The sequence below is a fragment of the Pseudophryne corroboree genome, chromosome 2 (genome assembly GCF_028390025.1).
Source record: "Pseudophryne corroboree isolate aPseCor3 chromosome 2, aPseCor3.hap2, whole genome shotgun sequence".
Taxonomy (NCBI): Eukaryota; Metazoa; Chordata; class Amphibia; order Anura; family Myobatrachidae; genus Pseudophryne; species Pseudophryne corroboree.
The window spans coordinates 664359593-664431681 of NC_086445.1; positions in this window are offsets into that span (position 1 = coordinate 664359593).

The following is a 72089-nucleotide window of genomic DNA, read 5'->3' on the forward strand; positions in this document are numbered from 1 at the left end:
AGACGTCCAGGATCCGGCGCCAGGATTGTGATCCTATTTGGATGCCAACGCCGGCATTCCGAGCAGTGGTGGGATTCTGAAGTAGGCATTTCGACTGCCGGGATCCAAACCAGATCCCATGCTTACCATGTTGCTGGTAATGCTAATTCTGCACCGACACATATGCCTTTCATATCACCCACTGTCACAGTGTGCTGGGAAGCTAGGTGCGGCAAACTCAGATTATATCTTGCCCCCCCCATCCTAAAAACGTTCTGAAACCCCTGGGGCGGGTGAAAGCCAGAATGGCCCTGACTCCGGACTGCAAGACCGGAGTCGCTCCCTGTAACAACCTCTACTGCTATGTAACTCTCTGTGTGCGTCCCCATGTACAGTATGTGACAGCTTTAACACAGCACATGCTACAGAGAGCTCCACAGCACCAAAAACCTTAAAAAGGAAAGGCTTCCCCTGTATATTAAACCACCAATACCCATAGTGTCAAGGTCAATCTTTGCCTGCTGTGTTAGAAAAGTGCATGTCTCTGACATGATAACATGCTTTAGAGGAATGCATTAGTGGACATATTTAATTAAGTTAAGCACTCCAGTCACTTCATGTATATTATTTAGCTCAGTAAAACATAGCCTTATGTCAAATTATGACTTTACTTGATATTATCTAAACTGTCTCAAACTGTTAAAGCTGATTATACCATAAAACTCACGGGTTTTCCAAATGTATAACTGACCTGCAGATGCTGCAACAGTACCTACAGATGTGACCTCTTACATCCTTGCTGCAGTCACGCTAACAGCCCTTGAAGTCACTCCATGCCGTGGCGGGATTCTGTAGTGCTGAACATCTTTTTTTGTGTGTTTTAGTTGCAAAGTAATGCAATAGTACGCGCAAGCAGATCCTGCTTATTCAAATTATATTGTCACGGCTGAGGTTATTTGTGAACCCGGACTAGTACTGGACACTGGGTTTGGTCTTGAGCGCAGTGAGCAGAATCGGACTGGCTTAGTGAACATGGCAGACAGGCAGTGTACTCTATGAGGAAAGTTGACCAGCTATGGGTACTGGAACACTGGTGGTGGAAGCCACCAGTGCAATGGGTAGCTGGGTTGTCGCCTAATGGAGAGTCACGTGAGAACTAGTGAATTGACGGAATATTGGGAGGATCAGCAATGCAGGAAAGTCACAGATCACTGGCTGGAACCAGTGTGATGGCTCTCGACAAGGCTGAGGACAACAGCAGTACTTGAGTACGAAGCTAAGGATGTCAGTGATACTTGAACACGAAGCCAAGGACATCGGCAATGCTTGTAGCAGAAGCTGAGGACGTCAGCAATACTTGTAACCGAAGCGGAGGATGTCAGCAATACTTGTAACCGAAGCGGAGGATGTCAGCAATACTTGTAACCTAAGCGGAGGATGTCAGCAATACTTGTTATCGAAGCGCAGGATGTCAGCAATACTTGTAACCGAAGCTGAGGATGTCCGCAATGCTTGTAACCGAAGCTGAGGACATCGGCAATGCTTGTAGCAGAAGCTGAGGATGTCAGCAATACTTGTAACCGAAGCTGAGGACATCGGCAATACTTGTAGCAGAAGCCGCGTATGTCAGCAATACTTGAATCCGAAGCGGAGGATGTCAGCAATACTTGTAACCGAAGCTGAGGACGTCCGCAATGCTTGTAACCGAAGCTGAGGACGTCGGCAATGCTTGTAGCAGAAGCTGAGGATGTCAGCAATACTTGTAACCGAAGCTGAGGACATCGGCAATGCTTGTAGCAGAAGCCGAGGATGTCAGCAATACTTGCATACTTACCTACATTGTAAGTCTCCTCTCCGGGAGAAGCCCGGAGAGGAGACGCAGCAGGTGTCTTCATGGGGCAGGGCCGGACCGTGACATCACTAAGCCCCGCCCCTGCATCGGGAAATGCCGCAATTTGCGGGTCAGCGGAAAGGGGGCGGGGCTAAAATGATGCGATTTCTGTCCTTTTAACCCCTTCTCCACCCGACGGACCCGCGAATGCTGGAGGTTATCTCCATCCTTCTCGCATCACCAAGATGCGAGCAGGATGCGGGAGACCTGCCCACTCTTCCGGGGGTGCGGGGGGCTACCCCAAAAAACGGGAGCCTCCTGCAGCTTCCGGGAGAGTAGGTAAGTATGACTTGTAACCGAAGCTGAGGATGTCAGCAATAATTGTAACCGAAGCTGAGGACGTCTGCAATGCTTGTAACCGAAGCTGAGGACGTTGGCAATGCTTGTAACAGAAGCTGAGGACGTCAGCAATACTTGTTGTAACCGAAGCTGAGGACGTCCGCAATAGTTGTAACTGAAGCTGAGGACGTCCGCAATGCTTGTAACCAAAGCTGAGGACGTCGGCAATGCTTGTAGCAGAAGCTGAGGATGTCAGCAATACTTGTAACTGAAGCTGAGGATGTCAGCAATACTTGTAACTGAAGCTGAGGATGTCAGCAACACAGGTTTTCAGATGCTGGGCAGCTGAGGTAGGGGATTCCATATGCTGTGCAGTGCAGTGTCAGCACTGCTGGTTTCCCAGTAGCTGTGATGCAGTGGTTCTGCACAATGGATACTGCAATGTTGTAGACAGCAGTAGCAGGTTTTCCGGAAACTATGCTGCGCTACCTTGCACAGTGGAGAACGAAGCTGGCAAGAACCAGCAAAGTCTCTAAGGCCGCTAGGCATATAGGACTGTCCATCTGGTTTACTGAAGGACTTCCAGTGAGTCTGGAGATGCCAGGATGTAGTTGCAGCGATGGCCCTTTAAATCATCCAGGGAGTCAGGAAGTGCATGAGATGACAATTGCAATTACCACTAGGGATATATAGGATAGTCCCTCTGGATCACTGGAGGACTTCCAGTGAATCTGAAGCTGCCAGGATATAGTGGCATCGATGGCCCTTTAAATCATCCAGGGAGTCAGGCAGTGCAGGGGATGGTAACTTGCACAGAGTCTATTACCAGCAGGAGATTCTGGAGCTCTCTCCAGGCTGAGAGACACCAAAGCACTGACAGCTTGCTAGTGCTTGAGACCTGGAACTTATACCCAGTGAATCCGGATTAGACCCTAGAAGGTCAGCTGACCAGGAACTGTCATGGCGACGTCCATAGCTGGTTTTGGAGGGAACTCCGGCCTGGTGTGTGTACAGACAGGCAATAATTGCCACAGGTCCTGAGAGCACAGGAAGGTATATCTGGTAACCACTGGACTTGTGGATGCTGGCACGGAAGTATAGGTCAGCATGAGAATCTCTCAATGATTGCTGTGCAGGCACACCATGCAGAGACTTGCTAAGTTCTGAATTCACACAAAAGGTTAATCAATACAGATGAACACGTTAGAAGAGAGTGAACTCAGCACACAGAGAACTCATGATACTGGTGAGCTGTTTATCACACAGTGCCGTAACTAGGCATTTTAGCGCTGTGTGCAAGAAACGGCATTGGCGCCTCCCCTATGCAAGATAGGGGTACTGCGCGCCGCATGCGCGCACAAAATATATAGGGCGTGGCTTCATGGGGAAGGGGCGTGGCCACAAAATAATACCAATTCATACTACGGTGCACAGTAGTCGCCATTATTCAAATTACGCTGTACAGTGGCGCCACTACACCAGGTAGAGCCCGTTTTTACACATTACGGCAGACAGCGTCCTCTTATTACACATTACGGCAGACAGCGTCCCCCTTAGTACACATTACGGCAGACAGCGTCCCCTTTTTACACATTACACATTACGGCAGACAGCATCCCCTTTTTACACATTACGGCAGAAGAGAGAGAAAGAGAGAAAGAAAGATATCAGGGCCGTAACTACGTGTGTGCCAAGTGGGCTTGGCACACAGCGCAGTTGCCCTGAGGGCGCACGGCCAGCGGCATGTAATGAGTCAAATTGACTCATTACATGCCGCCTCTAAGTCTCTGCGCCGTGCGCCGCGCTGTGAAGATAGAAGACATCAGCCAGCGCCGGGCAGCGGAGAAGGAGGAGGGAGGGGGAGCAGGGAGCCGCAGCAGCGCTATGTTATTGGTAGTAAGCGCCGCTGCAGCATCCCCCTCTCCTTCCGTATTGGCTGCCCAGCAGCCAATACGGAAGGAGAGGGGGATGCTGCAGCGGCGCTTACTACCAATAACATAGCGCTGCTGCGGCTCCCTGCTCCCCCTCCCTCCTCCTTCTTCTCACCTCACTGCCTGCTCCGAGGGAGCTGCACGAGGAGCCTGTCAGCGGGGAGAAGGTAAGTATACCCCCCCCTCTCTCTCTCTCTCTCTCTCTCTCTCTCTCTCTCTGTCTCTCTCTCTCGGACACCGCCTGCCGCAATGTGTAAAAAATGGGACTGGCTGCCGCAATGTGTAAAATGGGACTGGCTGCCGCAATGTGTAAAAAATGGGACTGGCTGCCGCAATGTGTAAAAAATGGGACTGGCTGCAAAAATGGGACTGGCTGCCGCAATGTGTAAAAAATGGGACTGGCTGCCGCAATGTGTAAAATGGGACTGGCTGCCGCAATGTGTAAAAAATGGGACTGGCTGCCGCAATGTGTAAAAAATGGGACTGGCTGCCGCAATGTGTAAAAAATGGGACTGGCTGCCGCAATGTGTAAAAAATAGGACTGGCTGCCGCAATGTGTAAAATGGGACTGGCTGCCGCAATGTGTAAAAAATGGGACTGGCTGCCGCAATGTGTAAAATGGGACTGGCTGCCGCAATGTGTAAAATGGGACTGGTTGCCGCAATGTGTAAAAAATGGGACTGGCTGCCGCAATGTGTAAAATGGGACTGGCTGCCGCAATGTGTAAAAAATGGGACTGGCTGCTGCAATGTGTAAAAAGGGGGACTGGCTGCTGCAATGTGTAAAAAGAGGGACTGGCTGCCGCAATGTTTAAAATGGGACTGGCTGCCGCAATGTGTAAAAAATGGGACTGGCTGCTGCAATGTGTAAAAAGGGGGACTGGCTGCTGCAATGTGTAAGAAATGGGACTGGCTGCTGCAATGTGTAAAAAGGGGGACTGGCTGCCGCAATGTGTAAAAAGGGGGCCTGGCTGCCGCAATGTGTAAAAAGGGGGCCTGGCTGCCGCAATATGTAAAAAGGGGTCCTGGCTGCCGCAATGTGTAAAAAGGGGTCCTGGCTGCCGCAATGTGTAAAAAGGAGGACCGGCTGCCGCAATGTGTAAAAAGGGAGATTGGCTGCTGTAATGTGTAAAAAGGGGGACTGGCTGCCGCAATGTGTAAAAAGGGTCTATCTGCCGCAATGTGTAAAAAGGGGGACTGGCTGCCGCAATGTGTAAAAAGGGTCTATCTGCCACAATGTGTAAAAAGGGGGCCTGGCTGCCGCAATGTGTAATAAGGGGTCCTGGCTGCCGCAATGTGTAAAAAGGGAGACTGGCTGCTGCAATGTGTAAAAAGGGGGACTGGCTGCCGCAATGTGTAAAAAGGGGGACACTGTCTGCTGTAATGTATAAAAGGGGCTCTACCTGGTGTAGTGGCGCTACTGTGCAGCGTTATTTGAATAATGTAGACTACTGTGCACCGTAGTATGAATTGCTATTATTTTGTGGCCACGCCCCTTCCCCGTGAAGCCACGCCCCTATAAATTTTTTGCGCGCCTGCGGCGATCACTACCCCAATCTTACATGGGGGGGCGCCACTGTCGTTTCTTGCACACAGCGCTAAAATGCCTAGTTACGGCACTGAAAGATATATATATATATATATATATATATATATATATATATAAACTTACCATCTCTTCCCGCTGGCAGTCAGGCTCCTCGTGCTGGTAGATCCCGGGCAGCTGCAGGGGAGAAGGAGGAGGAGGGAGGGGGACTGGAGCCACAGCAGCTTTGTCATTGGTAGTAGCGCCGCTGCAGTAGCCCCCACTCCTTCCGCATTGGCTGTCCACCGCTGTGAATGCTGGGATGAGGGAACCGCATCCCAGCATTCACAGCAGCGCCGGGCAGCCAAAACGGAAGGAGAGGGGAGTGCTGCAGCGGCGCTACTACCAATGACATAGCGCTGCCCCCTCCCTCCTCCTCCCTCCCTGCCTCCGGTGCTGCTGCTTTCCTCAGCGCGGCACACGACAAAAAACTGGCGGCTTGTAATGAGTCAATTTGACTCATTACAAGCCGCTGCCCGTGCGCCCTCAGGGTAACTGCGCTGTGTGCCAGGCACACCTGGCACACAGGTAGTTACAGCGCTGAGGTTACAGGACAGATGGCAGAGGTAAGTCACCAAATGATATGATTTTAGTCAGGATTGTGACAGATATGTGTGTAATTGTGGCTGTATCTGCATCCGAAATGCCACGTTACAGTGTTTTCCAGGAAATACTGAGTCTCAGGCCACTCACGTGTTATATGTAACGTGACTTGTAGCACACAGAGCAAAGATGTAAGAGGACACATCTGTATGCCAATTGGGTGTTTAAAATGGGATATACCTCATATATTCAGCCACTAATAAAAATTATTTTATACTATACCATATGTGATACAATTTGCAGCTTACTCAAACTACCATATCAATAATTGAAGACAGCTAGTTTAAAAGTATAAATAAGCAGCTAATACATATATTGAAATTATAATATATGCATCTAATATGTATCTATGTAATGTACCACAAACGCATTATATACAATACACGTAATGTCACCCCAATCTCTGGACTCTTAACACGTGTAAGGGGCATAGTCTAGTTTTCCCAAAGCCATATTCCCTGGCGTGTGAAATTTTGGGGCATAACTGCGTATAACGCCCCTGTTCTCGTAACACTGGTAGCTTGCCTAGTACTTCGGGAGCTAATCGGCAGGCCCTAGCATTTCTCAGCATAGTGTAGATGACACACACATGTACATGTCATCCATCACCGCTATCACTGCTGCTTGGTGATACCATCTGAGGGGTGACAACAAAATAGCAGAGCAAATCCGCAATTTTGGTGTCAACCCCTTGAATTGTGTCACCCGGTATGGTCCACACCTCCCTTGTAATGCCACTGCAATTAAACCAGTTAATCTGCAGATCTTCAGATCCAAACCGATTCCAGACATACAGGGAGATGTACTAAGCAGTGAAAAGAGTGGAGAAGTGAACCAGTGGAGAAGTTGCCCATGGCAACCAATCCGCACTAAAGTAACATAATTTGCATACTATAAAATGACATAGAGCAGCTGATTGGTTGCCGTGGGCAACTTCTCCACTAAACAGTTGAATAGGTGGTTGGCACATTTACCGCAATTTGTGGTAATTTTGCGTCTTTCTACCTCAAAAATTTGTTTTTACCGGTAATTCAATCCTCCCCATGACAGTTATTTTATCATTGTGTCCAATTGTAAAGCGCAAGAGAATTTGCTGCGCTATTTAATAAACTGATAATAATAATAATAATAATAATAATAATGATAAAAAATACCTTTTAAGAATGTGTCTCAAATGCATTTGTCTTAGTTCGACTCCTACAAATCATCTTCTTATCAAAATCTCTCTGTAATATGGCTGCAAAACCCAGTCAGTTCTCAGGTTCTCAGACTCTAAACATAACATGTGATGGCAGACAGGGGAGAAAGGAGGGGGAGATTTTTTTTCTGGATTATACACAAAGCAAATCTGCATTAAATATAGGGGCTTTTTTATTCATCATCAGGCTGTAGACCCGATAAATATAATTTCTCATCGCAGCTTATTGTGGTAAGCAGAAATTGTATCACTGGAATGTAACAAACAAAACCTTCATGGACAGGGACCCAACAGGAGCCCATCCTTGCGATGTGTAAAAATAAAGTGATCCCTAATGCGGTAACTTTACTTTCTGGTTTGGGGGACAGCCAAGCTACTGCGCACGCAGGTGTAGCAATTGTCTATGGTCCCCTGTCAATGTAAGTTATGCGAAAAGTAGCCCATAGGCTAGAATGGCTAACAACTACAGATGTGCAACGGGCATTTTTCGTGTTTTGTGTTTTGGTTATGGATTCGGGTCCGCGGTCGTGTTTTGAATTCGGACGCGTTTTGTCAAAACCACCCTTTCGGGCTTTGGATTCGGATGTGTTTTGGATTCGGGTGATTTTTTTAAAAAACTCAAAAACAGCCCAAATCATAGAATTTAGGGGTAATTTTGATCCTATAGTATTATTAACCTCAAGAGCAATAATTTCCACTAATTCCCAGTCTATTCTGAACACCTCACAATATTATTTTTAGTCCTACAATTTGCACCGAGGTCGCTGGATGACTAAGCTAAGCGACCCAAGTGGGCGGCACAAACACCTGGCCCATCTAGGAGTGGCATTGCAGTGCCAGACAGGATGGCACTTAAAAAAATAGTCCCCAAACAGCACATGATGCAAATAATAAATAAAAAAAGAGGCGCAAGATGGAATTGTCCTTGGGCCCTCCCACCCACCCTTATGTTGTATAAACAGGACATGCACACTTTAACGAACCTATAATTTCAGCGACAGGGTCTGCCACACGACTGTGGCTTATGATTGGTTTGTTTGGGCCCCCACAAAAAAAGAAGAAATTAATCACCCCACCAAAAAAGAAGCAATTCATCTCTCCTTGCACAAACTGGCTCTACAGAGGCAGGATCTTGTCCTCACCCTCATATTACTCACCCCTTTCAGGGTGTAGATCCTAGAGATGAGCGGGTTCGGTTTCTCTGAATCCGAACCCGCCAGAACTTCATGTTTTTTTTCACGAGTCCGAGCGACTCGGATCTTCCCGCCTTGCTCGGTTAACCCGAGCGCGCCCGAACGTCATCATGACGCTGTCGGATTCTCGCGAGGCTCGGATTCTATCGCGAGACTCGGATTCTATATAAGGAGCCGCGCGTCGCCGCCATTTTCACACGTGCATTGAGATTGATAGGGAGAGGACGTGGCTGGCGTCCTCTCCGTTTAGACACTTGATTTACTAATTTTGGGGAGCATTAGGAGTACTCAGTAGTGTACAGTGCAGAGTTTTGCTGATAGTGACCAGTGACCACCACTTTTATTTATAATCCGTTCTCTGCCTGAAAAAAGCGATACACAGCACACAGTGACTCAGTCACATACATACCATATCTGTGTGCACTGCTCAGGCTCAGGCCAGTGTGCTGCATCATCTATATATATTATATATCTGTCTGACTGCTCAGCTCACACAGCTTATAATTGTGGGGGAGACTGGGGAGCACTACTGCAGTGCCAGTTATAGGTTATAGCAGGAGCCAGGAGTACATAATATTATATTAAAATTAAACAGTGCACACTTTTGCTGCAGGAGTGCCACTGCCAGTGTGACTAGTGACCAGTGACCTGACCACCAGTATATAATATTAGTAGTATACTATCTCTTTATCAACCAGTCTATATTAGCAGCAGACACAGTACAGTGCGGTAGTTCACGGCTGTGGCTACCTCTGTGTCGGCACTCGGCAGCCCGTCCATAATTGTATATACCAGTGACCTAACCGTGTTTTTTTTTTCTTTCTTTATACATACATACTAGTTACGAGTATACTATCTCTTTATCAACCAGTCTATATATTAGCAGCAGACACAGTACAGTGCGGTAGTTCATGGCTGTGGCTACCTCTGTGTCGGCACTCGGCAGCCCGTCCATAATTGTATATACCAGTGACCTAACCGTGGTTTTTTTTTCTTTCTTTATACATACATACTAGTTACGAGTATACTATCTCTTTATCAACCAGTCTATATATTAGCAGCAGACACAGTACAGTGCGGTAGTTCACGGCTGTGGCTACCTCTGTGTCGGCACTCGGCAGCCCGTCCATAATTGTATATACCACCTAACCGTGGTTTTTTTTTTCTTTCTTTATACATACATACTAGTTACGAGTATACTATCTCTTTATCAACCAGTCTATATATTAGCAGCAGACACAGTACAGTGCGGTAGTTCACGGCTGTGGCTACCTCTGTGTCGGCACTCCGCAGCCCGTCCATAATTGTATATACCAGTGACCTAACCGTGGTTTTTTTTTCTTTCTTTATACATACATACTAGTTACGAGTATACTATCTCTTTATCAACCAGTCTATATATTAGCAGCAGACACAGTACAGTGCGGTAGTTCACGGCTGTGGCTACCTCTGTGTCGGCACTCGGCAGCCCGTCCATAATTGTATATACCACCTAACCGTGGTTTTTTTTTCTTTCTTTATACATACATACTAGTTACAAGTATACTATCTCTTTATCAACCAGTCTATATATTAGCAGCAGACACAGTACAGTGCGGTAGTTCACGGCTGTGGCTACCTCTGTGTCGGCACTCGGCAGCCCGTCCATAATTGTATATACCAGTGACCTAACCGTGGTTTTTTTTTTCTTTCTTTATACATACATACTAGTTACGAGTATACTATCTCTTTATCAACCAGTCTATATATTAGCAGCAGACACAGTACAGTGCGGTAGTTCACGGCTGTGGGTACCTCTGTGTCGGCACTCGGCAGCCCGTCCATAATTGTATATACCAGTGGCCTAACCGTGGTTTTTTTTTCTTTCTTTATACATACATACTAGTTACGAGTATACTATCTCTTTATCAACCAGTCTATATATTAGCAGCAGACACAGTACAGTGCGGTAGTTCACGGCTGTGGCTACCTCTGTGTCGGCACTCGGCAGCCCGTCCATAATTGTATATACCAGTGACCTAACCGTGGTTTTTTTTTCTTTCTTTATACATACATACTAGTTACGAGTATACTATCTCTTTATCAACCAGTCTATATATTAGCAGCAGACACAGTACAGTGCGGAAGTTCACGGCTGTGGCTACCTCTGTGTCGGCACTCGGCAGCCCGTCCATAATTGTATATACCAGTGACCTAACCGTGGTTTTTTTTTCTTTCTTTATACATACATACTAGTTACGAGTATACTATCTCTTTATCAACCAGTCTATATATTAGCAGCAGACACAGTACAGTGCGGTAGTTCACGGCTGTGGCTACCTCTGTGTCGGCACTCGGCAGCCCGTCCATAATTGTATATACCACCTAACCGTGGTTTTTTTTTCTTTCTTTATACATACATACTAGTTACGAGTATACTATCTCTTTATCAACCAGTCTATATATTAGCAGCAGACACAGTACAGTGCGGTAGTTCACGGCTGTGGCTACCTCTGTGTCGGCACTCGGCAGCCCGTCCATAATTGTATATACCACCTAACCGTGGTTTTTTTTTCTTTCTTTATACATACATACTAGTTACGAGTATACTATCTCTTTATCAACCAGTCTATATATTAGCAGCAGACACAGTACAGTGCGGTAGTTCACGGCTGTGGCTACCTCTGTGTCGGCACTCGGCAGCCCGTCCATAATTGTATATACCAGTGACCTAACCGTGTTTTTTTTTTCTTTCTTTATACATACATACTAGTTACGAGTATACTATCTCTTTATCAACCAGTCTATATATTAGCAGCAGACACAGTACAGTGCGGTAGTTCACGGCTGTGGCTACCTCTGTGTCGGCACTCGGCAGCCCGTCCATAATTGTATATACCACCTAACCGTGGTTTTTTTTTCTTTCTTTATACATACATACTAGTTACGAGTATACTATCTCTTTATCAACCAGTCTATATATTAGCAGCAGACACAGTACAGTGCGGTAGTTCACGGCTGTGGCTACCTCTGTGTCGGCACTCGGCAGCCCGTCCATAATTGTATATACCACCTAACCGTGGTTTTTTTTTCTTTCTTTATACATACATACTAGTTACGAGTATACTATCTCTTTATCAACCAGTCTATATATTAGCAGCAGACACAGTACAGTGCGGTAGTTCACGGCTGTGGCTACCTCTGTGTCGGCACTCGGCAGCCCGTCCATAATTGTATACTAGTATCCAATCCATCCATCTCCATTGTTTACCTGAGGTGCCTTTTAGTTGTGCCTATTAAAATATGGAGAACAAAAATGTTGAGGTTCCAAAATTAGGGAAAGATCAAGATCCACTTCCACCTCGTGCTGAAGCTGCTGCCACTAGTCATGGCCGAGACGATGAAATGCCAGCAACGTCGTCTGCCAAGGCCGATGCCCAATGGCATAGTACAGAGCATGTCAAAACCAAAACACCAAATATCAGTAAAAGAAGGACTCCAAAACCTAAAATAAAATTGTCGGAGGAGAAGCGTAAACTTGCCAATATGCCATTTACCACACGGAGTGGCAAGGAACGGCTGAGGCCCTGGCCTATGTTCATGGCTAGTGGTTCAGCTTCACATGAGGATGGAAGCACTCAGCCTCTCGCTAGAAAACTGAAAAGACTCAAGCTGGCAAAAGCACCGCAAAGAACTGTGCGTTCTTTGAAATCCCAAATCCACAAGGAGAGTCCAATTGTGTCGGTTGCGATGCCTGACCTTCCCAACACTGGACGTGAAGAGCATGCGCCTTCCACCATTTGCACGCCCCCTGCAAGTGCTGGAAGGAGCACCCGCAGTCCAGTTCCTGATAGTCAGATTGAAGATGTCAGTGTTGAAGTACACCAGGATGAGGAGGATATGGGTGTTGCTGGCGCTGGGGAGGAAATTGACCAGGAGGATTCTGATGGTGAGGTGGTTTGTTTAAGTCAGGCACCCGGGGAGACACCTGTTGTCCGTGGGAGGAATATGGCCGTTGACATGCCAGGTGAAAATACCAAAAAAATCAGCTCTTCGGTGTGGAGGTATTTCACCAGAAATGCGGACAACAGGTGTCAAGCCGTGTGTTCCCTTTGTCAAGCTGTAATAAGTAGGGGTAAGGACGTTAACCACCTCGGAACATCCTCCCTTATACGTCACCTGCAGCGCATTCATAATAAGTCAGTGACAAGTTCAAAAACTTTGGGTGACAGCGGAAGCAGTCCACTGACCAGTAAATCCCTTCCTCTTGTAACCAAGCTCACGCAAACCACCCCACCAACTCCCTCAGTGTCAATTTCCTCCTTCCCCAGGAATGCCAATAGTCCTGCAGGCCATGTCACTGGCAAGTCTGACGAGTCCTCTCCTGCCTGGGATTCCTCCGATGCATCCTTGCGTGTAACGCCTACTGCTGCTGGCGCTGCTGTTGTTGCCGCTGGGAGTCGATGGTCATCCCAGAGGGGAAGTCGTAAGCCCACTTGTACTACTTCCAGTAAGCAATTGACTGTTCAACAGTCCTTTGCGAGGAAGATGAAATATCACAGCAGTCATCCTACTGCAAAGCGGATAACTGAGTCCTTGACAACTATGTTGGTGTTAGACGTGCGTCCGGTATCCGCCGTTAGTTCACAGGGAACTAGACAATTTATTGAGGCAGTGTGCCCCCGTTACCAAATACCATCTAGGTTCCACTTCTCTAGGCAGGCGATACCGAGAATGTACACGGACGTCAGAAAAAGACTCACCAGTCTCCTAAAAAATGCAGTTGTACCCAATGTCCACTTAACCACGGACATGTGGACAAGTGGAGCAGGGCAGGGTCAGGACTATATGACTGTGACAGCCCACTGGGTAGATGTATGGACTCCCGCCGCAAGAACAGCAGCGGCGGCACCAGTAGCAGCATCTCGCAAACGCCAACTCTTTCCTAGGCAGGCTACGCTTTGTATCACCGCTTTCCAGAATACGCACACAGCTGAAAACCTCTTACGGCAACTGAGGAAGATCATCGCGGAATGGCTTACCCCAATTGGACTCTCCTGTGGATTTGTGGCATCGGACAACGCCAGCAATATTGTGTGTGCATTAAATATGGGCAAATTCCAGCACGTCCCATGTTTTGCACATACCTTGAATTTGGTGGTGCAGAATTTTTTTAAAAACGACAGGGGCGTGCAAGAGATGCTGTCGGTGGCCAGAAAAATTGCGGGACACTTTCGGCGTACAGGCACCACGTACAGAAGACTGGAGCACCACCAAAAACTACTGAACCTGCCCTGCCATCATCTGAAGCAAGAAGTGGTAACGAGGTGGAATTCAACCCTCTATATGCTTCAGAGGTTGGAGGAGCAGCAAAAGGCCATTCAAGCCTATACAATTGAGCACGATATAGGAGATGGAATGCACCTGTCTCAAGTGCAGTGGAGAATGATTTCAACGTTGTGCAAGGTTCTGATGCCCTTTGAACTTGCCACACGTGAAGTCAGTTCAGACACTGCCAGCCTGAGTCAGGTCATTCCCCTCATCAGGCTTTTGCAGAAGAAGCTGGAGGCATTGAAGAAGGAGCTGAAAGGGAGCGATTCCGCTAGGCATGTGGGACTTGTGGATGCAGCCCTTAATTCGCTTAACAAGGATTCACGGGTGGTCAATCTGTTGAAATCAGAGCACTACATTTTGGCCACCGTGCTCGATCCTAGATTTAAAGCCTACCTTGGATCTCTCTTTCCGGCAGACACAGGTCTGCTGGGGTTGAAAGACCTGCTGGTGACAAAATTGTCAAGTCAAGCGGAACGCGACCTGTCAACATCTCCTCCTTCACATTCTCCCGCAACTGGGGGTGCGAGGAAAAGGCTCAGAATTCCGAGCCCACCCGCTGGCGGTGATGCAGGGCAGTCTGGAGCGACTGCTGATGCTGACATCTGGTCCGCACTGAAGGACCTGACAACGATTACGGACATGTCGTCTACTGTCACTGCATATGATTCTCTCAACATTGATAGAATGGTGGAGGATTATATGAGTGACCGCATCCAAGTAGGCACGTCACACAGTCCGTACTTATACTGGCAGGAAAAAGAGGCAATTTGGAGGCCCTTGCACAAACTGGCTTTATTCTACCTAAGTTGCCCTCCCACAAGTGTGTACTCCGAAAGAGTGTTTAGTGCCGCCGCTCACCTTGTCAGCAATCGGCGTACGAGGTTACATCCAGAAAATGTGGAGAAGATGATGTTCATTAAAATGAATTATAATCAATTCCTCCGCGGAGACATTGACCAGCAGCAATTGCCTCCACAAAGTACACAGGGAGCTGAGATGGTGGATTCCAGTGGGGACGAATTGATAATCTGTGAGGAGGGGGATGTACACGGTGATATATCGGAGGGTGAAGATGAGGTGGACATCTTGCCTCTGTAGAGCCAGTTTGTGCAAGGAGAGATTAATTGCTTCTTTTTTGGGGGGGGTCCAAACCAACCCGTCATATCAGTCACAGTCGTGTGGCAGACCCTGTCACTGAAATGATGGGTTGGTTAAAGTGTGCATGTCCTGTTTTGTTTATACAACATAAGGGTGGGTGGGAGGGCCCAAGGATAATTCCATCTTGCACCTCTTTTTTCTTTTCTTTTTCTTTGCATCATGTGCTGATTGGGGAGGGTTTTTTGGAAGGGACATCCTGCGTGACACTGCAGTGCCACTCCTAGATGGGCCCGGTGTTTGTGTCGGCCACTAGGGTCGCTAATCTTACTCACACAGCTACCTCATTGCGCCTCTTTTTTTCTTTGCGTCATGTGCTGTTTGGGGAGGGTTTTTTGGAAGGGACATCCTGCGTGACACTGCAGTGCCACTCCTAGATGGGCCCGGTGTTTGTGTCGGCCACTAGGGTCGCTAATCTTACTCACACAGTCAGCTACCTCATTGCGCCTCTTTTTTTCTTTGCGTCATGTGCTGTTTGGGGAGGGTTTTTTGGAAGGGCCATCCTGCGTGACACTGCAGTGCCACTCCTAGATGGGCCCGGTGTTTGTGTCGGCCACTAGGGTCGCTAATCTTACTCACACAGCTACCTCATTGCGCCTCTTTTTTTCTTTGCGTCATGTGCTGTTTGGGGAGGGTTTTTTGGAAGGGCCATCCTGCGTGACACTGCAGTGCCACTCCTAGATGGGCCCGGTGTTTGTGTCGGCCACTAGGGTCGCTAATCTTACTCACACAGCTACCTCATTGCGCCTCTTTTTTTCTTTGCGTCATGTGCTGTTTGGGGAGGGTTTTTTGGAAGGGACATCCTGCGTGACACTGCAGTGCCACTCCTAGATGGGCCCGGTGTTTGTGTCGGCCACTAGGGTCGCTTATCTTACTCACACAGCGACCTCGGTGCAAATTTTAGGACTAAAAATAATATTGTGAGGTGTGAGGTATTCAGAATAGACTGAAAATGAGTGTAAATTATGGTTTTTGAGGTTAATAATACTTTGGGATCAAAATGACCCCCAAATTCTATGATTTAAGCTGTTTTTTAGTGTTTTTGGAAAAAAACACCCGAATCCAAAACACACCCGAATCCGACAAAAATAATTCGGTGAGGTTTTGCCAAAACGCGTTCGAACCCAAAACACGGCCGCGGAACCGAACCCAAAACCAAAGCACAAAACCCAAAAAATTTCAGGCGCTCATCTCTAGTAGATCCTCCTCCTCATTATCACAGATTATTAATTGGTCCCCACTGGAATCCACCATCACAGGTCCCTGTGTACTTTCTGGAGGCAATTGCTGGTGAATGTCGCCACAGAGGAATTTATAATTAATTTTGATGAACATCATCTTCTCCACATTTTCTGGAAGTAACCTCCTATGCCGATCGCTGCAAGGTGACCGGCTGCACTAAACACTCTTTCGGAGTACACACTTAGGTAAAATAAAGCCAGTTTGTGCAAGGGCCTCCAAATTGCCTCTTTTTCCCGCCAGTATACATATGGACTGTCTGACATGCCTCCAGTGATGCTGTCACCAATATAATCCTCCACCATTCGTTCAATGGCAACAGAATCATATGCAGTGACAGTAGACGACATGTCAGTAATCGTTGGCAGGTCCTTTAGTCCGGACCAGATGTCAGCACTTGCTCCTGACTGCCCTGCATCACTGCCAGCGGGTGGGTTTTTAAATGTTATCCTTTCCCTGGCAGCTCCAGTTGCGGTAGAAAATGAAGGAGGAGCTGTTGATGGGTCACGTTCCGCTTGACTTGACAATTGTCTTACCAGCAGGTCTTTGAACATCTGCAGACTTGTGTCTGCCGGAAAGAGAGATACAACGTAGGCTTTAAACCTAGGATCGAGCATGGTGGTCACAATGTAGTGCTCTGATTTCAACAGATTGACCACCCGTGAATCCTGGTTAAGCGAATGAAGGGCTCTATCCACAAGTCCCACATGCCTAGCGGAATCGCTCCGTCTTAGCTCCTCCTTTAATCTCTCCAGCTGCTTCTGCAAAAGCCTGATGAGGGGAATGACCTGACTTATTCTGGTAGTGTCTGAACTGACTTCACATGTGGCAAGTTCAAAGGGTTGGAGAACCTTGCACAACACAGAAATCATTCTCCACTGCACTTGAGTCAGGTGCAATCCACCTCCTTTGCCTATTTCGTAGGCGGATGTATAGGCTTGAATGGCCTTTTGCTGCTCCTCCATCCTCTGAAGCATATAGAGGGTTGAATTCCACCTCGTTACCACCTCTTGCTTCAGGTGATGGCAGGGCAGGTTCAGGAGTGTTTGCTGGCACTCCAGTCTTTGGCACACGGTGGCTAAATGCCAAAAGTAGCCTGCAATTTTTTTGGGCCGCCGACAGCATCTCCTGCATGCTCCTGTAGTATTTCAAAAAATTATGCACCATCAAATTAATTGTATGTGCAAAACTTGGGACGTGCTGGAATTTGCCCACATGTAATGCACGCACAATATTGGTGGCATTGTTCGATATCACAAATCCCCAGGAGAGTCTTAGTGGGTTAAGCCATTGTGCGTTGATGTCCCTTAGTTTCCGTAACAAGTTGTCAGTGGTGTGCCTCTTACGGAAAGCGGTGTTACAAAGCGTCGGAACGAGTTGGCGTTTGCCAGATGCTGCTACTGGTGCCGCCATTGTTGTTGCTACGGGAGGCAATACATCTACCCAGTGGGCTGTCACAGTCATATAGTCTTTAATCTGCCCTGCTCCACTTGTCCACATGTCCGTGGTTAAGTGGACAGTGGGTACAACTGCATTTTTTAGGACACTGAGGACACTTTTTCTGACGTCCCTGTACATTCTTGGTATCACCTGCCTACTAAAGTGGAACCTAGATGGGATTTGGTACCAGGGACACACTAACTCAAGCAATTCTCTAAGTCCCTGTGAACTAACGGTGGATACCGGACGCACGTCTAACACCAACAGAGTTGTCAAGGCCTGAGTTATCCGCTTTGCAACAGGATGACTGTTGTGATATTTCATCTTCCTCGCAAAGAACTGTTGGACAGTCAATTGCTTAATGGAAATACTAAAAGTGGTCTTCCAACTTCCCCTCTGGTATGATGATCGACTCATAGCAGCAACAACCGCAGCGCCAGCAGTAACAGCAGCAGTAGGCGTTCCACTCAAGGATCCATCGGAGGAATCCCAGTTAGGAGAGGACTCGTCAGTCTTGCCAGTGACATGGCCTGCAGGACTATTGGCGTTCCTGTCTAAGGAGGAAATTGACATTGAGGGAGTTGGTGGTGTGGTTTGCAGGAGCTTGGGCACAAGAGGAAAAAGGTATTTAGTTGTCAGTGGACTGCTTCCGCTGTTACCCAAAGTTTTTGAACTTGTCAATGACTTCTGATGAATGCGCTCCAGGGAGGATGTTCCTAGGTGGTTAACGTCCTTACCCCTACTTATTACGGCTTGACAAAGGCAACACACGGCTTGACACCTGTTGTCCGCATAATTCCACACCGAAGAGGTGATTTTTTGGGGTATTTTGACCAGGCATGTCAATGCCCTTAATCATCCCATGGACAACAGGTGTCTCCCCGGGTGCCTAATTTGAACAAACCACATCACCATCAGAATCCTCCTCGTCAACTTCCTCCTCAGCGCCAGCAACACCCATATCCTCATCCTGGCGTACTTCAACAGTGATATCTTCAATTTCAATATCAGAAAATGGACTGTTGGTGTTTCTTCCAGCACTTGCAGAGGGCGTGCAAATGGTGGAAGGAGCCACCTCTTCCCGTCCAGTGTTGGGAAGGTCAGGCATCGCACCCGCCGACACATTTGGACTCTCCTTGGGGATTTGTGATTTAGAACGCACAGTTCTTTGCTGTGCTTTTGCCAGCTTAACTCTTCATTTTTCTAGCGGAAGGATGAGTGCTTCCATCGTCATGTGAAGCTGAACCACTAGTCATGAGCAACATAGGAAAGGGGCTTAGCCGTTCCTTGCCACTCCGTGTCGTAAATGGCATATTGGCAAGTTTACGCTTCTCCTCAGACAATTTTAATTTATATTTTTGGGTCATTTTACTGAACTTTTGCTTTTTGGATTTTACATGCTCTCTACTATGACATTGGGCATCGGCCTTGACAGACAACGTTAACGGCATTTCATTGTCTCTGCCATGACTAGTGACAGCAGCTTCAGCACTAGGTGGAAGTGGATCTTGATCTTTCCCTATTTTACCCTCCAAATTTTTGTTCTTCATTTTTTAATGTGTGGAATTATATGCCAATAATATATCTGGAATTAGACGGCAGTAATGTCTGTAATAAGATACCACTAGATAGATATCAGATACCACTGTGACTGGAATGATGATGACCTATGCACAGTGACAGGACACTACCACAGCACCCTACAGCAGCAAGATGCAGCACAAGACACTGAGCACTGACCAGTGATACTGAGCACTGATGATACTATGAGCAGTGATACTGAGCACTGATACTACTGAGAACTGACACTGAGCAGCTCGATGCAGCACAAGACACTGAGCACTGACCAGTGATACCGAGCACTGATGATACTAATGAGCAGTGATACTGAGAGCTGACACTGAGCAGCACGATGCAGCACAAGACACTAAGCACTGACCAGTGATACTGAGCACTGATGATACTACTGAGCAGTGATACTGAGCACTGATGATACTACTGAGCAGTGATACTGAGAACTGACAGTGAGCATCACGATGCAGCACAAGACACGGAGCACTGAGCAGTGATACTGAGCACTGATGATACTACTGAGCAGTGATACTGAGCACTGATGATACTACTGAGCAGTGATACTGAGCACTGATGATACTACTGAGCAGTGATACTGAGCACTGATGATACTACTGAGAACTGACACTGAGCAGCACGATGCAGCACAAGACACTGTATTAGTATTAGTATTAGTGAGAAGCACAAAAGCACTCTGGAATTGTCACCCCCCAGATACCACTGTGACTGGAATGATGATGACCGATGCACAGTCACAGGACACTACTACCACAGCACCCTACAGCAGCAAGATGCAGCACAAGACACTGTACTAGTATTAGTAATGTATTACTGAGCAGCATGATGCAGCCCAAGACAATGAGCACTGATACTGATCACTGATGATACTACTGAGAACTGACACTGAGCAGCACGATGCAGCACAAGACACTGTACTAGTATTAGTATTAGTGAGAAGCACAAAAGCACTCTGGAATTGTCACCCCCCAGATACCACTGTGACTGGAATGATGATGACCGATGCACAGTCACAGGACACTACTACCACAGCACCCTACAGCAGCAAGATGCAGCCAGGGCCGGTGCAAGGTTTCTCGGCACCCTAGGCAAAATTTCTGCCTACACCCCCCCGTCCTCCCGGCCCTCCCCTTCCCCTGTTGCTTGGACAGCGGAGTGATCACGTTATCTAGAGGCTGTGTTAACAGTATGTTGATCCTCCTGAAGCAGCCAAATAACAGCAAAAGAAAACCTGACAAATATTATATTAAATACACACAAGTTAAAAAGCATCCAGCCCCACATCCATATATAGTATAATACCACAGTCTGTTGTTTTATACAGTATTGTAGATAGGCACCAGGGTTGTAACTAGAACTTTGTGGCAGTGACGTGCGGTGACGTCATTGGCTGGGGAGGCACTGAGATTTTATATATATATATATATATATATATATATATATATACACACGCATACATATACAGTGGTCGAAGTGGACATTTTGAAGTGGTGGTATGGAAAAGTGAAGGTTGCACTCAAATGGGGGCGTGTCCTTCAGTGTAGTAGGACCCCTTATACTATCTAGAAATTCTTATACTATCTAGAAATTCACATTACAGCACACGGTATGAGCCAAAATTCACATTACAGCACATGGTATGAGCCAAAATTCACATTATAGCACACTGTATGAGCCGAAATTCACATTACAGCACATCGTATGATCCAAAATTCACATTACAGAACACGGTATGAGCCAAAATTCACACTACAGCACACGGGATGAGCCAAAATTCACATTACAGCACACCGTATGATCCGAAATTCATATTTTACCACACAGTATGAGCCGAAATTCACATTACAGCACATGGTATGACCCACAATTCAGGGACAGGGAGAGAAAGTGACAGCAGGGACTGAGAGAGTGACAGCAGGGACTGAGAGCGTGACAGCAGAGACATAGGGTAACATTACCTGATATGTGCAGCAGAGGTGCGGAAGGGACTGTGGTTGTCGGTGGCGTATGAGCCCATGGTCTGCGGGGGATGCGGTGGTACTAAGCTGTCCTTCGTCGCTGCGGCGTTGATGTCCCTCTGACCACCGCCAGTTGTGGTCTGCGGTGGTCAGCTTTTAATGGCGGTGCAGCGTGCAGCAGTGAGCGCTGGTCAGTGGTGGGCGGCGGGCAGCTGTGATACAAATATATAATTTTTTTTACATTTATTTTTCCCTGTCCCTGCGTCCAAGTGATCTGGGGGTGAGCTGCAGTCCAAGTAATCTTGCCCAGAGCACTTGGACTGCAGCTCACCCCCAGATCACTTGGACTGCAGCTCACCCCCAGATCACTTGGACTGCAGCTCACCCCCAGATCACAAGGGGAGAGCTGCAGTCCAAGTGATCTGGGGGGGAGCTGCCCAGACACTTACCACCAAGCACAACCCCCCCCCCCCCCCCCCCCCCTGTAGGCAACTCCAACATCAGGTCCCGCCGCTGCCCCCCCTCCGCGCTCCTGAAGTGGCAGGCAGCTCCACTGTAGTGTCGGTTCCCGCTGCAGCTTGACCTCAATGCCTATGGGTGATTGGACAGCGGATCCGCCGTCCAATCACATCTGCCTCGCTGACAGGGGCAGGTTTTCCCTGTCAATGACGCACTGGCATATGTGCCGCTTCCCCCGCAGTTTTTTAATGGGCTTTTACAACCCTGTGCCTGGCCCCGCCCCCCTTTCTCTCCCATTCCAATTGTTAACGGGAGGCACTGCTATCTGTGCCTCCCAAAGTGATTTAAAGATTTAAAATGCTTATCATAATATAAAGAGATTACTTATGACACAGAATATGTGTCATAAGTATCTTCTTTATATTATTTTAATCATTAATGGCAGGGGAGGCACTGCCTCCTACCTCCCCTGCCTCCCGACTACACGTCCCTGCTTTGTGGGCCCCGGTAGTAGGATCTTGAAAGGGCAGCATCGAGAGGATAGGGAGACGCGGAGCTGCAGGGAGGGGATAGGGAGACGCTGGGCGGCAGGGAGGGGATAGGGAGACGCAGGGCGGCAGGGAGGGGATAGGGAGATGCAGGGTGGCAGGGAGGGGATAGGGAGACGCGGGGCTGCAGGGAGGGGATAGGGAGACGCGGGGCTGCAGGGAGGGGATAGGGAGACGCAGGGCTGCAGGGAGGGGATAGGGAGACGCAGGGCTGCAGAGAGTGGATAGGGAGACGCGGGGCTGCAGGAAGGGGATAGGGAGACGCGGGGCGGCAGGGTGGGGATAGGGAGACGCGGAGCTGCAGGGAGGGGATAGGGAGACGCGGGGCTGCAGGGAGGGGATAGGGAGACGCGGGGCTGCAGGGAGGGGATAGGGAGACGCGGGGCTGCAGGGAGGGGATAGGGAGACGCGGGCGGCAGGGAGGGGATAGGGAGACGCGGAGCTGTAGGGAGGGGATAGGGAGACGCGGGGCGGCAGGGTGGGGATAGGGAGACGCGGAGCTGCAGGGAGGGGATAGGGAGACGCGGGCGGCAGGGAGGGGATAGGGAGACGCGGAGCTGTAGGGAGGGGATAGGGAGACGCGGGGCGGCAGGGAGGGAGGGGATAGGGAGGCGCGGGACAGTAGGGAGGGAGGGGATAGGGAGACACGGGGCGGCAGGGATGGAGGGGATAGGGAGGCGCGGGACGGCAGGGAGGGAGGGGATAGGGAGGCGCGGGACGGCAGGGAGCGAGGGGATAGGGAGACACGGGGCGGCAGAGAGGGAGGGGATAGGGAGGCGCGAGACGGCAGGGAGCGAGGGGATAGGGAGACACGGGGCGGCAGAGAGGGAGGGGATAGGGAGGCGCGGGACGGCAGGGAGTGAGGGGATAGGGAGACACGGGGCGGCAGAGAGGGAGGGGATAGGGAGGCGTGGGGCGGCAGGGAGGGAGGGGATAGGGAGACTTCTCTTGCCTTTCAGATGCAGTAGACATCACCATCCGCAGCGTCTCCCCTCTGCCCATTCTTCCTGGAGCTTCCGGCTGCAGTACTGACGATAATGTTAGGGGGAGGGCTCGTCGATGGCAGTCAGAGGGGAGAACTTGAAGTGCTGTCTCCTCCGCATAATGCGACAGCCCTGCCCCTGCTCCTCCTCTCTAAAAATTAAATTTTGCTAGTTAAATGGTAAACAAACGGGGCGGCCGCGGCGAGGGTCTAGCCTGCCACAGCCGTCAGTTACCTCACCAACGCTAGTGTATTGCTTTCCCCTGCTCCCTGTCTCTAACAGAAATTGACTTTGCTGCGCGTATGAGAGAGTAGGTCAGGAGACGGGCGCCGCACAAGCGCACAGACAGCATGTCAGTGCTGACGGCGCCTGGGACGAGTGTTAGGCTGTCAGTGGGCGGCGCCCGTCTCCTGACCTGCTCTCTCATACGCGCAGCAAAGTCAATTTCTGTTAGAGACAGGGAGCAGGGAAAGCAATACACTAGCGTTGGTGAGGTGACTGACGGCTGTGGCAGGCTAGACCCTCGCCGCGGCCGCCCCTGTCTGGGCTTACTTATCAAAATATATATTTTTTTTTTGGTAAAATAGATTTAAGTGGAGCCTGCCGCCCTCCAGTGGCCAGCGCCCATAGGCAGCTGCCTAAAGCTGCCTAATGGTAGCGCCGGCCCTGGATGCAGCACAAGACACTGTACTAGTATTAGTAATGTATTACTGAGCAGCATGATGCAGCCCAAGACAATGAGCAGTGATACTGAGCACTGATGATACTACTGAGAACTGACACTGAGCAGCACGATGCAGCACAAGACACTGTACTAGTATTAGTGAGCAGCACAAAAGCACTCTAGAATTGTCACCTTCCAGATACCACTGTGACTGGAATGATGATGACCGATGCACAGTCACAGGACTACTACTACCACAGCACCCTACAGCAGCAAGATGCAGCACAAGACACTGTACTAGTATTAGTATTACTGAGCAGCACGATGCAGCACAAGACAATGAGCACTGATACTGAGCACTGATACTGAGAACTGACACTGAGAGAATGTAGCCACGTCCTCTCTGTTCTTTCTACAATGCCCGAGTGAAAATGGCGACGACGCGCGTCTCTTTATTTAGAATCCGAATCCCGCGAGAATCCGACAGCGGGATGATGACGTTTTGCCTCGTTCGGGTTTTCCGAGTCAGGCGGGAATAAACGAGCCGGGCTCGGAACCGTGTTTGACACTTGGAGTTTGGTAGTGTTCGGTTCTCGGCAAACCGAACCCGCTCATCTCTACTAACAACATCAATAATCTGTTTCTAGAAACCTACTGTGCAGAGGCTGTGTGTGCGAATGATGTACCGCAGTTAAAATGCATACCTTGCCGTCTTCTGAAGATTGAATTTTATTTGGTTATTGTATGAAAAAAAATGTTCACATTAATATACACTAGAGATGAACGGGTTCAGTTCGGCGAGATCCGAACCCCCCAGAACTTCACGTGGTTTTCACGGGTCCGAGGCAGCCTGGGATCTTCCCGCCTTGCTCGATTAACCCGAACGAGGCCGAACGTCATCATCCCACTGTCGGATTCTCGCAAGGTTCGTATTCCATATAAAGAGCCGCTTGTCGCTGCCATTTTCACTCGTGCATTGGAGATTGAGCGGAGTGGACATGGCTACGTTCTCTGCCTGAAAAGCTCAATATCTGTGCTCAGTGTGCTGCAAATATCTGTGCTCAGTGTGCTGCATTGTGGTGACCACCAGTATATTATAGTAGTACAGTACAGTAGGCCATTGCTGTATCTTGCAGCTCCGTGTCAGACTCAGTTCTAGACAGTATCCTGATCAGTGCTCAATATCTGCTGCATTGTTGTGTGACCAGTATACACTATATAGTAGTACAGTGCAGCATTTTGGTGACCACCAGTATATAGTAGTACAGTACAGTAGGCCATTGCTGTATCTTGCAGCTCTGTGTCACTTCTAGTATCCATATCTGTGCTGCATTGTTGTGAGCAGTATATAGTAGTACAGTGCAGCATTTGGTGACCACCAGTATATAGTAGTACAGTACAGTAGGCCATTGCTTTATCTTGCAGCTCTGTGTCACTTCTAGTATCCATATCTGTGCTGCATTGTTGTGAGCAGTATATAGTAGTACAGTGCAGCATTTTGGTGACCACCAGTATATATAGTAGTACAGTACAGTAGGCCATTGCTGTATCTTGCAGCTCTATGTCACTTCTAGTATCCATATCTGTGCTGCATTGTTGTGAGCAGTATATAGTAGTACAGTGCAGCATTTGGTGACTACCAGTATATAGTAGTACAGTACAGTAGGCCATTGCTGTATCTTGCAGCTCTGTGTCACTTCAAGTATCCATATCTGTGCTGCATTGTTGTGAGCAGTATATAGTAGTACAGTGCAGCATTTTGATTACCACCAGTATATAGTAGTACAGTACAGTAGGCCATTGCTGTACCTCACTTCTAGTATCCTGAACAGTGCTCAGTATCATTGGTCAGTGTCATGTCAGAACAAACAGTTTTGGAGGTTGTGGAGGTGTCTTCCTGAGAGGAGTCTGTACCAGGTACTCAGGATTGCCTTGAGTGGTTTCATCCCATTAGGATGGAGACAGAATGGCTGGATAGCCTAGGAAATAAGATTCCTCAGAGTTCATTAGGGCGTACTCTGTTAAGTTGCTGGAAAAAAGCTATGAAGAATGCTCTAGATATGGATCAGTCCATTTCATCTAGGACCCCCTCAGCTCCTGATACACAGGTCTTGCAGGCCAATACGTACATTGATGACGACACAGGGATCGGCACAGAAGTTAGAGGGGGGCACTATGATAGAGTGGATTATAAAATTCAGCAATTTATCCATGCCATTAGGGATGTGTTAGAAATACCTATACAAATAGAGGAAAATTCTTGTATGCTAACTGCAAAATCAGTAGTGACATTCCCGGTTTCGGAAGAGTTGAGTACCCTATTTGAAAGATCCTGGTTAAACCCAGAAGAGGTTTTTCACATGCCCAATAAAGTACTTAAGACATATCCCTTTCCTGAGGAGGATAGAAGGAGATGGGAGATTCCTCCCATAATGGACATTTTGGTGTCCAGGCCATCAGGGGTAATTACATTACCTGTACCAGGCTCGGCCTCATTAAAGGAGCCGACTGACCGCAAGATAGAGACAACTCTAAAATCCATTTACACGGCTACTGGAGCCGCCCTTAGGCCCACTACTGCATGCACTTGGGTAGCTAGGGCTATGTTAAAATGGTAAGACAATTTAATAGAAGACCTTGATACAATCCATAGGGACAATGTTGTCTTGATTCTAGGTCACATAAAGGATTCGGCTAAATTCATGGTGAAAGCCATGGGGGACATTGGGCTGATGAATTCTAGAGCATCCTCCATGGCAGTAGAGGTTCGCAGAGGTCTCTGGATCCGCCAACGGAACGCAGACGCCGAATCCAAGAGGTACCTCCCCTTCGCAGGTGAGACACTGCTTGGGGACACTCTGAATACAAATCCTTCTGCAGCACCACTTTGTGAGAAGACGTAACTCTACTTCCCTGATGCAGTCCCCTTGGGCTGCCAGATCGAGAAAATTCGGGAGGGCCTACTTCTGCACGAGGCTAGGCCATAGAAAGAGCAGAAAGTCTGCACCCTCTACAGGTGCACGGGTTCAGAGGTTGGAATCTACTCCCTTAGCGTCCTCAGCGTGACGTGGAAGGACTCCCATGTGGGGGTCCACTGGGGGTGGGAATCTCATCTACATCACTACAGGGGAGCCTTAGTGATTATAATTATATCCCAGGTAATAAAAATTATTACCCAAGGTTACAAACTGGATTCAGGAGTTTCCCCTTGGCTGTTTGTTTAATCAGCCATCATGTCTGACACTTCCGTATATGTCCAGTGGCACTGCCATTTGATATAATTCCCGACATTACTGCCATTTAATTCCAGTGATTTTGTCATTTTCTTCCAGTGATTTGGACCAATAAATAATACCATTGAATTTAGAACGAATAATTCCTGTGATATTGAAGTGTTTGTGTCGCTTACTTAGCCATCCAGCGACCTTGGTGCACCTCTTTTTTTCTTTGCATCATGTGCTGTTTAGGAACTATTTTTTTAAGTGCCATCCTGTCTGATACTGCAGTGCCACTCCTAGATGGGCTAGGTGTTTGTGCCGCCACTTGGGTCGCTTAGCTTAGCCATCCAGCAACCGCCATCCAGCGACCTTGGTGCACCTCTTTTTTTCTTTGCATCATGTGCTTTTTGGGGACTATTTTTTTAAGTGCCATCCTGTCTGACACTGCAGTGCCACTCCTAGATGGGCCAGGTGTTTGTGCCGCCCACTTGGGTCGCTTAGCTTAGCCATCCAGCAACCGCCATCCAGCGACCTTGGTGCACCTCTTTTTTTCTTTGCATCATGTGCTTTTTGGGGACTATTTTTTTAAGTGCCATCCTGTCTGACACTGCAGTGCTACTCCTAGATGGGCCAGGTGTTTGTGCCGCCCACTTGGGTCGCTTAGCTTAGTCATCCAGCGACCTTGGTGCAAATTTTAGGACTAAAAATAATATTGTGAGGAGTGAGGTGTTCAGAATAGACTGTAAATTATGGTTATAGAAGTTAATAATGCTGTAGGATCAAAATTACTCCCAAATTGAATCCAAAACACACCCGAATCTGACAAAAAGTTTAAGTGAGGTTTTGCCAAAACGCATCCGAATCCAAAACACAGCCGCGGAACCGAATCCAAAACCAAAACACAAAACCCGAAAAATTTCCGGTGCACATCTCTAATATACACAAATAAAAAATCCAAAACATTCTTATTTTAGCTACAGTATATGTTGTTCAAATGTAATGTGCAATTAAACAGAATAACTCTTTTCTTCCTACCTTACAGTACCTGCATTTGCCTATGTCAGATCTTCACTGCAGTTGCTGTCCAAAATCAGCGACACAATTTTTTACCTATTGGTGGTCATTCCGAGTTGATTGCTAGCTGCATTAGTTCGCTGTGCAGCGATGAGGCTAAAAAACGTCACTTCTGCGCATGCGTATGCGGCGCAATGCGCACGCGCGACGTACTATTACAACAAACGTTGTAGTTTCACACAGGGTCTATCGATGCTTTTCAGTTGCACTGGCTGCCGCAGAGCGATTGACTTGAAGTGGGCATTTCTGGGTGGCAACTGACCGTTTTCAGGGAGTGTTCGGAAAAACACAGGCGTGCCAGGAAAAACGCAGGCGTGGCTGGGCGAACGCAGGGCGCGTTTGTGATGTCAAAACAGGAACTGAACAGTCTGAAGTGATCGCAAGCGCTGAGTAGGTTTTGGGCTACTCTGAAACTGCACAAAAAAACTTTGTAACAGCTCTGCGAACCATTAGTTTGCACTTCTGCTAAGCTAAAATACACTTCCAGTGGGCGGCGGCATAGCGTTTGCACGGCAGCTAAAAACAGCTAGCAAGCGAACAACTTGGAATGACCAACTTTGCCTTGAATAGAGTTGAACTTGTGACTGGACTCACATTCCACCCAACCCCCCCCCCTCCCATCTACTTTAGACAAATTTTCTTCCTGTGGATGCTTTATGTACAGAACACTCATTTGGCATTTGTACCAGTAAAGTGCTTCTTCACTTTTGCTCTCTGAGGTGGCAGAAATAGGATTTTAATTACCTATCGGTAAATCCTTTTTTCGTAGTCCGTAGAGGATACTGGGGTTCCATTTAGTACCATGGGGTATAGACGGGTCCACTAGGAGCCATGGGCACTTTAAGAATTTGAAAGTGTGGGCTGGCTCCTCCCTCTATGCTCCTCCTACCAGACTCAGTCTAGGAAACTGTGCCTGAGGAGACGGACATACTTTGAGAGAAGGATAGATAAAGATAGTGGTGAGATTCCAAACCAGGACCCACAAAACAGAGGAAAGCTATGCTAACCCAACTTTAAACAGGAACAGCAACAGCTGAACCAACAATACTTAACCAAGTAACAGTGCTGGAAGAACGAAGCACCGGGCGGGCGCCCAGTATCCTCTACAGACTACGAGAAAAGGATTTACCGATAGGTAATTAAAATCCTATTTTCTCTTACGTACTAGAGGATACTGGGGTTCCATTTAGTACCATGGGGATGTACCAAACCAGGTGGGAGAGTGTTGAAGTACCTGATTGACCAAGCTGAAGGTCTTCAAGAGGCCAAAGTAACGAACTTGTAGAACTTAGCAAACGTGTTCGAACCAGACCAAGTAGCCGCTCGGCAGAGTTATAAAGCCGAGACACCCCGGGCAGCCGCCCAGGAAAAACCCACCGACCTAGTAGAGTGGGCCTGTGCAGATTTTAGAACCGGTAAACCTGATGTGGAATAAGTATGCTGGATAGTGAGCCTGATCCAGCGTGCAATTGTCTGCTTTGAAGCAGGACACCCAATCTTATTGTGATCATATAGAACGAACAGCAAGTCAGATTTCCTGTGACGAGCTGTCCTCTTTACGTATACCTTCAAAGCCTTCACAACATCCAAAGACTTTGAAGTAGTGGAAGTGTCAGTGATAACCAGAACCACAATAGGTTGATTGATGTGAAAAGCAGACACACTTTCGGAAGAAACTGCTGACGAGTTCTGAATTCAGCTCTGTCCTCATGGAAAATTAAATAGGGGCTCTTGTGAGACAAAGCCACCAGCTCCGACACATGTCCTGCTGAAGCCAAGGTCAACAGTGTGACGGTCTTCCACGTAAGATATTTTACGTCCACCTCCTGTAATGGATCAAACCAGTCCGATTGGAGGAACTGCAGCACCAAAGTGAGATCCCAAGGTGCCGTGGGAGGCACAAAGTGAGGTTGGATGTGCAGGACCCCTTTCAAAAATGTCTGGACCTCAGGGAGAGAAGCCAGTTGTTTTTTTAAAGAAAATGGACAAGGTCGAAATCTGGACTTTTATGGGGCCCAGACGTAGGCCCACATCCACACCTGTCTGCAGAAAAAGCAGGAAACTTCCTAGGTGAAATTCCACAGCAGAATAAGTTCTGCGCTCACACCAAAAGACGTATTTCTTCCAAATACGGTGGTAATGTTTAGACGTTACCCCTTTCCTGTCTTGGATCATAGTCGTGATAACTTTGTTAGGGATCCCTCTTCTGGCTATAATCAGCCGATGAACTTCCATGCCATCAAACGTAGCCGCGGTAAGTCCTGATAGACGAACGGGCCCTGTTGCAGAAGATCCTCGCGAAGAGGTAGAGGCCACGGATCTTCGAGGAGCCTCTCCAGAAGGTCCGCGTACCAGGCCCTTCTTGGCCAGTCCGGAGCAATTAGTATTGCTTGAACCATTTCCCTTTTTATTCTTTTGAGAATTCTTGGGATCAGAGGAAGTGGAGGAAACACGTACACCATCTGGTAGACCCATGGAGTTGTCAGAGCGTCTACTGCCACTACATGTGAGTCTCTCGGCCTGAAACAATACCACTTGAGCTTCTTGTTGAGACAAGAGGCCATCATGTCGATTTGTGGATATCCCCACCGACGTGTCAAGCACCTGAACAATTCCGAGTGAAGGCCCCACTCCCCCGTGTGTAGGTCGTGTCTGCTGAGGAAGTCTGCTTCCCAGTTGTCTACTTCCGGAATGAAGACCGCTGACAATGCCACAGCGTTTTTTTCTGCCCAGAGGAGAATTCTTGACACCTCTGACATTGTTGCTCTGCTTTTCGTTCCGCCCTGTCGGTTTATGTACATCAGTGCCATCACATTGTCCGACTGGACCTGAATGGCCCGATCATGAACAAGATAAGAGGCCCGCAGAAAGGCATTGTATACGGCCCTGAATTCCGGAATGTTGATTGGAAGGCTGACTTCCTGACTTGACCATCTTCCTTGCAACTGCACCCTCTGGGTGACTGCTCCTCAACCTCTGAGGCTTGCGTCCTTGGTTGACAGGATCCAGTCCTGAATTCCGAACCTCCGACCCTCGGAGAGGTGAGAAATCTGTAGCCACCACAGAGGGGAGATCCTGACTTTTGGTGACAGATGGATCCTCCGGTGCATGTGACCATTTGTCCAACAGATCGAGGTGGAAAGGTCTTGCGTGAAACCTTCTCTATTGAAGCACCTCGTAAGAGACCACCATTTTCCCCAGAAGGCGAATGCATAGATGCACCAATATCCGGTTTGGCTTCAGGACATCCCGAACCATCGACTGGATTACCAATGCCTTTTCCAAAGGAAGAAACACTTTCTGCAACTCCGTGTCCAGTATCATTCCCAGGAATGGGGGCCTCCATGTTGGCTCTAGGTGAGATTTCGGAAGGTTCAGAATCCACCCATTATCTGGGAGAAGTTTGGTTGGGAGACCAATGCTATCCAGCAACCTCTCCCTGGATGGCACATTTATCAGAAGATCATCCAGGTACGGAATTATGTTCACTCCCTGCTTGCGGAGTATAAACATCATCTCTGCCATCACTTTGGTGAACACCCTCGGTGCCGTGGAGAGACCAAATGGCAGGGCCTGGAACTGGTAGTGACAGTCCTGCAGTGCAAACCATAGATTAGCCTGATGAGGCGACCAGATCGGAATGTGAAGATACGCATCCTTGATATCCAGAGACACTAGGAATTCTCCTTCCTCCAGACCTGAGATCACTGCTCTCAGAGACTCCATCTTGAACTTGAACACACTTAAGTACAAGTTCAAGGACCTGAGGTTCAGAATTGGTCGTACTGAACCGTCCAGTTTCGGTACTACAAGCAAGTTGGAATAGTACCCCTTGTTGTGCAGATGAGGTGGAATAGGAACAATGACTTGAGTTTGTACCAGTTTTTGGATGGCCTGCTGTAAAGTTATACTTACCTCTTGTGAAACTGGTAAACCTGATTTGAAGAATCTGTGAGGTGGGAGCTATTGAAACTCCAGTCTGTAGCCCTGGGAAATAAGATCTGTTACCCAGGGATCCTGGCACGAACTTAACCAGATGTGATTGAAAAATTTTAGTTGGGCTCCCATGTGACAGTCCTCCAGGCATTGCGGTCCACCCTCATGCTGAAGGCTTTGAGGAAGCAGAGCCTGAGCTCTGTTCCTGAGCACCTGCAGTTGCTGGTTTGCGTGGTTTACCTGTTGCACCTCTGGAGACTGTAGAGGCACCTCTGGATTTTCCCTTAAACTTGGCTGTCCAAAAGGACTATAAATTTGAAGCTGAATAAGCTGTCCTGGCTGGGAAAGCTGGGGAAGGAAGATACGTACTGAGACTTATCCGCAGTACCTTTGGAGATCCATTTGTCTAGTTTGTCTCCAAACAAGGCCTCGCCTGTGAATGGTAGACCTTCCACGCCTTTCGTGGAGTCTGCATCAGAAGTCCACTGGTGTAGCCACAAGCCCCTGCATGCTGACACTGCCATAGCGGTGGTGCGTGCATTAAGCAAACCAATCTCTTTTATGGCTTCCACCATACAGTTCGCAGAGTCCTGTACATGCTGCAGGAGTAAAACAACATCCCCTCTAAACAAGGAATCTAACCCTTCAATTAGGTTACCTGACTTTTGTGATCCACACACATGCAATAGTGGGTCTCTGGGCCACCCCAGCAGCTGTGTACAATGATTTGAGTGTAGTCTCAATTTTACGATCAGCGTATCTTTTAGGGAAGCTGCACCAGGGACAGGCAATACAATTTTTCGTGACAGCCTAGAGACTGAAGCGTCCACTATCAGTGGATTTTCCCATTTTTTCCTATGCTCCAGAGGAAAAGGAAAAGATGAGAGCAACCTTTTAGGGATTTGAAATTTCTTAGTAGGATTAACCCATGGTTCTTCAAACAGGGTATTCAATTCCTTTGACACAAGAAAAGTGACTGAGGACTGCTTTTTTACATTAAAATAAGATTCCTCACACTCCTCTGACACCTTATCAGGAATTTGTAGAACATCTCTGATAGACTCTATAAGAGCCTTTATTCCCTGTGACAGAGTAGCATCCCCCCCCCCCCCTTTCCAAATCTACCTCACCCTCCTCCAAGTCTGACCCATCAGCGTCAGAGTCAGACTGCAGGATATGGGCCAAATATGTTTTTGCAGACAAATGGGAGGGGATTGAGATTCTGGTTTGGGGACTGAGTCTCTATTCATAAACTCATCCACAGTCTGTCTTAAGTATTGCGTCTCTTTCTCATTGCGGGATAGCTTTGTAGAAATATTTGAGATCATTCCCTTAATGGAATTAACCCACTTCGGTTCAGCCCTGCTATTCTGGGAAGGTTCACTGCCCTGAGTACCCAGTAGTGAGTCTCCTGTGAAGAGGAACACTCCGCTGTACAAGAAACACACTCTTTGCCTGACATAATGTAAATGTGACAGCACACACACACACAGGAAAAGGTTAAGCACAATTAACCCACAAAGAGCCCTTCAGGGAGACGCAGAGTTATTTGGAGCCAGCCCCCACCGCGCCATTATCGCTAATGCCAAGCTTAGACTAAGTACCCTGATAGGGGACTAAGGGGGTCATTCCTAGTTGATCGCTCGCTAGCTGTTATTAGCAGCCGTGCAAACGCTAAGCCGCCGCCCTCTGGGTGTGTATCTTAGCTTAGCAGAAGTGCGAATAAAAGGATCGCAGAGCGGCTACAAGAAAAAATTGTGCAGTTTTAGAGTATCTACAGACCTACTCAGCGCTTGCGATCACTTCAGACCATTCAGTTCCGGATTTGATGTCATAAACACGCCCTGCGTTCGGCCAGCCACGCCTGCGTTTTTCCTGGCCCGCCTGCGTTTTTTGGAACACTCCCTGAAAACGGTCAGTTGACACCCAGAAATGCCCCTTTCCTGTCAATCACTCTGCAGCTGCCATTGCGACTGAAAAGCATCGCTAGACCTTGTGTAAAAATACATCGCCCGTTGTAAAAGTACGTTGCGCGTGCGCACTGCGCCGTATACACATGCGCCGAAGTGCCGCTTTTTCAGTTAATCGCTGTGCTGCGAACATTTTTCACTAGCAATCAACTCGGAATGACCCCCTAAGTACACTAATAATCGCTCCCCCCCCGCTATGACCCCCTGGTACCGCTGAGGTAATCTGGAGTCTCTCCGGAGGAGCTGCGCGTCCCTGTCAGTCAGCATCTGTGTCCACTGTAGAAGGAAAATGGTGCTGGTGAGCTGCTGGATCCGCTCATAGTGAAGCTCATAGTGAAGCTCATAGCCCCTTCAATGGCGCGCGGTCTTCCCACTTTTTTTATAGTGGCTGAGGTAATCTGGTGCTTAGAATGGGGAGAAACCCGTTTTAAGGCTGTTTTTGCCAGTGTGGGTACTGTGGCCCTCATTCCAAGTTGATCGCATGTAACAACTTTTTGCTGCTCGTGCGATCAACTTGACGCCGCCTATGGGGGAGTGTATTTTAGCATAGCAGGGCTGCGATCACTTGTGCAGCCCTACTATGCTAAAAATGTTTCCTGCAAAACAGGACCAGGGTCAGACCTACTTACGCAGTGCAACAGATCCAGCGACGAAGGTCCCGGGATTGAAGTCAGACATCCGCCTTCCAAACGCCTGGATCCGCCTGTGTTCTCCTCACCACACCTTAAAAACGGTCAGTTGACGCCCCGGAACACCTCCCGCCTGTCAGTCTTCATGCGATCGCCGCTGCGATTACTTTCTGCGCTGGCGGCGTCGCTGCCCGGTGACGACTGTCGCCTGGCAACGACGCGCATGCGCATTGCGGGCACCGCACATCCGCAGTACTGAACCAGTCGCACCGCAGCGAAAAACCGCTGCGTGCGAACGGATCAGAATGACCCCCTGTGTACAGTGTACTGAGAATCAGCTGTGTACTGTGTCTGGAGACGCATTCGTCCCCGGTTAGAAGCTGTGCGTCTCCGTACCCTTATGACACCATAATGGCCGGCGACCCGCTATTCGAGACGTTGGCTTAGTACTCCCCGCTCTTCATTCTTCTGGCTCTGTTAGGGGTGGCAGCATGCTACGGCAATGTACGCTCGCCGTGGTGGAGCTTTCGAATAGTTCCCTCAGGAGCTCAGTGTCCTGTTAGCAGGGAACAGGACCATTAACCCTTCAAAAGGTTGGGCCGTTCGCCCCCCCCCCCCCCCCCCCCCCCACATAAGTTCAACGAATCAGGCATGCTGGTGCAAACCAGCCCTGTCTGAAGGTAGCAAACATATAAAATAAATGCAGAAAACTCTTCAGGAACTTCCATAAGCGTGACCAACTCCTCCGGGCACATTTTCTAAACTGAGTCTGGTAGGAGGGGCATAGAGAAAGGAGCCAGCCCACACTATCAAATTATTAAAGTGCCCATGGCTCCTAGTGGACCCGTATATAACCCCCATGGTACTAAATGGAACCCCAGTATCCTCTAGGACGTAAGAGAAATATTGTTCTCCCTCTCACATCTTTTTTTTCCATGTGATCATATCTTTTATATTGTATGTTGAAGAGCAAACACATTGGTTATTACATCTCTATGTACGAAATCTGTGTGAGGTTAAAAGTGGGAGTGGCTTACTAATTAAGGGCATGGAGACGATGGAATACAAGGAAAGGCTTGAAAGACTAGGCATGTTTACATTGGAAAAGCGGAGACTAAGAGGGGATATGATCAACATCTACAAATATATAAGGGGACAATACACAGAGCTTGCGCGGGACCTGTTTTTGGTTAGATCAACACAGAGGACTCGTGGACACTCGCACAGGTTAGAGGAGAGGAGATTCCACACAATACGGCGTAAAGGCTTTTTCACGGTAAGGACAATACGTGTTTGGAATTCCCTGCCTGAGGGCGTTGTAATGGCGGAATCTGTCAACACCTTTAAGAATGGGTTAGATAAATTCCTAATGGATAAGGATATCCAGGGGTATGGTGCATAGTCATGCATTAGTTACTATAAATAGGGATAGAATGCAACTGCTGACAGCAGCATCAGTCAGAAATTTTAGTCAAATCATCATGCATAGGAGACCACAAATAGGTTGAACTCGATGGACCATTGTCTTTTTTCAACCTCAGATACTATGTTACTATGTTACTATTATTTGTTGTTCCACAGTTATAGCATAAAATTGTGCAGATATGTTTCTTATTGGGAATAAAAAAGAGATTTATGTTAAGAACTTACCGTTGTTAAATCTCTTTCTGCGAGGTACACTGGGATTCACAAGGATTAACATCGGGGTGTAGAGTAGGATCTTGATCCAAGGCACCAACAGGCTCAAAGCTTTGACTGTTCCCAAGATGCACAGCGCCGCCTCCTCTATAACCCCGCCTCCTTGCACGGTTTGGTTTTGGAGAAAGATTTCTGCCCTACCTGATGTTCATACATTCACTCAGGGTGTGTTGCGGATTTAGACTCCTTATGTACCTCCTGTGGCCCCTTGGGATCTGTTGGTGGTTTTGGAGGCCTTGCAAGAGTCTCCGTTTGAACCTCTTGCCTCTGCTGACCTTAAGTGGCTGTCCCTTGAGGTACTGTTTTTGCTGGCTGTTGCTTCAGCTAGAAGGGTCTCGGACTTGGTTGCCTTATCCTGTAAGTCCGCCCATTTGATTTTTCATCGTGACCGGGCGGTTCTTAGAATGCGGCCTGGTTATTTACCCAAGGTGGTGTCTTCCTTCCACCTTAATCAGGAGATTGTGGTTCCGGCCTTTAATTCTCCTGAGTTGTCTTCCAAAGAGCGGTCTTTGGATGTGGTACGGGCTCTCCATATCTATGTGAAGAGAACATCCTCCATTAGGAAATCTGATTCTCTGTTTGTACTTTTTGGTTTTCACAAACGTGGCTGGCCTGCTTCCAAGCAGACCCTGGCCAGATGTATTAGAATGGTGATTGCACATGCTTATGTACGGGCTGGTCATCTGGCTCCTGCTTCCATCAAAGCCCATTCTACTTGGTCGGTTGGACTTTCTTGGGCAGCCCACCGTGGTGCGACCCTTGAACAATTGTGCAAGGTGGCTATGTGGTCCTCAGGGAACACGTTTATAAGGTTCTATGCCTTTGATACTTCCGCCTCCCAGGATGCTTCCTTTGGACGCCGTGTTCTTGTGCCCGCTACAGTGCGTTCCCTCCCATAAGGAACTGCTTTAGGATATCCCCGATGTTAATCCTTGTGGAGCCCAGTGTACCCTGCAGCAGAAAAAGAGATTTATGGTAAGAACTTACCGTTGGCGCCCACCCTGACACACTTAGCTTCTTTGGGTTGGTATTGGCATAGCCGCTGACACCCTCTCCTGCGGTGAGCTCAGTTTCATTAACCAGCCCAATGCAGTAGCAGGTACTAGAGACGACGAGGGTCATTCTGACCCGATCGTTCGCTGCAGTTTGTCGCAGCGATCGGGTCGGAACTACGCATGCGCCGGAGCCGCAGTGCGCTGGCGCATGGCAGCTTTTGTTGCCTAGCGATCGCTTCTGAGACAGCATTAAGCCTCCATTTAGGGGGAGCGGTCCAACCAATGCAGGCATGGCCGGACCATTGGGGGGGGGGCGTGCCACAGCGGCTGCGTGAGCTGCGGCCAGCGGCAGCGACAATTCTCTCCCATCCAGCCGCAGGAGCTGCGCTGTGCGATGTGCGATGCTTTTGTATTTATGCGCTGACATGCAGGGCGGACTAGCCCTGTGCTGGGTGTCCCCCCGCATCTCAGGGAAGATGATCGTAGCTGTGCTAAATATAGCAATGCTACCATCAACTCGGAATGACCCCCAACAATCGCTCGCAGCAAATCACACCACACACTCACCGCAGGAGAGGGTGTCAGCGGCTATGCCAATACCAACCCAAAGAAGCTAAGTGTGTCAGGGTGGGCGCCAACGGTAAGTTCTTACCATAAATCTCTTTTTCTGCTGCAGGGTACACTGGGCTCCACAAGGATTAACATCGGGGATATCCTAAAGCAGTTCCTTATGGGAGGGAACGCACTGTAGCGGGCACAAGAACACGGCGTCCAAAGGAAGCATCCTGGGAGGCGGAAGTATCAAAGGCATAGAACCTTATAAACGTGTTCCCTGAGGACCACATAGCCACCTTGCACAATTGTTCAAGGGTCGCACCACGGTGGGCCGCCCAAGAAAGTCCAACCGACCAAGTAGAATGGGCTTTGATGGAAGCAGGAGCCAGATGACCAGCCCGTACATAAGCATGTGCAATCACCATTCTAATACATCTGGCCAGGGTCTGCTTGGAAGCAGGCCAGCCACGTTTGTGAAAACCAAAAAGTACAAACAGAGAATCAGATTTCCTAATGGAGGATGTTCTCTTCACATAGATATGGAGAGCCCGTACCACATCCAAAGACCGCTCTTTGGAAGACAACTCAGGAGAATTAAAGGCCGGAACCACAATCTCCTGATTAAGGTGGAAGGAAGACACCACCTTGGGTAAATAACCAGGCCGCATTCTAAGAACCGCCCGGTCACGATGAAAAATCAAATGGGCGGACTTACAGGATAAGGCAACCAAGTCCGAGACCCTTCTAGCTGAAGCAACAGCCAGCAAAAACAGTACCTCAAGGGACAGCCACTTAAGGTCAGCAGAGGCAAGAGGTTCAAACGGAGACTCTTGCAAGGCCTCCAAAACCACCAACAGATCCCAAGGGGCCACAGGAGGTACATAAGGAGTCTAAATCCGCAACACACCCTGAGTGAATGTATGAACATCAGGTAGGGCAGAAATCTTTCTCCAAAACCAAACCGACAATGCAGAAATGTGAACCTTGAGGGAGGCCAGATGAAGGCCTGAGTCCAGGCCCTGTTGTACGAAGGCCAACAGTTTGGCCATGCTAAACTAGAAAACGTCATGATTGTGAGACGCACATCAAGTAAAGTAAGCATTCCAGACCCTATGGTAAATCCAAGCTGAAGCCGGCTTACAGGCCTTCAACATAGTTTGAACGACCACCTCAGAAAAACCCTTGGCCCTCAGAACGGAAGCATCAAGAGCCATGCCGTCAAAACCAGATGGGCCAAGTCCTGGTAAACACAAGGACCCTGAACGATGAGGTCTGGTTGTTGTGGAAGTAGAAGGGGATGATCTAGCGAGAGGCCCTGTAGATTGGAGAACCAGTGCCGCCTGGGTCACGCTGGAGCGATCAGAAGTAGGTTTCCTCCTTCTTGCTTGAACTTCCGTATTACTCTGGGAAGGAGTGACACCGGAGGGAACACATACAGCAGCTGAAAGTTCCATGGGATTGACAGAGCATCCATGAACGCTGCTTGAGGATCTCTTGTCCTTGCTCCGAAGACCAGAACCTTGTGCGTGTACGTCCTGACAACTGAGAAAGTCCGCTTCCCAGTTTAGAACCCCCGGAATGAACACTGCTGATATGGCAGGCAGATGGCGTTCTACCCACTGAAGAATCCGTGATACTTCCCTCATTGCCATGCGGCTTCAAGTGCCGCCTTGATGATTGATGTACGCCACCATGGTGGCGTTGTCCGACTGTGCTTGAACAGGTCTGTTCTGTATTAGATGCTGAGCCGTTGTCAACACATTGAACACTGCCCGCAGTTACAGAATATTTATCGGGAGTAGTAACTCCTCCTTGGTCCACCGACCCTGAAGAGAGTGTTGTTCCAAAACCGCGCCCCAACCTCTCAGACTGGCATCCGTCATCAGGACCCAGTTGGATATCCAGAAGGGACGGCCCCTGCTCAATTGATGGTCTTGAAGCCACCAACTCAGTGACAGGCGGACCTCCGGAGATAGGGAGATCATGTGAGATCTGATCCGGTGAGGCAGACCGTGCCACTTGGTCAGAATTAACTTCTGCAGAGGGCGAGAATGGAATTGAACATACTCCACCATGTCGAAAGCCGACACCATGAGCCCTAGCACTTGCATTGCTGAATGTATCGACACTTGCAGACAAGATAGGAAGCATCTAATCCTGTCCTGAAGTTTCAGGACTTTCTCCTGAGACAAGAACAACCGCTGGTTGTGAGTGTCCAATAACACCTCTAGGTGTACCATGCTTCAAGCAGGAACCAGGGAGGATTTCTTCCAGTTGAGCAGTCACCCGTGGGCTTTCATGAACTGGACCATCAGATGATACAGGAGAAGTTCTGGGGAATTTGCCAGGATCAACAAATCGTCCAAGTACGGTAGAATCCTGACCCCTTGACGGCGAAGTGTAGCCGTCATGACCACCATTACTTTGGCGAAAATTCGGGGAGCCGTTGTCAAATCAAAGGGTAACGCCCAAAATTGGTAATGGAGGTTGCCCATCGCAAACCTCAGGTACTGCTGATGAGAAACTGCAATAGGAATATGCAGGTTGGCATCCTGTATGTCCAGGGAGACCATATATCCCCCAGACTCCAAGGCCAGAATAATATAGCACATAGTTTCCATACGAAACTTGGAGACCTGCACAAACTTTTTCGAAGACTTCAGATTGAGAATGGGCCGCGAGGACCCATTTGGTTTCGGGACTAGAAACAGCGGTGAATAGTACCCCTTGCCTCTTTGAGCCAGAGGCACCTGTACTACCACTCCTGTGGTCAGGAGGGAATGTACCAACGAATGCAGAGTGTTTGTCTTCACCGGATCCAGACAGAGGAACATCTGTTTGACAAAATCGATGAGGGGGATGATTTTTGAAGGGTATGGCGTAACCTCGAGTGACAACTTCCCTTTCACAGGCATCGGAAGTGGTCTTCAACCATTCCTGGGCAATACCTAGAAGTCGGTCCCCCACCCTAGGATCCCCCAGAGGGAGGCCCTCCCCATCATGCAGCAGGCTTGTTAGGTTTGGAAGCAGGCTGACGGGCAGTCCAGGCTTGCTTCGGTCTGGGCTTGGCAGGTCTGGAAGCACGAGCTTGCTTTGGGTACGCTTGACCTTTTGCTTTACCTGGAGGACGAAAGGGGAAAGTACTTTTAGCCTTCTGCGTGGAAGGAGCCGTACTAGATAGGCAAGCTGTTTTAGCAGTAGCCAGATCAGCCACAATCTTATTGAGGTCTTTTCCAAAGAGAATGTCACCTCCATGGTTTTCTTGGAATCCATATCCACCGACCAGGATCTCAACCAAAGGATATGTCTGGCCAAGACGGACATAGTAGCAGCCTTGGCCGCCAGCACCACGGCATCAGAGGCCGCCTCCTTAAGGTACAGAGAAGCCATGGCAATATATGAGAGACATTGTCGAGCATGCTCAGATGCGTTGGAAGGCAGTTCCGCATCTAGCTCCTGAGCCCACGCCTCAACAGCTTCAGCAGCCCAAGTTGTTGCAATGGTTGGCCTATGCACAGCCCCCGTTAGGGTGTAAATCACTTTCAAACAACCCTCCACACGTCTATCCGTCGGTTCCTTCAGAGAGGTGATGGTAGTTACTGGCAGAGCAAAGAAAACTACCATGCGTGCCACATGAGAATCTATGGGCGGAGGAGTTTCCCAATTTTTACATAGCTCCGCAGAGAGAGGATAGCGAGCCAAAAGGCTCTTACTTGGTGTGAACTTCGTCCGCGGATTTTCCTAGGACTCCTGACGTATGTCAGCCAGGTGTTGAGAATGAGGTAAAACATGTTTAACCACCTTCTTACGTTTAAATCTGTCCGGCTATTTAGAGACAGCCTCAGGCTCAGGTTCATCAGAGACCTGAAGAATGAGCCTAATAGCCTCAATCAAATCAGGGACATCCACCATTGACTTCCCTTCCCCATCAGAAGCATCTGAGTCAGTGTCTGTGGGGTCAGTATATTCACCATCCTCCTCAGAGGATGTGTCCGGGACAGCAGTGGATTGTGAGGAGGTAATGGCCGGTTTAAAAGACGTCTTAGTCTTTGCTGGGCGAGAGTGAGATTTAGATTTAGTCAGTGACCAGTTCAATTGCTGTAACTGAGTGGAGATTTGATCTGCCCATGGCGGATTAAATGCAGGGACCATGAACTGCTGCATTGGCACAGGTGGTCCCACAGGGGGCGCCAGTTTAGTTACAAATGTGTTTAACAGCGTGGAAAAGGTAGCCCAAGGTGGGTCATTTGTTGCCCCCGGTGCTACGGACCCACTGGAGGGTAAGGAACCCCCTGTACCTGAACTCTCAGCTGACATATTTTCCTCCAAAATGTCTGCGGCATCACCACCACGCAATGTGGGAGAAGCCCCAGCTCCGTTCCCTCGTGTAGCTGACATAACAGTAAGCACGCTATTGGGCAACCTGGTACAATTCTTAGCAGCGATATACCTAGCAAGAACTCCTAGTGAAGTGTGACTTTCCTGTCAGCACAAACCGGGAATCAAAGAGATATATGGCATACCTCCCAACTGTCCCGATTTTCGTGGGACTGTCCCATTTTTTGGGGGGACTGTCCCGCTGTCCCACCCACGGCCGCAGTGTCCCGCGGTGGGGGGAGGCAGTTGGGAGGCTCTGCCTCTTGCTGCCCTGCTTAGCAGAGCAGCAGTGAATAGACGCTGTGCGCATGCTCACAGCGTCTATTCACTGGAGTCAAAAGGAGAGGGGGCATGCCAGGGGCTCACAGAGCGCTGGGCATGCCCCCTCAGTGATTAAAACGGGAGCGTGGCTCGCGATTGCGGGCCCTCCCGTGAAGCCACGCCCCCTTTCTTAGGCCACATCCCCCTTTCTTAGGCCACGTCCCCTTTTCGGGAGCGTGCGGCCTCGCCGCGCGTGTGTCCCTTTTTGGAAGAATTAAAAGTTGGGAGGTATGATATGGTGACTATAAATCACAAAGAAAAATACACAGCAAGTATATCTTGTGAAATATCTATATTATTTATAAAACCTGACACACTTAGCACCTCAGGTTACAGAATATAGGAGTAGCACGCTGAGTGAAATACCCGATATGGCAGCCATGCAGCAGCTCATACACACACACACATATATAGTCACAAGCATACCATGCAGAAATTATACACCATAAAACTGCACTGGACTAGCAATACAAAGTAATACTCAGTATAGCTATATATGTTAACAATAGATATAACAAAGCACAGTGGATACTGGATGTATATCACAGGGTGTTTGTACCGCACAGCCCTGAATGTATGCACTCTTTCTTAACAAACACTGTCATAGTGACAGATAGAATACTTAAGTGTCCTGTAAAATGCACAGCGCTTGTGAGCAGGCGGCTTTACAGTGGAGGATTTGCTCCAGCAGTCCCAGGAACAGGGCAGCTCCGTGTGATGGCAGCTGACAGGGAGTGAGGGAGAGATATGCAGCTCCAGGGCGGGAGCATTCACTGAAATGGCGCCCTGGGGCTGGGGGAGGGCTACAGGTTAGGCCTTAACCCCCTGCTGGCTTCCCCAGCAGGGGGTTAAGGCCTGCTGCGGGCTTGTTTAAAAACGGTTTTTATGAGAGAAAAAACCCCACCTGTGCCCTGTGTCCCAGTGACTAGTGGAGCGGCTGCCCCGTTACAGTGTCCACACCAGCGCGCGGCCCACCTCCCACGGCCGCGCCGGATCGCGGTTACAGCTGGCCAAAGAGACCCTTACCTCCCCTTGTACCTGCGGCCACGCGATCCTGGAGGTCAGCGGCGAGTGTGTGTGACTAACAGAAGGACACTAGAGATGAGCGCCTGAAATTTTTCGGGTTTTGTGTTTTGGTTTTGGGTTCGGTTCCGCGGCCGTGTTTTGGGTTCGAACGCGTTTTGGCAAAACCTCACCGAATTTTTTTTGTCGGATTCGGGTGTGTTTTGGATTCGGGTGTTTTTTTCAAAAAACACTAAAAAACAGCTTAAATCATAGAATTTGGGGGTCATTTTGATCCCAAAGTATTATTAACCTCAAAAACCATAATTTACACTCATTTTCAGTCTATTCTGAATACCTCACACCTCACAATATTATTTTTAGTCCTAAAATTTGCACCGAGGTCGCTGTGTGAGTAAGATAAGCGACCCTAGTGGCCGACACAAACACCGGGCCCATCTAGGAGTGGCACTGCAGTGTCACGCAGGATGGCCCTTCCAAAAAACCCTCCCCAAACAGCACATGACGCAAAGAAAAAAAGAGGCGCAATGAGGTAGCTGTGTGAGTAAGATTAGCGACCCTAGTGGCCGACACAAACACCGGGCCCATCTAGGAGTGGCACTGCAGTGTCACGCAGGATGTCCCTTCCAAAAAACCCTCCCCAAACAGCACATGACGCAAAGAAAAAAAGAGGCGCAATGAGGTAGCTGACTGTGTGAGTAAGATTAGCGACCCTAGTGGCCGACACAAACACCGAGCCCATTTAGGAGTGGCACTGCAGTGTCACGCAGGATGTCCCTTCCAAAAAACCCTCCCCAATCAGCACATGATGCAAAGAAAAAGAAAAGAAAAAAGAGGTGCAAGATGGAATTGTCCTTGGGCCCTCCCACCCACCCTTATGTTGTATAAACAAAACAGGACATGCACACTTTAACCAACCCATCATTTCAGTGACAGGGTCTGCCACACGACTGTGACTGATATGACGGGTTGGTTTGGATCCCCCCAAAAAAGAAGCAATTAATCTCTCCTTGCACAAACTGGCTCTACAGAGGCAAGATGTCCACCTCATCTTCACCCTCCGATATATCACCGTGTACATCCCCCTCCTCACAGATTATCAATTCGTCCCCACTGGAATCCACCATCTCAGCTCCCTGTGTACTTTGTGGAGGCAATTGCTGCTGGTCAATGTCTCCGCGGAGGAATTGATTATAATTCATTTTAATGAACATCATCTTCTCCACATTTTCTGGATGTAACCTCGTACGCCGATTGCTGACAAGGTGAGCGGCGGCACTAAACACTCTTTCGGAGTACACACTTGTGGGAGGGCAACTTAGGTAGAATAAAGCCAGTTTGTGCAAGGGCCTCCAAATTGCCTCTTTTTCCTGCCAGTATAAGTACGGACTGTGTGACGTGCCTACTTGGATGCGGTCACTCATATAATCCTCCACCATTCTATCAATGTTGAGAGAATCATATGCAGTGACAGTAGACGACATGTCCGTAATCGTTGTCAGGTCCTTCAGTCCGGACCAGATGTCAGCATCAGCAGTCGCTCCAGACTGCCCTGCATCACCGCCAGCGGGTGGGCTCGGAATTCTGAGCCTTTTCCTCGCACCCCCAGTTGCGGGAGAATGTGAAGGAGGAGATGTTGACAGGTCGCGTTCCGCTTGACTTGACAATTTTGTCACCAGCAGGTCTTTCAACCCCAGCAGACTTGTGTCTGCCGGAAAGAGAGATCCAAGGTAGGCTTTAAATCTAGGATCGAGCACGGTGGCCAAAATGTAGTGCTCTGATTTCAACAGATTGACCACCCGTGAATCCTTGTTAAGCGAATTAAGGGCTCCATCCACAAGTCCCACATGCCTAGCGGAATCGCTCCGTGTTAGCTCCTCCTTCAATGTCTCCAGCTTCTTCTGCAAAAGCCTGATGAGGGGAATGACCTGACTCAGGCTGGCAGTGTCTGAACTGACTTCACGTGTGGCAAGTTCAAAGGGCATCAGAACCTTGCACAACGTTGAAATCATTCTCCACTGCGCTTGAGACAGGTGCATTCCACCTACTATATCGTGCTCAATTGTATAGGCTTGAATGGCCTTTTGCTGCTCCTCCAACCTCTGAAGCATATAGAGGGTTGAATTCCACCTCGTTACCACTTCTTGCTTCAGATGATGGCAGGGCAGGTTCAGTAGTTTTTGGTGGTGCTCCAGTCTTCTGTACGTGGTGCCTGTACGCCGAAAGTGTCCCGCAATTCTTCTGGCCACCGACAGCATCTCTTGCACGCCCCTGTCGTTTTTTCAAAAATTCTGCACCACCAAATTCAAGGTATGTGCAAAACATGGGACGTGCTGGAATTTGCCCATATTTAATGCACACACAATATTGCTGGCGTTGTCCGATGCCACAAATCCACAGGAGAGTCCAATTGGGGTAAGCCATTCCGCGATGATCTTCCTCAGTTGCCGTAAGAGGTTTTCAGCTGTGTGCGTATTCTGGAAAGCGGTGATACAAAGCGTAGCCTGCCTAGGAAAGAGTTGGCGTTTGCGAGATGCTGCTACTGGTGCCGCCGCTGCTGTTCTTGCGGCGGGAGTCCATACATCTACCCAGTGGGCTGTCACAGTCATATAGTCCTGACCCTGCCCTGCTCCACTTGTCCACATGTCCGTGGTTAAGTGGACATTGGGTACAACTGCATTTTTTAGGACACTGGTGAGTCTTTTTCTGACGTCCGTGTACATTCTCGGTATCGCCTGCCTAGAGAAGTGGAACCTAGATGGTATTTGGTAACGGGGCACACTGCCTCAATAAATTGTCTAGTTCCCTGTGAACTAACGGCGGATACCGGACGCACGTCTAACACCAACATAGTTGTCAAGGCCTCAGTTATCCGCTTTGCAGTAGGATGACTGCTGTGATATTTCATCTTCCTCGCAAAGGACTGTTGAACAGTCAATTGCTTACTGGAAGTAGTACAAGTGGGCTTACGACTTCCCCTCTGGGATGACCATCGACTCCCAGCGGCAACAACAGCAGCGCCAGCAGCAGTAGGCGTTACACGCAAGGATGCATCGGAGGAATCCCAGGCAGGAGAGGACTCGTCAGAATTGCCAGTGACATGGCCTGCAGGACTATTGGCATTCCTGGGGAAGGAGGAAATTGACACTGAGGGAGTTGGTGGGGTGGTTTGCGTGAGCTTGGTTACAAGAGGAAGGGATTTACTGGTCAGTGGACTGCTTCCGCTGTCACCCAAAGTTTTTGAACTTGTCACTGACTTATTATGAATGCGCTGCAGGTGACGTATAAGGGAGGATGTTCCGAGGTGGTTAACGTCCTTACCCCTACTTATTACAGCTTGACAAAGGGAACACACGGCTTGACACCTGTTGTCCGCATTTCTGGTGAAATACCTCCACACCGAAGAGCTGATTTTTTTGGTATTTTCACCTGGCATGTCAACGGCCATATTCCTCCCACGGACAACAGGTGTCTCCCCGGGTGCCTGACTTAAACAAACCACCTCACCATCAGAATCCTCCTGGTCAATTTCCTCCCCAGCGCCAGCAACACCCATATCCTCCTCATCCTGGTGTACTTCAACACTGACATCTTCAATCTGACTATCAGGAACTGGACTGCGGGTGCTCCTTCCAGCACTTGCAGGGGGCGTGCAAATGGTGGAAGGCGCATGCTCTTCACGTCCAGTGTTGGGAAGGTCAGGCATCGCAACCGACACAATTGGACTCTCCTTGTGGATTTGGGATTTCGAAGAATGCACAGTTCTTTGCTGTGCTGCTTTTGCCAGCTTGAGTCTTTTCATTTTTCTAGCGAGAGGCTGAGTGCTTCCATCCTCATGTGAAGCTGAACCACTAGCCATGAACATAGGCCAGGGCCTCAGCCGTTCCTTGCCACTCCGTGTGGTAAATGGCATATTGGCAAGTTTACGCTTCTCCTCCGACAATTTTATTTTAGGTTTTGGAGTCCTTTTTTTTCTGATATTTGGTGTTTTGGATTTGACATGCTCTGTACTATGACATTGGGCATCGGCCTTGGCAGACGACGTTGCTGGCATTTCATCGTCTCGGCCATGACTAGTGGCAGCAGCTTCAGCACGAGGTGGAAGTGGATCTTGATCTTTCCCTAATTTTGGAACCTCAACATTTTTGTTCTCCATATTTTAATAGGCACAACTAAAAGGCACCTCAGGTAAACAATGGAGATGGATACTAGTATACAATTATGGACTGCCTGCCGACTGCAGACACAGAGGTAGCCACAGCCGTGAACTACCGTACTGTACTGTGTCTGCAGCTAATATAGAGAAGATGTCTATGTAACTATGTATGTATAAAGAAGACTGAAAAAAATCCACGGTTAGGTGGTATACAATTATGGACGGACTGCCTGCCGAGTGCAGACACAGAGGTAGCCACAGCCGTGAACTACCGTACTGTACTGTGTCTGCAGCTAATATAGACTGGTTGATAAAGAGAAGATGTCTATGTAACTATGTATGTATAAAGAAGAATGAAAAAAATCCACGGTTAGGTGGTATACAATTATGGACGGACTGCCTGCCGAGTGCAGACACAGAGGTAGCCACAGCCGTGAACTACCGTACTGTACTGTGTCTGCAGCTAATATAGACTGGTTGATAAAGAGAAGATGTCTATGTAACTATGTATGTATAAAGAAGAATGAAAAAAATCCACGGTTAGGTGGTATACAATTATGGACGGACTGCCTGCCGAGTGCAGACACAGAGGTAGCCACAGCCGTGAACTACCGTACTGTACTGTGTCTGCAGCTAATATAGACTGGTTGATAAAGAGAAGATGTCTATGTAACTATGTATGTATAAAGAAGAATGAAAAAAAACCACGGTTAGGTGGTATACAATTATGGACGGACTGCCTGCCGAGTGCAGACACAGAGGTAGCCACAGCCGTGAACTACCGTACTGTACTGTGTCTGCAGCTAATATAGACTGGTTGATAAAGAGAAGATGTCTATGTAACTATGTATGTATAAAGAAGAATGAAAAAAATCCACGGTTAGGTGGTATACAATTATGGACGGACTGCCTGCCGAGTGCAGACACAGAGGTAGCCACAGCCGTGAACTACCGTACTGTACTGTGTCTGCAGCTAATATAGACTGGTTGATAAAGAGAAGATGTCTATGTAACTATGTATGTATAAAGAAGAATGAAAAAAAACCACGGTTAGGTGGTATACAATTATGGACGGACTGCCTGCCGAGTGCAGACACAGAGGTAGCCACAGCCGTGAACTACCGTACTGTACTGTGTCTGCAGCTAATATAGACTGGTTGATAAAGAGAAGATGTCTATGTAACTATGTATGTATAAAGAAGAATGAAAAAAATCCACGGTTAGGTGGTATTACAATTATGGACGGACTGCCTGCCGAGTGCAGAGACACAGAGGTAGCCACAGCCGTGAACTACCGTACTGTGTCTGCTGCGACTGGATGATAAATGATATAAAAAATATATATATATCACTACTGCAGCCGGACAGGTATATATTATATATTATATAATGACGGACCTGCTGGACACTGTCTGTCAGCAGAATGAGTTTTATTTTTATAGAATAAAAAAAAAAAAAACACACAAGTGAAGTCACACGACGAGTGTTTAACTTTTTCAGGCAATCACAATATAAGTATACTACTAACTATACTGGTGGTCAGTGTGGTCAGGTCACTGGTCAGTCACACTGGCAGTGGCACTCCTGCAGCAAAAGTGTGCACTGTTTAATTTTAATATAATATGTACTCCTGGCTCCTGCTATAACCTATAACTGGCACTGCAGTAGTGCTCCCCAGTCTCCCCCACAATTATAAGCTGTGTGAGCTGAGCAGTCAGACAGATATATAATATATATAGATGATGCAGCACACTGGCCTGAGCCTGAGCAGTGCACTGCACAGTGCACACAGATATGGTATGTGACTGACTGAGTCACTGTGTGTATCGCTTTTTTCAGGCAGAGAACGGATATATTAAATAAACTGCACTGTGTGTCTGGTGGTCACTCACTATATAATATATTATGTACTCCTGGCTCCTGCTATAACCTATAACTGGCACTGCAGTAGTGCTCCCCAGTCTCCCCCACAATTATAAGCTGTGTGAGCTGAGCAGTCAGACAGATATATATAATAGAGATGAGCGCCTGAAATTTTTCGGGTTTTGTGTTTTGGTTTTGGGTTCGGTTCCGCGGCCGTGTTTTGGGTTCGAACGCGTTTTGGCAAAACCTCACCGAATTTTTTTTGTCGGATTCGGGTGTGTTTTGGATTCGGGTGTTTTTTTCCAAAAACACTAAAAAACAGCTTAAATCATAGAATTTGGGGGTCATTTTGATCCCAAAGTATTATTAACCTCAAAAACCATAATTTACACTCATTTTCAGTCTATTCTGAATACCTCACACCTCACAATATTATTTTTAGTCCTAAAATTTGCACCGAGGTCGCTGTGTGAGTAAGATAAGCGACCCTAGTGGCCGACACAAACACCGGGCCCATCTAGGAGTGGCACTGCAGTGTCACGCAGGATGTCCCTTCCAAAAAACCCTCCCCAAACAGCACATGACGCAAAGAAAAAAAGAGGCGCAATGAGGTAGCTGTGTGAGTAAGATTAGCGACCCTAGTGGCCGACACAAACACCGGGCCCATCTAGGAGTGGCACTGCAGTGTCACGCAGGATGGCCCTTCCAAAAAACCCTCCCCAAACAGCACATGACGCAAAGAAAAAAAGAGGCGCAATGAGGTAGCTGACTGTGTGAGTAAGATTAGCGACCCTAGTGGCCGACACAAACACCGGGCCCATCTAGGAGTGGCACTGCAGTGTCACGCAGGATGTCCCTTCCAAAAAACCCTCCCCAAACAGCACATGACGCAAAGAAAAAAAGAGGCGCAATGAGGTAGCTGTGTGAGTAAGATTAGCGACCCTAGTGGCCGACACAAACACCGGGCCCATCTAGGAGTGGCACTGCAGTGTCACGCAGGATGTCCCTTCCAAAAAACCCTCCCCAAACAGCACATGACGCAAAGAAAAAAAGAGGCGCAATGAGGTAGCTGTGTGAGTAAGATTAGCGACCCTAGTGGCCGACACAAACACCGGGCCCATCTAGGAGTGGCACTGCAGTGTCATGCAGGATGTCCCTTCCAAAAAACCCTCCCCAAACAGCACATGACGCAAAGAAAAAAAGAGGCGCAATGAGGTAGCTGACTGTGTGAGTAAGATTAGCGACCCTAGTGGCCGACACAAACACCGGGCCCATCTAGGAGTGGCACTGCAGTGTCACGCAGGATGTCCCTTCCAAAAAACCCTCCCCAATCAGCACATGATGCAAAGAAAAAGAAAAGAAAAAAGAGGTGCAAGATGGAATTGTCCTTGGGCCCTCCCACCCACCCTTATGTTGTATAAACAAAACAGGACATGCACACTTTAACCAACCCATCATTTCAGTGACAGGGTCTGCCACACGACTGTGACTGATATGACGGGTTGGTTTGGACCCCCCCCAAAAAAGAAGCAATTAATCTCTCCTTGCACAAACTGGCTCTACAGAGGCAAGATGTCCACCTCATCTTCACCCTCCGATATATCACCGTGTACATCCCCCTCCTCACAGATTATCAATTCGTCCCCACTGGAATCCACCATCTCAGCTCCCTGTGTACTTTGTGGAGGCAATTGCTGCTGGTCAATGTCTCCGCGGAGGAATTGATTATAATTCATTTTAATGAACATCATCTTCTCCACATTTTCTGGATGTAACCTCGTACGCCGATTGCTGACAAGGTGAGCGGCGGCACTAAACACTCTTTCGGAGTACACACTTGTGGGAGGGCAACTTAGGTAGAATAAAGCCAGTTTGTGCAAGGGCCTCCAAATTGCCTCTTTTTCCTGCCAGTATAAGTACGGACTGTGTGACGTGCCTACTTGGATGCGGTCACTCATATAATCCTCCACCATTCTATCAATGTTGAGAGAATCATATGCAGTGACAGTAGACGACATGTCCGTAATCGTTGTCAGGTCCTTCAGTCCGGACCAGATGTCAGCATCAGCAGTCGCTCCAGACTGCCCTGCATCACCGCCAGCGGGTGGCTTCGGAATTCTGAGCCTTTTCCTCGCACCCCCAGTTGCGGGAGAATGTGAAGGAGGAGATGTTGACAGGTCGCGTTCCGCTTGACTTGACAATTTTGTCACCAGCAGGTCTTTCAACCCCAGCAGACTTGTGTCTGCCGGAAAGAGAGATCCAAGGTAGGCTTTAAATCTAGGATCGAGCACGGTGGCCAAAATGTAGTGCTCTGATTTCAACAGATTGACCACCCGTGAATCCTTGTTAAGCGAATTAAGGGCTCCATCCACAAGTCCCACATGCCTAGCGGAATCGCTCCGTGTTAGCTCCTCCTTCAATGTCTCCAGCTTCTTCTGCAAAAGCCTGATGAGGGGAATGACCTGACTCAGGCTGGCAGTGTCTGAACTGACTTCACGTGTGGCAAGTTCAAAGGGCATCAGAACCTTGCACAACGTTGAAATCATTCTCCACTGCGCTTGAGACAGGTGCATTCCACCTACTATATCGTGCTCAATTGTATAGGCTTGAATGGCCTTTTGCTGCTCCTCCAACCTCTGAAGCATATAGAGGGTTGAATTCCACCTCGTTACCACTTCTTGCTTCAGATGATGGCAGGGCAGGTTCAGTAGTTTTTGGTGATGCTCCAGTCTTCTGTACGTGGTGCCTGTACGCCGAAAGTGTCCCGCAATTCTTCTGGCCACCGACAGCATCTCTTGCACGCCCCTGTCGTTTTTTCAAAAATTCTGCACCACCAAATTCAAGGTATGTGCAAAACATGGGACGTGCTGGAATTTGCCCATATTTAATGCACACACAATATTGCTGGCGTTGTCCGATGCCACAAATCCACAGGAGAGTCCAATTGGGGTAAGCCATTCCGCGATGATCTTCCTCAGTTGCCGTAAGAGGTTTTCAGCTGTGTGCGTATTCTGGAAAGCGGTGATACAAAGCGTAGCCTGCCTAGGAAAGAGTTGGCGTTTGCGAGATGCTGCTACTGGTGCCGCCGCTGCTGTTCTTGCGGCGGGAGTCCATACATCTACCCAGTGGGCTGTCACAGTCATATAGTCCTGACCCTGCCCTGCTCCACTTGTCCACATGTCCGTGGTTAAGTGGACATTGGGTACAACTGCATTTTTTAGGACACTGGTGAGTCTTTTTCTGACGTCCGTGTACATTCTCGGTATCGCCTGCCTAGAGAAGTGGAACCTAGATGGTATTTGGTAACGGGGGCACACTGCCTCAATAAATTGTCTAGTTCCCTGTGAACTAACGGCGGATACCGGACGCACGTCTAACACCAACATAGTTGTCAAGGCCTCAGTTATCCGCTTTGCAGTAGGATGACTGCTGTGATATTTCATCTTCCTCGCAAAGGACTGTTGAACAGTCAATTGCTTACTGGAAGTAGTACAAGTGGGCTTACGACTTCCCCTCTGGGATGACCATCGACTCCCAGCGGCAACAACAGCAGCGCCAGCAGCAGTAGGCGTTACACGCAAGGATGCATCGGAGGAATCCCAGGCAGGAGAGGACTCGTCAGAATTGCCAGTGACATGGCCTGCAGGACTATTGGCATTCCTGGGGAAGGAGGAAATTGACACTGAGGGAGTTGGTGGGGTGGTTTGCGTGAGCTTGGTTACAAGAGGAAGGGATTTACTGGTCAGTGGACTGCTTCCGCTGTCACCCAAAGTTTTTGAACTTGTCACTGACTTATTATGAATGCGCTGCAGGTGACGTATAAGGGAGGATGTTCCGAGGTGGTTAACGTCCTTACCCCTACTTATTACAGCTTGACAAAGGGAACACACGGCTTGACACCTGTTGTCCGCATTTCTGGTGAAATACCTCCACACCGAAGAGCTGATTTTTTTGGTATTTTCACCTGGCATGTCAACGGCCATATTCCTCCCACGGACAACAGGTGTCTCCCCGGGTGCCTGACTTAAACAAACCACCTCACCATCAGAATCCTCCTGGTCAATTTCCTCCCCAGCGCCAGCAACACCCATATCCTCCTCATCCTGGTGTACTTCAACACTGACATCTTCAATCTGACTATCAGGAACTGGACTGCGGGTGCTCCTTCCAGCACTTGCAGGGGGCGTGCAAATGGTGGAAGGCGCATGCTCTTCACGTCCAGTGTTGGGAAGGTCAGGCATCGCAACCGACACAATTGGACTCTCCTTGTGGATTTGGGATTTCGAAGAATGCACAGTTCTTTGCTGTGCTGCTTTTGCCAGCTTGAGTCTTTTCATTTTTCTAGCGAGAGGCTGAGTGCTTCCATCCTCATGTGAAGCTGAACCACTAGCCATGAACATAGGCCAGGGCCTCAGCCGTTCCTTGCCACTCCGTGTGGTAAATGGCATATTGGCAAGTTTACGCTTCTCCTCCGACAATTTTATTTTAGGTTTTGGAGTCCTTTTTTTTCTGATATTTGGTGTTTTGGATTTGACATGCTCTGTACTATGACATTGGGCATCGGCCTTGGCAGACGACGTTGCTGGCATTTCATCGTCTCGGCCATGACTAGTGGCAGCAGCTTCAGCACGAGGTGGAAGTGGATCTTGATCTTTCCCTAATTTTGGAACCTCAACATTTTTGTTCTCCATATTTTAATAGGCACAACTAAAAGGCACCTCAGGTAAACAATGGAGATGGATACTAGTATACAATTATGGACTGCCTGCCGACTGCAGACACAGAGGTAGCCACAGCCGTGAACTACCGTACTGTACTGTGTCTGCAGCTAATATAGAGAAGATGTCTATGTAACTATGTATGTATAAAGAAGACTGAAAAAAATCCACGGTTAGGTGGTATACAATTATGGACGGACTGCCTGCCGAGTGCAGACACAGAGGTAGCCACAGCCGTGAACTACCGTACTGTACTGTGTCTGCAGCTAATATAGACTGGTTGATAAAGAGAAGATGTCTATGTAACTATGTATGTATAAAGAAGAATGAAAAAAATCCACGGCTAGGTGGTATACAATTATGGACGGACTGCCTGCCGAGTGCAGACACAGAGGTAGCCACAGCCGTGAACTACCGTACTGTACTGTGTCTGCAGCTAATATAGACTGGTTGATAAAGAGAAGATGTCTATGTAACTATGTATGTATAAAGAAGAATGAAAAAAATCCACGGTTAGGTGGTATTACAATTATGGACGGACTGCCTGCCGAGTGCAGAGACACAGAGGTAGCCACAGCCGTGAACTACCATACTGTGTCTGCTGCGACTGGATGATAAATGATATAAAAAATATATATATATCACTACTGCAGCCGGACAGGTATATATTATATATTATATAATGACGGACCTGCTGGACACTGTCTGTCAGCAGAATGAGTTTTATTTTTATAGAATAAAAAAAAAAAAAACACACAAGTGAAGTCACACGACGAGTGTTTAACTTTTTCAGGCAATCACAATATAAGTATACTACTAACTATACTGGTGGTCAGTGTGGTCAGGTCACTGGTCAGTCACACTGGCAGTGGCACTCCTGCAGCAAAAGTGTGCACTGTTTAATTTTAATATAATATGTACTCCTGGCTCCTGCTATAACCTATAACTGGCACTGCAGTAGTGCTCCCCAGTCTCCCCCACAATTATAAGCTGTGTGAGCTGAGCAGTCAGACAGATATATAATATATATAGATGATGCAGCACACTGGCCTGAGCCTGAGCAGTGCACTGCACAGTGCACACAGATATGGTATGTGACTGACTGAGTCACTGTGTGTATCGCTTTTTTCAGGCAGAGAACGGATATATTAAATAAACTGCACTGTGTGTCTGGTGGTCACTCACTATATAATATATTATGTACTCCTGGCTCCTGCTATAACCTATAACTGGCACTGCAGTAGTGCTCCCCAGTCTCCCCCACAATTATAAGCTGTGTGAGCTGAGCAGTCAGACAGATATATATAATAGAGATGAGCGCCTGAAATTTTTCGGGTTTTGTGTTTTGGTTTTGGGTTCGGTTCCGCGGCCGTGTTTTGGGTTCGAACGCGTTTTGGCAAAACCTCACCGAATTTTTTTTGTCGGATTCGGGTGTGTTTTGGATTCGGGTGTTTTTTTCCAAAAACACTAAAAAACAGCTTAAATCATAGAATTTGGGGGTCATTTTGATCCCAAAGTATTATTAACCTCAAAAACCATAATTTACACTCATTTTCAGTCTATTCTGAATACCTCACACCTCACAATATTATTTTTAGTCCTAAAATTTGCACCGAGGTCGCTGTGTGAGTAAGATAAGCGACCCTAGTGGCCGACACAAACACCGGGCCCATCTAGGAGTGGCACTGCAGTGTCACGCAGGATGTCCCTTCCAAAAAACCCTCCCCAAACAGCACATGACGCAAAGAAAAAAAGAGGCGCAATGAGGTAGCTGTGTGAGTAAGATTAGCGACCCTAGTGGCCGACACAAACACCGGGCCCATCTAGGAGTGGCACTGCAGTGTCACGCAGGATGGCCCTTCCAAAAAACCCTCCCCAAACAGCACATGACGCAAAGAAAAAAAGAGGCGCAATGAGGTAGCTGTGTGAGTAAGATTAGCGACCCTAGTGGCCGACACAAACACCGGGCCCATCTAGGAGTGGCACTGCAGTGTCACGCAGGATGGCCCTTCCAAAAAACCCTCCCCAAACAGCACATGACGCAAAGAAAAAAAGAGGCGCAATGAGGTAGCTGACTGTGTGAGTAAGATTAGCGACCCTAGTGGCCGACACAAACACCGGGCCCATCTAGGAGTGGCACTGCAGTGTCACGCAGGATGTCCCTTCCAAAAAACCCTCCCCAAACAGCACATGACGCAAAGAAAAAAAGAGGCGCAATGAGGTAGCTGTGTGAGTAAGATTAGCGACCCTAGTGGCCGACACAAACACCGGGCCCATCTAGGAGTGGCACTGCAGTGTCACGCAGGATGTCCCTTCCAAAAAACCCTCCCCAAACAGCACATGACGCAAAGAAAAAAAGAGGCGCAATGAGGTAGCTGTGTGAGTAAGATTAGCGACCCTAGTGGCCGACACAAACACCGGGCCCATCTAGGAGTGGCACTGCAGTGTCACGCAGGATGTCCCTTCCAAAAAACCCTCCCCAAACAGCACATGACGCAAAGAAAAAAAGAGGCGCAATGAGGTAGCTGACTGTGTGAGTAAGATTAGCGACCCTAGTGGCCGACACAAACACCGGGCCCATCTAGGAGTGGCACTGCAGTGTCACGCAGGATGTCCCTTCCAAAAAACCCTCCCCAATCAGCACATGATGCAAAGAAAAAGAAAAGAAAAAAGAGGTGCAAGATGGAATTGTCCTTGGGCCCTCCCACCCACCCTTATGTTGTATAAACAAAACAGGACATGCACACTTTAACCAACCCATCATTTCAGTGACAGGGTCTGCCACACGACTGTGACTGATATGACGGGTTGGTTTGGACCCCCCCCAAAAAAGAAGCAATTAATCTCTCCTTGCACAAACTGGCTCTACAGAGGCAAGATGTCCACCTCATCTTCACCCTCCGATATATCACCGTGTACATCCCCCTCCTCACAGATTATCAATTCGTCCCCACTGGAATCCACCATCTCAGCTCCCTGTGTACTTTGTGGAGGCAATTGCTGCTGGTCAATGTCTCCGCGGAGGAATTGATTATAATTCATTTTAATGAACATCATCTTCTCCACATTTTCTGGATGTAACCTCGTACGCCGATTGCTGACAAGGTGAGCGGCGGCACTAAACACTCTTTCGGAGTACACACTTGTGGGAGGGCAACTTAGGTAGAATAAAGCCAGTTTGTGCAAGGGCCTCCAAATTGCCTCTTTTTCCTGCCAGTATAAGTACGGACTGTGTGACGTGCCTACTTGGATGCGGTCACTCATATAATCCTCCACCATTCTATCAATGTTGAGAGAATCATATGCAGTGACAGTAGACGACATGTCCGTAATCGTTGTCAGGTCCTTCAGTCCGGACCAGATGTCAGCATCAGCAGTCGCTCCAGACTGCCCTGCATCACCGCCAGCGGGTGGGCTCGGAATTCTGAGCCTTTTCCTCGCACCCCCAGTTGCGGGAGAATGTGAAGGAGGAGATGTTGACAGGTCGCGTTCCGCTTGACTTGACAATTTTGTCACCAGCAGGTCTTTCAACCCCAGCAGACCTGTGTCTGCCGGAAAGAGAGATCCAAGGTAGGCTTTAAATCTAGGATCGAGCACGGTGGCCAAAATGTAGTGCTCTGATTTCAACAGATTGACCACCCGTGAATCCTTGTTAAGCGAATTAAGGGCTGCATCCACAAGTCCCACATGCCTAGCGGAATCGCTCCGTGTTAGCTCCTCCTTCAATGCCTCCAGCTTCTTCTGCAAAAGCCTGATGAGGGGAATGACCTGACTCAGGCTGGCAGTGTCTGAACTGACTTCACGTGTGGCAAGTTCAAAGGGCATCAGAACCTTGCACAACGTTGAAATCATTCTCCACTGCACTTGAGACAGGTGCATTCCACCTACTATATCGTGCTCAATTGTATAGGCTTGAATGGCCTTTTGCTGCTCCTCCAACCTCTGAAGCATATAGAGGGTTGAATTCCACCTCGTTACCACTTCTTGCTTCAGATGATGGCAGGGCAGGTTCAGTAGTTTTTGGTGGTGCTCCAGTTTTCTGTACGTGGTGCCTGTACGCCGAAAGTGTCCCGCAATTCTTCTGGCCACCGACAGCATCTCTTGCACGCCCCTGTCGTTTTTTAAAAAATTCTGCACCACCAAATTCAAGGTATGTGCAAAACATGGGACGTGCTGGAATTGGCCCAGATTTAATGCACACACAATATTGCTGGCGTTGTCCGATGCCACAAATCCACAGGAGAGTCCAATTGGGGTAAGCCATTCCGCGATGATCTTCCTCAGTTGCCGTAAGAGGTTTTCAGCTGTGTGCGTATTCTGGAAAGCGGTGATACAAAGCGTAGCCTGCCTAGGAAAGAGTTGGCGTTTGCGAGATGCTGCTACTGGTGCCGCCGCTGCTGTTCTTGCGGCGGGAGTCCATACATCTACCCAGTGGGCTGTCACAGTCATATAGTCCTGACCCTGCCCTGCTCCACTTGTCCACATGTCCGTGGTTAAGTGGACATTGGGTACAGCTGCATTTTTTAGGACACTGGTGACTCTTTTTCTGAGGTCTGTGTACATTTTCGGTATCGCCTGCCTAGAGAAATGGAACCTAGATGGTATTTGGTACCGGGGACACAGTACCTCCAACAAGTCTCTAGTTGGCTCTGCAGTAATGATGGATACCGGAACCACGTTTCTCACCACCCAGGATGCCAAGGCCTCAGTTATCCGCTTTGCAGTAGGATGACTGCTGTGATATTTCATCTTCCTCGCAAAGGACTGTTGAACAGTCAATTGCTTACTGGAAGTAGTACAAGTGGGCTTACGACTTCCCCTCTGGGATGACCATCGACTCCCAGCGGCAACAACAGCAGCGCCAGCAGCAGTAGGCGTTACACGCAAGGATGCATCGGAGGAATCCCAGGCAGGAGAGGACTCGTCAGAATTGCCAGTGACATGGCCTGCAGGACTATTGGCATTCCTGGGGAAGGAGGAAATTGACACTGAGGGAGTTGGTGGGGTGGTTTGCGTGAGCTTGGTTACAAGAGGAAGGGATTTACTGGTCAGTGGACTGCTTCCGCTGTCACCCAAAGTTTTTGAACTTGTCACTGACTTATTATGAATGCGCTGCAGGTGACGTATAAGGGAGGATGTTCCGAGGTGGTTAACGTCCTTACCCCTACTTATTACAGCTTGACAAAGGGAACACACGGCTTGACACCTGTTGTCCGCATTTCTGGTGAAATACCTCCACACCGAAGAGCTGATTTTTTTGGTATTTTCACCTGGCATGTCAACGGCCATATTCCTCCCACGGACAACAGGTGTCTCCCCGGGTGCCTGACTTAAACAAACCACCTCACCATCAGAATCCTCCTGGTCAATTTCCTCCCCAGCGCCAGCAACACCCATATCCTCCTCATCCTGGTGTACTTCAACACTGACATCTTCAATCTGACTATCAGGAACTGGACTGCGGGTGCTCCTTCCAGCACTTGCAGGGGGCGTGCAAATGGTGGAAGGCGCATGCTCTTCACGTCCAGTGTTGGGAAGGTCAGGCATCGCAACCGACACAATTGGACTCTCCTTGTGGATTTGGGATTTCGAAGAATGCACAGTTCTTTGCTGTGCTGCTTTTGCCAGCTTGAGTCTTTTCATTTTTCTAGCGAGAGGCTGAGTGCTTCCATCCTCATGTGAAGCTGAACCACTAGCCATGAACATAGGCCAGGGCCTCAGCCGTTCCTTGCCACTCCGTGTGGTAAATGGCATATTGGCAAGTTTACGCTTCTCCTCCGACAATTTTATTTTAGGTTTTGGAGTCCTTTTTTTACTGATATTTGGTGTTTTGGATTTGACATGCTCTGTACTATGACATTGGGCATCGGCCTTGGCAGACGACGTTGCTGGCATTTCATCGTCTCGGCCATGACTAGTGGCAGCAGCTTCAGCACGAGGTGGAAGTGGATCTTGATCTTTCCCTAATTTTGGAACCTCAACATTTTTGTTCTCCATATTTTAATAGGCACAACTAAAAGGCACCTCAGGTAAACAATGGAGATGGATGGATTGGATACTAGTATACAATTATGGACGGGCTGCCGAGTGCCGACACAGAGGTAGCCACAGCCGTGAACTACCGCACTGTACTGTGTCTGCTGCTAATATATAGACTGGTTGATAAAGAGATAGTATACTCGTAACTAGTATGCATGTATAAAGAAAGAAAAAAAAACCACGGTTAGGTGGTATATACAATTATGGACGGGCTGCCGAGTGCCGACACAGAGGTAGCCACAGCCGTGAACTACCGCACTGTACTGTGTCTGCTGCTAATATAGACTGGTTGATAAAGAGATAGTATACTCGTAACTAGTATGTATGTATAAAGAAAGAAAAAAAAACCACGGTTAGGTGGTATATACAATTATGGACGGGCTGCCGAGTGCCGACACAGAGGTAGCCACAGCCGTGAACTACCGCACTGTACTGTGTCTGCTGCTAATATATAGACTGGTTGATAAAGAGATAGTATACTCGTAACTAGTATGTATGTATAAAGAAAGAAAAAAAAACCACGGTTAGGTGGTATATACAATTATGGACGGGCTGCCGAGTGCCGACACAGAGGTAGCCACAGCCGTGAACTACCGCACTGTACTGTGTCTGCTGCTAATATATAGACTGGTTGATAAAGAGATAGTATACTCGTAACTAGTATGTATGTATAAAGAAAGAAAAAAAAACCACGGTTAGGTGGTATATACAATTATGGACGGGCTGCCGAGTGCCGACACAGAGGTAGCCACAGCCGTGAACTACCGCACTGTAATGTGTCTGCTGCTAATATAGACTGGTTGATAAAGAGATAGTATACTACTAATATTATATACTGGTGGTCAGGTCACTGGTCACTAGTCACACTGGCAGTGGCACTCCTGCAGCAAAAGTGTGCACTGTTTAATTTTAATATAATATTATGTACGCCTGGCTCCTGCTATAACCTATAACTGGCACTGCAGTAGTGCTCCCCAGTCTCCCCCACAATTATAAGCTGTGTGAGCTGAGCAGTCAGACAGATATATAATATATATAGATGATGCAGCACACTGGCCTGAGCCTGAGCAGTGCACACAGATATGGTATGTGACTGACTGAGTCACTGTGTGTATCGCTTTTTTCAGGCAGAGAACGGATATATTAAATAAACTGCACTGTGTGTCTGGTGGTCACTCACTATATAATATATTATGTACTCCTGGCTCCTGCTATAACCTATAACTGGCACTGCAGTAGTGCTCCCCAGTCTCCCCCACAATTATAAGCTGTGTGAGCTGAGCAGTCAGACAGATATATATAATATTATATATAGATAATAGATGATGCAGCACACTGGCCTGAGCCTGAGCAGTGCACACAGATATGGTATGTGACTGAGTCACTGTGTGCTGTGTATCGCTTTTTTCAGGCAGAGAACGGATTATATTATGTACTCCTGGCTCCTGCTATAACCTATAACTGGCACTGCAGTAGTGCTCCCCAGTCTCCCCCACAATTATAAGCTGTGTGAGCTGAGCAGTCAGACAGATATATATAATATTATATATAGATAATAGATGATGCAGCACACTGGCCTGAGCCTGAGCAGTGCACACAGATATGGTATGTGACTGAGTCACTGTGTGCTGTGTATCGCTTTTTTCAGGCAGAGAACGGATTATAAATAAAAGTGGTGGTCACTGGTCACTATCAGCAAAACTCTGCACTGTACACTACTGAGTACTCCTAATGCTCCCCAAAATTAGTAAATCAAGTGTCTCTCTAATCTATTCTAATTCTAAACGGAGAGGACGCCAGCCACGTCCTCTCCCTATCAATCTCAATGCACGTGTGAAAATGGCGGCGACGCGCGGCTCCTTATATAGAATCTGAGTCTCGCGATAGAATCCGAGCCTCGCGAGAATCCGACAGCGTCATGATGACGTTCGGGCGCGCTCGGGTTAACCGAGCAAGGCGGGAAGATCCGAGTCGCTCGGACCCGTGAAAAAAAACATGAAGTTCTGGCGGGTTCGGATTCAGAGAAACCGAACCCGCTCATCTCTAATATATAATATTATATATAGATAATAGATGATGCAGCACACTGGCCTGAGCCTGAGCAGTGCACACAGATATGGTATGTGACTGACTGAGTCACTGTGTGTATCGCTTTTTTCAGGCAGAGAACGGATATATTAAATAAACTGCACTGTGTGTCTGGTGGTCACTCACTATATAATATATTATGTACTCCTGGCTCCTGCTATAACCTATAACTGGCACTGCAGTAGTGCTCCCCAGTCTCCCCCACAATTATAAGCTGTGTGAGCTGAGCAGTCAGACAGATATATATAATATTATATATAGATAATAGATGATGCAGCACACTGGCCTGAGCCTGAGCAGTGCACACAGATATGGTATGTGACTGACTGAGTCACTGTGTGTATCGCTTTTTTCAGGCAGAGAACGGATATATTAAATAAACTGCACTGTGTGTCTGGTGGTCACTCACTATATAATATATTATGTACTCCTGGCTCCTGCTATAACCTATAACTGACACTGCAGTAGTGCTCCCCAGTCTCCCCCACAATTATAAGCTGTGTGAGCTGAGCAGTCAGACAGATATATATAATATTATATATAGATAATAGATGATGCAGCACACTGGCCTGAGCCTGAGCAGTGCACACAGATATGGTATGTGACTGACTGAGTCACTGTGTGTATCGCTTTTTTCAGGCAGAGAACGGATATATTAAATAAACTGCACTGTGTGTCTGGTGGTCACTCACTATATAATATATTATGTACTCCTGGCTCCTGCTATAACCTATAACTGGCACTGCAGTAGTGCTCCCCAGTCTCCCCCACAATTATAAGCTGTGTGAGCTGAGCAGTCAGACAGATATATATAATATTATATATAGATAATAGATGATGCAGCACACTGGCCTGAGCCTGAGCAGTGCACACAGATATGGTATGTGACTGAGTCACTGTGTGCTGTGTATCGCTTTTTTCAGGCAGAGAACGGATTATAAAGTAAACTGCACTGTCCTCACTAGTAAACTCTCTCCACTCAGTCTCTACACTTCTACAGTAACAGTACTCCTCCTAGTCAGCTCCAGTAAATCTCTCTCAGTCTCTTATAATCTAAATGGAGAGGACGCCAGCCACGTCCTCTCCCTATCAATCTCAATGCACGTGTGAAAATGGCGGCGACGCGCGGCTCCTTATATAGAATCCGAGTCTCGCGAGAATCCGACAGCGTCATGATGACGTTCGGGCGCGCTCGGGTTAACCGAGCAAGGCGGGAAGATCCGAGTCTGCTCGGACCCGTGAAAAAAACCATGAAGTTCTGGCGGGTTCGGATTCAGAGAAACCGAACCCGCTCATCTCTAAAGGACACCGGAGCCTCCGCCGTAGTTACCCGGCAACCAGGGCGCGGGAGTATACAGCGCCGCTGGGGGAGTGATGGAGCTGCAGCAAAGGATGTCTATCTGACATGCATAAAAGCTGCAGCCCTTGAAGTCTTCAAAATTTCTTCTTTTCTTCTGAAATAAGCTATAATATAAAAACATCCCTCCTGTTGATTGCCTGCTTACTGCATGGCAAAAACTTACAAACTGAGCTCCTCTGCACGGAGGAGGGGTTATAGAGGAGGCGGCGCTGTGCATCTTGGGAGCAGTCAAAGCTTTGAGCCTGTTGATGCCTCGGATCAAGATCCTACTCTACACCCCAATGTTAATCCTTGTGGAGCCCAGTGTACCCCGCAGCAGAAAGCACTTGTACTTAAAAACAAAAAAAAAATATGTAAAAAGTCTGGAAATTGTCTGTAGATTTTTTCTTAGGACCTTGGACTAGCCATGATTTGTCCTGTATGCAGAGTCCAAGATACAGACACATATAGGTAACAGTAAATCCACAGTATTACTGCAGCTACATGAATGCACTATTCCAGATGTGCCTTTACATGCAATCTTAAGTAAAAGTCTTTTGTTTGTTTTTTTGTCTTGCTTGTTTGTTTGCTTGAATTTTTTTTATTTTTTTGAAGGGGGGGGTTAATAGATTATTAATGGTCTTGGTTGAGCACCTACCATTCAGGACTGGCATACACTCTCAGTTCTGATCTCCATGCTGTGATTTAAAGGATGGAGTACGTGATAGTAAATCAAATGTTGGTAAGTTGATTGTTTTTATTTCTATTTAAATGGGGGGGGTTTCGTAATGAAGGTGCTCTGCAGGTCTTTGGGTGAGAGCACACTGATTGAGGAAATGGTGTGTAAGCATAGCATTTGGCTTTTTGGGAGTGATTTGGATGGTTAAGAAGTTATCATTAGATAAAGGGCAGTGCATTTGTCAAGTGATGGACAGAAGGAAAAAAAAGGAATGAACTTGGAAGAAAAACAGAGGAACACCTGTGGAAATGTGATCCTCAGAAAGCAGCCCCCACCCCCAACAAGTCATAGCCAAGGGCAAGCTATAATTCATAGAAATATTTTGGTGCAGATTCCCCTCCTCTTGCTCTCTGGGCTGCATCTTATTTCAAAGGCAGACAAACAACACACTCTTCTGTGTGGCATCTCCAGCCCTAAATCTCCCTTTCTTCACATTCTTGTAACTTGACACGCAGTCCTGTATCTGACCCCTGCATGGGGCTTGAGGGGGTATGCAGCTTTCAAGGGCTGTTGGGTTTTAACTCTCACCTTGCCACGTCATTGCTATGCCACGTCAAACATATACATAGAAGGCCTTTAAAAAAGTGTCTTACAGGTGGGAGTTTGCATTACATTTTAGAGTAAAAAAAATATTTGATAATTTTGGAAATTGAATATACATTGATTAAACTAGATTTTGCAATGGGATTTTAGCTTTGTAGATAACCCACATGTGTAATAAATACAACAATAATATACATATACAGTACTATATGAGTTGTTTTATGATATTTTAGATATAATTTTTCATTGATACCAATTTGTCTCTGAACAACTGTTATCTAAGATATTGCTGTAAGTACTGCTAGCTGCATAATGGTGGAAGCGGTGTTGCTTTTCCTTGTCGAACGCTATTATTGAATGCTCTTGAGCAGATGTTCATGTCTCTGTGCAGATTTCGCTTTGAGGACAAAAAATGTCTAGGTAAATTGCTGCTTATTATAGTAATATTCATATACGGTACTGATGCACTCACTAAAACCCAATATTAGAAAGTAATTGTTACTACTGTATCAGTTCTTTATTACTAATATCTGCCTTATAAACCTATGCCTAGGTCAGAGAGACTCTATGATATCTCAGCTATTGTATATTTCTCATACGTCCTACAGGATGCTGGGTACACTTCAAGAACCATGGGGTATAGAGTCTAGAGATGAGCGGGTTCGGTTCCTCGGAATCCGAACCCCCCCCCCCGAACTTCAGCCTTTTTACACGGGTCCGAGGCAGACTCGGATCTTCCCGCCTTGCTCGGTTAACCCGAGCGCGCCCGAACGTCATCATCCCGCTGTCGGATTCTCGCGAGGCTCGTATTCTATCGCGAGACTCGGATTCTATATAAGGAGCCGCGCGTCGCCGCCATTTTCACACGTGCATTGAGATTGATAGGGAGAGGACGTGGCTGGCGTCCTCTCCGTTAGAATAGATAGAGACACTTGAGTTGATTTACTACTAACTTAGTAATTTTGGGGAGCATTAGGAGTACTCAGAGTGCAGAGTTTTGCTGAAAGTTACTAGTGACCACCACCAGTTTTATTTATTATTTAATATAATCCGTTCTCTGCCTGAAAAAAAACGATACACAGTCACATACCATATCTGTGCTCAGCCTCAGTGTGCTGCATGATAATATCATCTATGTATATCTGACTGTGCTGAGTGCTCACTGCTCACACAGCTGAATTGTGGGGGAGACTGGGGTGCAGTTATAGCAGGAGTACAGTGCACACTTTTGCTGCCAGTGTGACTGACCAGTGACCACCAGTATATTGTCTGCCTGAAAAAGTTAAACACTCCTGTGGTGTTTTTTTTTTTTTATTCTATAAACGCATTCTGCTGACAGTGTCCAGCAGGTCCGTCATTCATTATATTATATAAATATTTACCTGCAGTAGGGTTATATTTTTTTTGTTCATCTCTATCATCTTTATCATCTCTATATTAGCAGACGCAGTACGGTAGTCCACGGCTGTGGCTACCTCTGTGTCGTCAGTGCTCGTCCATAATTGTATACCTACCTGTGGTGGGTTTTTTTTTTCTATCTTCTTCACACTAGTAGTTTAGGAGTCTGCTGACAGTGTCCAGCAGGTCCGTCATTATATTATATATACCTGCAGTAGTGATATATATATATATTTTATATCATTATCATCTCTATACTAGCAGACGCAGTACGGTAGTCCACGGCTGTAGCTACCTCTGTGTCGTCAGTGCTCGTCCATAATTGTATACCTACCTGTGGTGGGGTTTTTTTTTTCATCTTCTTCATACTAGTAGTTTAGGAGTCTGCTGACAGTGTCCAGCAGGTCCGTCATTATATTATATATACCTGCAGTAGTGATATATATATATTTTTTATATCATTATCATCTCTATACTAGCAGACGCAGTACGGTAGTCCACGGCTGTAGCTACCTCTGTGTCATCAGTGCTCGTCCATAATTGTATACCTACCTGTGGTGGGGTTTTTTTTTCTATCTTCTTCATACTAGTAGTTTAGGAGTCTGCTGACAGTGTCCAGCAGGTCCGTCATTATATTATATATACCTGCAGTAGTGATATATATATTTTTTTTATATCATTATCATCTCTATACTAGCAGACGCAGTACGGTAGTCCACGGCTGTAGCTACCTCTGTGTCGTCAGTGCTCGTCCATAATTGTATACCTACCTGTGGTGGTTTTTTTTTTTCTATCTTCATACTAGTAGTTTAGGAGTCTGCTGACAGTGTAAAGCAGGTCCGTCATTATATTATATATACCTGCAGTAGTGATATATATATATTTTTTATATCATTATCATCTCTATACTAGCAGACGCAGTACGGTAGTCCACGGCTGTAGCTACCTCTGTGTCGTCAGTGCTCGTCCATAATTGTATACCTACCTGTGGTGGGGTTTTTTTTTCTATCTTCTTCATACTAGTAGTTTAGGAGTCTGCTGACAGTGTCCAGCAGGTCCGTCATTATATTATATATACCTGCAGTAGTGATATATATATATTTTTTATATCATTATCATCTCTATACTAGCAGACGCAGTACGGTAGTCCACGGCTGTAGCTACCTCTGTGTCGTCAGTGCTCGTCCATAATTGTATACCTACCTGTGGTGGGGTTTTTTTTTCTATCTTCTTCATACTAGTAGTTTAGGAGTCTGCTGACAGTGTCCAGCAGGTCCGTCATTATATTATATATACCTGCAGTAGTGATATATATATTTTTTAAATCATTATCATCTCTATACTAGCAGACGCAGTACGGTAGTCCACGGCTGTAGCTACCTCTGTGTCGTCAGTGCTCGTCCATAATTGTATACCTACCTGTGGTGGGGTTTTTTTTTCTATCTTCTTCATACTAGTAGTTTAGGAGTCTGCTGACAGTGTCCAGCAGGTCCGTCATTATATTATATATACCTGCAGTAGTGATATATATATATTTTTTATATCATTATCATCTCTATACTAGCAGACGCAGTATGGTAGTCCACGGCTGTAGCTACCTCTGTGTCGTCAGTGCTCGTCCATAATTGTATACCTACCTGTGGTGGGGTTTTTTTTTCTATCTTCTTCATACTAGTAGTTTAGGAGTCTGCTGACAGTGTCCAGCAGGTCCGTCATTATATTATATATACCTGCAGTAGTGATATATATATATATTTTTATATCATTATCATCTCTATACTAGCAGACGCAGTACGGTAGTCCACGGCTGTAGCTACCTCTGTGTCGTCAGTGCTCGTCCATAATTGTATACCTACCTGTGGTGGGTTTTTTTTTCTATCTTCTTCATACTAGTAGTTTAGGAGTCTGCTGACAGTGTCCAGCAGGTCCGTCATTATATTATATATACCTGCAGTAGTGATATATATATATTTTTTATATCATTATCATCTCTATACTAGCAGACGCAGTACGGTAGTCCACGGCTGTAGCTACCTCTGTGTCGTCAGTGCTCGTCCATAATTGTATACCTACCTGTGGTGGGTTTTTTTTTTCTATCTTCTTCATACTAGTAGTTTAGGAGTCTGCTGACAGTGTCCAGCAGGTCCGTCATTATATTATATATACCTGCAGTAGTGATATATATATATATTTTCTATCATTATCATCTCTATACTAGCAGACGCAGTACGGTAGTCCACGGCTGTAGCTACCTCTGTGTCGTCAGTCACTCGTCATCCATAAGTATACTAGTATCCATCCATCTCCATTGTTTACCTGAGGTGCCTTTTAGTTGTGCCTATTAAAATATGGAGAACAAAAATGTTGAGGTTCCAAAATTAGGGAAAGATCAAGATCCACTTCCACCTCGTGCTGAAGCTGCTGCCACTAGTCATGGCCGAGACGATGAAATTCCATCAACGTCGTCTGCCAAGGCCGATGCCCAATGTCATAGTACAGAGCATGTAAAATCCAAAACACAAAAGATCAGTAAAAAAGGGACTCAAAAATCTAAAATAAAATCGTCGGAGGAGAAGCGTAAACTTGCCAATATGCCATTTACCACACGGAGTGGCAAGGAACGGCTGAGGCCCTGGCCTATGTTCATGGCTAGTGGTTCAGCTTCACATGAGGATGGAAGCACTCAGCCTCTCGCTAGAAAAATGAAAAGACTTAAGCTGGCAAAAGCACAGCAAAGAACTGTGCGTTCTTCGAAATCACAAATCCACAAGGAGAGTCCAATTGTGTCGGATGCGATGCCTGACCTTCCCAACACTGGACGTGAAGAGCATGCGCCTTCCACCATTTGCACGCCCCCTGCAAGTGCTGGAAGGAGCACCCGCAGTCCAGTTCCTAATAGTCAGATTGAAGATGTCAGTGTTGAAGTACACCAGGATGAGGAGGATATGGGTGTTGCTGGCGCTGGGGAGGAAATTGACAAGGAGGATTCTGATGGTGAGGTGGTTTGTTTAAGTCAGGCACCCGGGGAGACACCTGTTGTCCGTGGGAGGAATATGGCCATTGACATGCCTGGTGAAAATACCAAAAAAAATCAGCTCTTCGGTGTGGAAGTATTTCAACAGAAATGCGGACAACAGGTGTCAAACCGTGTGTTGCCTTTGTCAAGCTGTAATAAGTAGGGGTAAGGACGTTAACCACCTCGGAACATCCTCCCTTATACGTCACCTGCAGCGCATTCATCATAAGTCAGTGACAAGTTCAAAAACTTTGGGCGACAGCGGAAGCAGTCCACTGACCAGTAAATCCCTTCCTCTTGTAACCAAGCTCACGCAAACCACCCCACCAACTCCCTCAGTGTCAATTTCCTCCTTCCCCAGGAATGCCAATAGTCCTGCAGGCCATGTCACTGGCAATTCTGACGAGTCCTCTCCTGCCTGGGATTCCTCCGATGCATCCTTGAGTGTAACGCCTACTGCTGCTGGCGCTGCTGTTGTTGCTGCTGGGAGTCGATGGTCATCCCAGAGGGGAAGTCGTAAGACCACTTTTACTACTTCCACCAAGCAATTGACTGTCCAACAGTCCTTTGCGAGGAAGATGAAATATCACAGCAGTCATCCTGCTGCAAAGCGGATAACTGAGGCCGTGGCATCCTGGGCGGTGAGAAACGTGGTTCCGGTATCCATCATTACTGCAGAGCCAACTATAGACTTGTTTGAGGTACTGTGTCCCCGGTACCAAATACCATCTAGGTTCCATTTCTCTAGGCAGGCGATACCGAAAATGTACACAGACCTCAGAAAAAGACTCACCAGTGTCCTAAAAAATGCAGTTGTACCCAATGTCCACTTAACCACGGACATGTGGACAAGTGGAGCAGGGCAGACTCAGGACTATATGACTGTGACAGCCCACTGGGTAGATGTATTGACTCCCGCCGCAAGAACAGCAGCGGCGGCACCAGTAGCAGCATCTCGCAAACGCCAACTCGTTCCTAGGCAGGCTACGCTTTGTATCACCGCTTTCCAGAATACGCACACAGCTGAAAACCTCTTACGGCAACTGAGGAAGATCATCGCAGAATGGCTTACCCCAATTGGACTCTCCTGTGGATTTGTGGCATCGGACAACGCCAGCAATTTTGTGTGTGCATTAAATCTGGGCAAATTCCAGCACGTCCCATGTGTTATGATTCCCGTACTCCAGACCAGAGGAGATCTTTATGGCAGAGGTCTGAGTACTGGAAGGATATGCTGGTACGGGAGCAGGAAAGCCTAGTAACCCCTGGCGCCCTAACTCCGTTGTCTCGCCCGTGTTATCAGAAATCCCCTGCGAGACTATGGTTGCTTGAGCCCATGGCAGCCGCGTTCGAAGGGCGGATTATGTCTGCCCAACCCCGATGCCCCCTCAGGTCTTAATGGGAGACAAAGGGAAATCCGAGACAGGGTGATAACAAGGGGCCCTCTGACTAAGCAACCAGGCCAGGGGTTACAAGCTATCTAACTTAAACCAAAAGTATGTGCGGACAAACCGCCAGGGAAAAGGACAACCAAAGATCCACTGATCCGTTACTCCTATCCAGCACCGCTGGATACCAGAGTGGATTTGTGGGAGCGGAATCCTCCGCAAAAGCTCCAGAACACAATAAACTAAATAATAAATAGTAAGCGGTCAAGCCGCAACACACGGCTACGCCGCGACTCACGAACACCACAGGATGTTAAAGGTGCTCGGTCGGACTCCAGGAATAGATGACAAATTCCGAGTACTGGATCACTGAGGACAGGAACAACCGGGTTGAGCAGGACTGGAAACTCTCTGTAACTGACACAGCAAACAGGAAGCTATCACCGGCGTCTGTGAGAAGTCCTGAGAGTGCTTAAATTTGGGAGCCCTCCAATCATGATCCAGACAGGGTAATCACATAATGATGCCGTGCAGCTGCATGCTGCACGGCCAGAATACACAAGCACTGATTAATTAAGACCCAGCAACGGGGAACGCGGTCTGACCGTGGCGTCCCCGTTGCTAGGGTCTGAGCGGCTCCGTGCGCCCGGCGTCTAGCGTTGCTAGGGAGCCGGCGGCTGTCTGCCTGCGGCGTCCCTAGTTGCTAGGCGCCGGGCCGCACTGACGGGCGGACCCTCGGCGCCTAACAGTACCCCCCCCTTGAGGAGGGGTCAAGGAACCCCTAAGGCCAGGTTTCTGAGGAAATTCTCGAAAAAATGCCCTTTTGAGCCTCGGGGCATGGAGATCCTCATCCAGGACCCAAGACCTTTCTTCTGGACCATAACCTCTCCAATGTACCAAAAAATAAAGCCGACCCCGGGACAACTTGGAATCGAGAACCTTCTCCACTAAGAACTCCTGCTGACCCTGTACATCTATTGGTGATTTCCCCTGAGAGAT